General features: G+C 41.0%; 1 protein-coding gene across 1 annotated transcript; it reads left to right on the plus strand.

The window, feature by feature from the left end:
- Window positions 1–27575: 27575 nt before the first annotated feature.
- On the plus strand, window positions 27576–56111 carry TES (testin LIM domain protein). Its single transcript, XM_009961358.2, has 7 exons — window positions 27576–27587; window positions 33778–33863; window positions 47414–47666; window positions 48859–49194; window positions 52538–52753; window positions 53319–53477; window positions 55893–56111. The coding sequence occupies exons 2-7, from the start codon at window positions 33778–33780 to the stop codon at window positions 56082–56084; spliced, it is 1242 nt and encodes a 413-aa protein (XP_009959660.2). The 5' UTR covers window positions 27576–27587; the 3' UTR covers window positions 56085–56111.
- Window positions 56112–72089: the final 15978 nt, after the last annotated feature.

Genomic DNA, 72089 nt, shown 5'->3' on the forward strand with positions numbered 1-72089 from the left:
TACAGCTAAGAAATCTCTCCATCTGTGCACTAGAGAGGTTCCCTGTCAGAAATGAACAAGTTGTATGTCATGTGAAATATTCTCATTGCTTCTACTACTCTACAGCTGCAACATAGCATCTGTGGTGCTGACAAGTCTGTAAGAGCCTCATCTGCAAGCCCTGTCCTGTTTTTCAAATCTGCTTGATGCTGGAGTCAAGTCACCATATGTTTGTGTTTCCCCAGATATATTTAACTTTTTGCACTGAAAATGTGTCCAGGCAGAGTGAGTGGTACTGTTCATCTGTCAAGGATTGCAAGGCACAGAGTTGTGGCTCAACTCCTGACCATGCAGAAATCCCAGACACCGATCCTCTGCATATGCATTTCTAATCTCAGTACACATATAGTCAACCTGGTACTTCCCCAAAGCATTAGATTCACTGAATCTATATTGCACAAATAGTACCATAGTTTCATCATACCACACACAAAAGAAAATCACAGTAAGTGCACACAGCAGCCATTTAAATTTTGGTCATAATAGACACAAGCTAACTGCATTACTGGAGTCTATATTTAACAGCAAGAACTTGTTTCTTCAGTTTCCTAATAAAGTAGATTTTTATGGCTGCTACCCTGGTAATCTCAGCCTGGAGTTTTGCAAATCAAGCTATGTTAAAAGCTGTTCAGCTTGTAAAACATAGCAAGAACGAAGACTTGCATTTCTGAGTTATCAGACCTTCCTTGGCTTCATCAAAAAACTAATGAATGAGTGACCTGCAGAGATCCATAATAGCAAGACACAGCAGCCTGTGGAACTAGACTTGAACTAGATCACGCTGTCGCATAGTGGGCAGGATCTATAGCTACAACTTTAAGAACTGTCACGTTTCCTTGCCTGTGAAGCAGTGAGGAGAGTTGAATTTGCTCTTTCCTGACTTTCTTACAGGTGTTTCCTATTCCTAGGCCTCTGCTAACTGAGTTGTTGTAGAGTTTGATAGACACTGTTTTCCCTGTTCCTGCTTCCATAAACAATCACTGAATGTCGCATCTTGTCAGCTGAGACAAAAGAGGTCAGTGCGCACTATGCTGATATGGAAATATCCTGTGTCAGAATATTCCTTGACCTTCAAAAATTACATCCCTTTTAATCTGCATTTCATGCATTACTGTGAGCCATCTGTTGTTATGCTTTCCTGATTCCATAAGATCATATATTAGTTTGTCATAATTAATGCACCAATATTAATGACTATACATTATTTTAAATCAAAATAAGGAAACATAATTTAAAAATTCCCACATCTGCCTATTAAATTAATATGATACCAGTTGTGAGCTAAACTTCTCAGAAAATTGAGCTGATTTGGTAGGGAAGATTCTTCAACACAGCTTTTACACAGAGAATCTGTGACCTTTAGTTACTTTCTTCTTTGGACTTTGTTCAAAAGCTAAACTAACTTTGACTCTTGGGGAAAAGCAAAATAAGTAACAAAATGTCTTCTCTATGTAACAAAGAATAATTCTTCAGGCGGCTGGAAGGCGTTCTTGCTTTAACACATACATATTTTGGGAATGGTTTAATGAAACCATAAAAAATACAGTTGCCTAATTTTGAAATGTTTTATATATTGAATACACAAATATTTATACATGGAATAAAATCATGGCATGAGAAAGACAACTTCATTCAGTACTTATTAAAGATATATGAATCAATGACAGGAGTAAATTCTCTGCCGTCATACAGTTAGTCAGTTCCTTCAGAGCTAGAAACAACTCTTAGGATTGCCTTCCTGGGCAATGGAAAACGTGGGCCGTTCCTACTGCTACTTCTTATATCAGTGGTTCCCTCATACCTTTCCCTTTTCTCCATGTGAGCTGTAACAATCTCAAGTTTATTTACATAAACTGAACTCTTAGGAAAATTGAGCTTTTTAACAAGACACATTTTAGAGTTTTTATTTGTATGTAATTTTAACTGAAATGGTTGGTATGCTCTTAGAATAGAAAACAGCGCTGCCAGAGCTGGATTTCTTACCATTGTAAGAAGTTATCAGCCTCATCCTTTCATTCCATTTTGCTTCCCAAGATATCTGCTTAGTTGTGTCAATTAAATTGTTTTCAGAGCCACATAATAAACGAGGCTGCCGTGATCCACCTATGTCAACGTGGGCACAAAAATGTGCACATGGACACAGTCAAGAAGGAAGAGGACTGCTTTGGGGGGGTCAGTGGTGAGTTAGATGTATCTCAAACTATGACCTGAGGATGCTGTTTTGAAGCTTCTGTCTATCTAAGTCAAAGGTGTCACAGTTCCCTCTGGTCACTTGTTTCTTCCAATCCCTTGATGCCAACACTGGCAGAGTGAAGTAATTTAAACAGGTAACCTGGCAGAATATTACCCTCACTAGGATCCAGAAGGTGTGGGGCAGCCTCCTGCTAACACCAAATTTATCAGCTCAAACTAATGCAGAAAAGGAAATGCAAAGGAACAGTGTTTCAATGGAAACAAGTCTGATGCTTTCAGAAGGAAGAAGGCGGCTAGGAGTGAGGGGAACTATAAGTTGTTACCCTACAAAACTTAGACTGATGAGTTGGAAAGCTTTGGAGACCAATGATTATTTGTAAATGACTAGCTGATGCCTATGACATCATTTGTTTCTTTTTCTGCTTCACATAAAAGTAATTAAATCTTAATTTTCCTCCACTACTTTGTCAAAGTCAAATGCAAATTCAATATCTTTGTGTTATAAAGGGCAAAAGACAGTAGTATCGCCATCATTAACTGATTCAAACATTGATTATAATTTGGCGGGGGGGAAGGACTTAAGCAGGATGGATTGGAGGAAAAAGAGGCAAAGAAACCAAAGCCATCCATGTAAAATGAAACCCACTGGCTAATCTCCCTTGCATTATACCCACAGCTAGATAAATCAAAATACAGCTGACTCAGCACTCAGATTATCTTTCAGTCCTATGAGTAATTTGGTTGGGTTTCTACAACCCAAAGGAGGTTTCAAGGTTACTTTCTTCTGAGTTTTTTTTGATGAAAAACTCTAAGACAAAGTTGTATGCCTAGTAATATCTGAGATAGCCAAACTAAGCAACATTTCTTGGAACATTATTTAATGGTTACTCCCAGTGGAGATGTAAATTCAAACAGTCCTCCTGCCACCTTTGCTTGGCTCTAAAGGGTGTCCCCAGGCCCTTCCAAGCTTGGCTGTTCTGTGATTCTGTGAAAATTAGTTAAACTACTCTGGCCCCAAGCCTGCAAATACTCACCACAGCTAGGGTTGCTCTGTCAAGAAAGAGTGTGATTAACCAAACATCAAAGATAAAAAGAAATTGCTGTCTCTGAAGGATGAATCATATCACCCTAAGACTGGTGTCTAAGTAAGCCAAATTAATTACCCGCTAGTAATGGTGGGTGATATTTCTTTCCATAGGCTATAAAGGGAGCTCAGAGTGACTAGCTGTGACTCATACACTCCTACACATCTAAAACTGAATGATGAAAAGCTCTTCTTTAATAATGAGTCAACTGATTTGTCTTCAGAGGGAATACAAGAAGTTGTAAAGTACCCTATAATCTGCGTTTATACCTGAGCAATAATGATGATTGGACAGATTTCTACTGAGTAATGATCTGCTGTAAAAGTAGGTACTGTTATCAGCAGCACTGCTCTACACCACATATGTCTCCCGCTGGTAGCTCTTCTCTCCCTGGTGCCAGGGTTTGTCGGTTTATTTATTTATTCTGGTTTGGGGTTTGTTCTGTTTATTATTTTTCTTCAGATTGCTCCTTCTTGTAGCTTCCAGGAGCATCTGTAGATAACAGCATCTGGCTGACTGAGGCTTTTTTAGGCTGGTTCATGATTAAAAATCGCCTGCCTCTTTAGTCATTAGATTCCTACTCTGGGGACACCTATTTAGCTGCTAAATATGAATGCAGCAAACAGAGTTTGGTAGTTAGTAAGGCAGCTTTTTTAGAGAAGGCTTTAAAAAACCTGCTCCAGGTGGTATGGGGCTGTGCAGCAATGGTGGTGACATGCCATGTGGTGCAGTCTCTGTCACCAGCTGGAGAAAGCACCCTCGGACATAAAAGACCTCATTCCTGATGGCAGTCTGGAGGGCAGGTGGCCATGTTCTGGCCAGGTCACAGGCTGCAGGGAGTCTCTGGGCTGGGGTTAATGGTGGCTTCATCTGTGAGAGGTGTGCTCTCTTGAGGTTGCCAGGTAAAGGAACTGTGGGTTGAGGTGACTGACTGCACACCATCATGGAGGAGGAAGAGAGACCACAGGGTCTTCCCAGACACCTTACAGAGGCAAGAGCCTGAGCCACACAACAAAGTGAGTAAGCGTGGCATGAGGCTACGCTTGAACCCATGGTGGGTGGAGACTTCCACAGTGGGGGAAACTGGAAGCTTATGACTTCTGGCACCAGCAGAACGAGTTCTCCTCTGCCTTCAGATCTGAGCTTATAGAGCCCTAAGAGCCAGTGAAGGGGCACAGGCTACACCGGGGAGATTCTGGAGCCTGAAATGTGCATTAGCACCAAGATGAAGTGGTGGCTGATAATAGTTGGAGATGCCCTTATGTCAGGGATGGAGCTAATGTCATGGGAGGTTTACTGTTTGCTGTGGACCTGATCCAGGACATTGTGGAGAAACTGCTAGGGATCATGATGCCCTCAGACTATTATTTCTCATTGCTCATCCACACAGGCACCGAGGGAGACATGAGGCAAATCTAGGTGATCTACAGAGTTCAAGAGGCAAAGGTGAAGGACATGGGAGCCTGAGGGGAATTTTCCTCAATCCTACAGTTGAATGGGAAAGGCCTAGTAGGATTAAACATCCTCTGAGTTACCAGCTGTCTACGTGGCTGGTGTCACCAGCAGTACTTTGGCTTTTACAAACATGTTGTAAATTCCTTTTTACCTGATAGGGGATCAAGCCAGAGTGAGATGCAGATCAAAGCCAGTACTTATTACAGCATTTATTAATTAAGCTGTGGTTATTAATAGCAGGTAACTATTCACACAGTACGTTTCCCTCACACAGTTCACTTAAACACACAGTTACTAGTTGGAGCAACAGTTAAAAGGCCAGCCTCAGCTGCTTACTCAGAAGTAGTGTCATACTGATGCATCAGTGGCTTGTACGTAGGTGTTGAGAATAGTCCCTCCAACGGCTCTTTGTTTCACCAGCTGTATATGCAATCCTGTAGTATTCATCTGCATACAGCAGCCACCACTGCTTCTTGATGTGGTCTGAACTACTCAAACCATTGCTGACACCTGTATAAGCTAGTGACCAGCCCAGATTCAGCAAACTCTTCATGTCCTGAATTTATCAGTTCTTGTGGATTCAAAAGGACCACTACTCTCTGGAGATCCTGGAAGACCTTTTTCACATGCTGCTTCTCAGGATGTACTTTTCCTCTCTTTAGACTGCTGTTTTCTAGTTATTACTTCTCCATTCACACCCATAGATACCTATAAATTCCATCCACACAAATTCACACAGAAAGAGTTCTTATGAAAACCGTGTGTCCCTGTTTCAGGAAGGAGGTTTGCTGGCAAAAGATGAGGTCCATTTGGAAAAGGTAGCCAACTTGGCAATGAACCTAAATAAAGTGGTGTAAGGGTCTCCAGTTAAGTGAGGGAACAGAGGTTAGCAATTGTTAGCAAGAGAGGCAAGGTTGTGGGAACAAGAGAGCCCTCAGGAAGGACTAAAGAAGACAAGAGTTCGCACGCATAAGCACTTGCACACAGCTTAGGAAGAATGAGCTCTGCAGGCAGACACAGAACTATGACACCACTGGAATAGCTGCTAAGTGGTGGGACAACTCAAATGACAGGAACTCATTGATGGTTGGATACAAGCTTTGCAGAAAAGTCAAGACAGAGAAGAAGAGGAGACAGCATTGCCTTTTATGGGAAGGAGTAGTTTGAGTGTGTGGAGCTCTTCTCTGGAATAAGGAACAGACTGGGTGAGGACTTGTGAGTCAGCTCCAGAGAAGAGACAACTTAGGGTGGCAGTGTAGTGGGAGCTACAGACCACCCAATCATGGTCAGGAAGTGAATGAACCTTTTTTTAAGCAACTCAAGTAAGTCTCTAGATCACAGACTCTGGCTCTTACGGGGGACTTTATCTTCCCTGACACCTACTGAAGGGGCAACACAGCAGGATGACAATCTAGGAGGTATCCAGAGAGTATCAGGGACAACTTCTTACTACAGATTTTAGGTGAGCCAACCATAATCTTGAACAAGAAAACCTGCTTCGCAATGTGATAACCAATGGGAGCCTTGGCTGTGGTGACAAGGAAACAATGGAGTTCAAGATCCCTAGAGGAAGGAGAAAGGTAAATATACAGGCAAGCTTTGCCTTCTTCAAGGAAATGATATATGGGATCCTGTGTAAGGAATCTCTGAAAGCAAAAAGGAGTTCAAGATAGCTGGCAGGTCCTTAAGGGAAACCTCCAAGAGCAAAACCAGTCCATTCTGACACTCAGGAAAATGAGCAGATGTTTCAGGAGACCACTATGCCTAAACAGGGAACAAGACTAAGCTCCAGTGTGAAAACGCAGCATATGGGAGGTAGAAGCATGGACAGGCTACCAAGAACACAGAAACATTGCCTGGACTTGAAGGAATAGTGAGATATTCAATGCCTTCTTTGCCTCAGTCTTCACCTGGCCAGATGTCCCCAGCCTTTTTGCTTAGAGACAGGATTCAAGAAGAGAACTGATAGTTCTCAGTGGAAGGGAAGAATCAAGAGTTAAGTATCTTTAAGAAATACTGAACCGTACAAATCCATGGGATCAGACGGTATGCATCTGATTGCTTGCCATTGTCACTGTGAGGCTGCTTCACACCGTACCTGAAAGACTAGAAATCAGGAGAGGTCCTGATGACTGCAAAAAGACAAATGTTGCATTTGTCTTAATAACTTGTTGATCTGAGGAACAACAATCTGGTCAGCCAGTTCAGTCCCTGGGAAAATCACAGAACATGTCCTCTTGGAAGTTATTTCTGGGCACAAGAAGCCAAAGAAGGTGATTGGGAATAGCCAGCATGGATATACCAAGAGTATACCATGGTCAACAACTCCAATGCTAAATGTCTTTTATGATGAAATGACTAAATCTGTGGATGGGGGGAGAATGGTGGATGTCATCTACCTGGACTTTAGCAAGGCCTTGAGAAGATCTCCCACAGCATTCTTGTATCTATATTGTGACATTATAGTCTAGGCAGATGAACTACTAGATCATTGTACTGGTTTTGTCTGGGATAAAGCTAAATTTCTTCATAGTACCTTGTATGGGGCTATGTCTTGGACGTGTGCTGAAAATAATGTGGATGTTTTAGTCACTGCTGAGCAGTGCTTACACAGCATCAAGGCCTTTTCTGCTCCTCACACCACCCCACCAGCGAGTAAGCTGGGGATGCACAAGAAGCTTAGAGGGGACACAGGTGGGACAGCTGATCCCAACTGACCAAAAGGATACTCCGTACCATATGATGTCATGCTCAGCAATAAAACTGGGGCGGGGGGGATTGGCAGGGACTGTCTGGGCATTCGTTAGTTGGTGGTGAGCAACTGTTTTCTTTTGCATCGTCTGTTCGTCTTGGGTTTTATTTTCCTTTCTCTTTGGGTTGGTTTGGTTTGGGGCTTTTTTGCTTCTTACAATTTTTTTAAAATATCTTTTTTAGTTACTAAACTGTCTTTATCTCAACTCACGAGTTTTCCTCACTTTTACCCTTCAGATTCTCCCCCCGTAGTACTGAGGGAGAGTGAGCAAGCAGCTGTGTGGTGCCTAGTTGCCACCTGTGGTTAAACCACAGCAATGGGTAAAAAATTGTCTGGTTCTTTAGGCTATGTACTGGGCTGTAAAAAGAAAAAAAAAAAGGCTGCAGCCGCCAAGACAAGGGAAGTGATTAACCCCCTCAACGTGGCACTCATTAAACCACTTCCAGTGGGGCTTCCCACATTCAGTTTCGGGCCACTCAGTACGTTAAAGACATTGACCAACTAGAAGGAGTTCAGCAAAGAGCCACCAAGATTATCAGTGACTGGAGCATTTGCCTTGTGAGAAGACTGAGGGAGCTGAATTTGTTCAGCTTGTTCAAAAGAGGCAGCTTTAGTGGAATTTAGGGACTGCGAAGAGGATAGAGCCAGACACTTTACTAAGTGGGAAAATGAGAAACAGTGCCCATAAACTGAAAGATAGGATGTCCTGACCTCATGCAAGGAAAATATTTTTCTCTATGAGTATAATTAACCACTGGAGCACGTTGTCCAGAGAGGTTGCATAAACTCTCTCCTTGGAGATTTTCAAGACCCAAGAGGTCAAAGCCCTGAGTGTTGATCCTGCACTGACTAGGACGTCTGAGTAGATGAGCAGCCTTCCAGTCTGAATGATTCTGTGAAATACTCTTTTTCTCCTCCATCATTTGTACACAGTGAGAAACCATAGACAACTCTGTGAATGAAAGTGGACGTAACAGGGAATGGCAAGGCTCCCACTCTCATCCATGCAGCAGCAACTCTGGAAGTCCCACCTGGTTTTCCAAAGTCAATTCTTACTTTTCTTTATAGGTGGGAACCTTAAAAATACTTACAAAAATTAGTTTTTCGAGAACAGTATCACCTTCCCTTCAATGACCCCTGAAGTACACCAAGATCACAATCTGTGGTATTCTAAGTTCTCACTGCAGTTTGATGATCTTCTCACCAGATTTACCTTCCCTTCAAAAGACAAACGGAAATCATTAATTATTTTTCCCACAAATAAAATTGATACCAGAATTGTGATGGTTGCCATGGTAGAATTTCATACTTAGTTATATTAGAATTTCAAAGCAGAAGGTATACTCGTGCTATACTATACTATTCTAAAATGGGGTTTACAGTTTAAGTTGTAATTATCTCTGAAAGCTAATACAAAATCACTGATATTTTATAATGATCAACCAAAGATGTGAAAGTCTGTAAAGCGATAGAGCATTCTCAGACTTCACAACAAGACCACTTTTAATGTAATTGTAGCAACGAAGACACTTCTATTAACTTTCTTTTCAGATTAAGAAGCCACTTACGTAGTACAATATAAAGAGGGTTCTAGTTACAGTGACAACATTGTGATTTTTGAAAACTGTTTAATAATGCATGGTAAGCGACTGCCAACTTGCATTAAGATGTTTTAGGAATCCTGCGTAGACCTGATGTTTGATAATCCTGTTTTGAAGATGTGACTTGAATTGCAAATTGAATTCAAAGGAAAATGCAGCATTATTCAGCCAGAAGGAGTAAAAACTTTATTTGCAGTGCTGAGCAGACTTTCAAAAGAGTAGCAGCACTTTATAAAACAAGTTCGTAATCTGCTGTTATTTGATGTAGCTGGCCACCTGATGCAAAGCACACTAATGATAGAAAAACTTCTTTTAATAATCTGGGTGGCTCAAAATCTTAAGTGAATTACCTGGTTTAAACAAGGCATCCTCTCAACAGGGAAGACAAGCTAGTTCAGAAGAAATAAATAGATGCATGTTATTTGACTTAACTAACATCAGGAAATTGTATAATGTTGGAACTGAGTCTCTATTTGATTGCTCCAGAGCAATGTATCTATTTTAGGTATTTATGAAGTTACTCCCTTGCTGCATGTGAAGCTCTTGGATTTTTGAATTATTTTTTTCAAACTTCATATGGGTTTAAGGACGAGTTATTATTCATATTTTATACATGAATACCGAGATACAGAAACATCAGATTTTTCAAAAGATAAATCAGTAAGGTTTAAAGAATGTAGCTGATGTTTTTTTCTGAATTTTTTATCTCCAACACACTATTTGGAGTCATGTAATGATCAGGTTACTGAGCCTAGGGTGAATGATTGCTGAGTTACATGGTATTGACAGGTTTCAACATGAGCTACCAAATTGTGACAAGTTTTTGTGAACACAATTTTTCAGAAGTTTATAATATGGCAAAGTTAGAATCAAACTCACCTGTTTGTTACAAAACATGAAAAGAGAAAACACAGACTTACTTTCTGCAAAAATTCAAGTATTCATTGTACAAATTAGAAATATTAGACTTACAGTTGGATGCATTTTTGGAGAGAATAATTGACTTAACAAAAAGGCAGTTCTACCTCATCTGATGGCATTTGCAAAGCTGGGCTGAACTTGACAAATATGGGGTTTTTTTAAAAAAAAAAAAAGGCCATTTACAGAGGACATTTACAAAACCAGGAGAGAAGGATATATTTTCTTCCCCAACCTTATCTGCTAGTGCATAACAAAGTTGCCAAGGATTATAGAAATTGCCCGGTTTATATATTCTAAGTGTGACCACACTTGCAACTATCCCACATTCAATGGAATAATTATCCAGAAACAGGGGTTGCTGCTTCACAGCAGGGATTCTGTTCAAAAAGGGATATACCAGAAAAAGAATGTTTCTTGACAAAACTGTTCTGCTCAGTACAAAGTATTTTAAATACGTATTTGGTGAGACAGAATGCTTCCTTAACTTAGAGGTTACAGGATTTGTGTGGGAGATTCAGTATAAAAGGACAAAGTATTAGACGAGGAACTCACATACTTCTACAGTTGAAGCCCTAACTACAAGAATATACAAAAGGAGATCGGTACATCCACTTGGCTTGTTTGCTGAATGTAGCCATTAACTGCTATTTAAAATGCCTCCAAAATGACCCTCCAGCTGTCACTAAAACGTCCAGTGAACAGGCACAAGAATTTTTAACTCTGACAAAAGAAGGCAAAATATTCTCCATAATTCATGTCCTAGTAAACACCTTAATTATCTGGCATTAACAACAAATCAGCTTCTTTCTCTCCTCTATTGTTCCACCTCCACAAGCAAATAAAACAAAAAAACCCCAACAATACACATTTTTTAAAAAAAATAATTATGCTGGGTCAGATGTGAGGCAGCAAGTTTTCATCTCAAATAGTCAATGTTTGACAAAGTTATAAGAAACTGAAAATACGTCCTGTACCAGTAAGTGTTGGACAGCCTTGGCTATTGGCACTATATTTTGTCATTCATGGAAAAATAAGCAAAGAAAGAAATGAAAGAAAAAAACATTGAGAGTTAGACATGTACATGGGCACAGTGACTGCTGACTTTCTTTTCTCGTGTACCGTTTGGTATATATTCCCTTAGTAACAGATAAATGCAAGATGTTATCAAGCTATATTAAAATACTTTTTTTGAGAAAGGAAGGCAAAACATGGATGAAAAAAGTAAACTAAGACTTCAGTCACTCCATATAAGGGAGTGGGAAGAAGATGGAAATAAAATAACAGCAGCGAAGGGTAAGAGAATGCATACATAGAAAAGAACAAGGCAAATACATAAAAAGCTCTGATCTGATTAAATACGTTGTTCATCCTGTTTGTTTTTATTAGTGTCTTGTGAATCCTTTAGTCTTTACCAGTAAAGGAGCATAGCTGATGCACATATAAAACAGCTGTCAGAAATTCTGCTGTAATTTTTCATGCCTAACGTACACAGAAAAGAAGAAATACACAATATGGGCAATGAAGAAGTGAAAACACAAAATGAGATACAATTTCAACAGCTTCTGTATTCTTCAGCATTCATGCATCATACTGTGTCAAACAGCTTTGAGACAGCAATACAGCCATTGTTCATTAGAACTAAATGCTTGACCAGTGAATGATTTGCTTTTCAGTCTTTAGCTTACATACTGTAATTATTTTACCACTGCCCATTGATCAAGCCAGAATTTAGACAGTACTTACAGGCGTGCAAACATGCTGGTAATCTTTGGGACTCACAGATTTGTTTCTTGATCTGTTGTATGTACAACAGCCAGTTTCCCAGTGATACAGTATAGAAGACATGAATTCTAGAGTGTCTCCTGAACAACCAGCCACCCGTGCTTGCCTCCACCTGTCCCATCTTCAAGGCCTAATCCCTAATCCCCTCTGGACATCATTTTGTAGTAAAACTGTCTCACATCTGTATTTAATAGACCTGCCACTTCTGCTTCTGCAATGACTTCTTCTTTTATCTGGCCCCCTCACTGTGAAGTTCCATGAGAACTTCTCTGCTCCCAGCTACACCATCCTGCCCCTCTCCTTCTACCCTATCTGGTGTTTGATTTCCTCCACAACTGGTTCAGCTCACTAAGCTGATGGGAAACTAATTAATCAACAGACAAATATATTTCTTCTGGTCTACTGAGTTGAACTATCTACTCAAGGAATCAGAGAAGCACCAGAGGTGGCACAAGGAAGGTTACAGACTGCACAAAGGGCAGCGAGGAGGGAAGGAGAAAGAAAGAGAACTGCTGATTTAGTCAGAAATGGCTGTTAGATATGATCTATTGCTCCTCAGCAACATAGGTACCTTTACTGAACTATTTTTTAAGCACATGAAAATTTGTATTGCTCTCTGAAACACACTTGTTAATTGTGCACAAGATAATAAACCATTTGAGGTCACTGGCACTCTGTGGCTGTGTAAAGCTAAACACATAGGCCTAGGACACAGCCTAGGACACAGCCTAACAAAGACCAAACGCAGTAAGTGTATGTAAGCGTCAACCTGTGGCTGAACTCATGGCTTTGTAGGCTCTTTGTCACAGTAAAAGAAATCAAATTTCCTGAAAGCTTCTGAAAAATCTTTTTCATTTGCTGAAAATGCAGTTTGCTCTGATTCTTGATCTGTTCTTGAGACAATGTCACCTTTTTTTGTAGTGAATACCACTCCTGCAGATCAGTCATCTTGAGCCATGTTTTTCATCTGTTGCAGAACTAGAAAACCTCTACACCAAAGGCCTCCAAGTCAAACATCAGAATGCAACGGCCAAAGTGAATTGCATGTGACAGAATACACAGCTGCCACAGATATAAATGACACCTTTTCAATTCAAATGAAGGCACAAATGTAGGGAAATTCTCTCCCTGGATGACTTAATAATCTCAACTAGCATTTCCATCTACTGGATTAGGGCTTAAATTTGTATTCAAATAGAGGCAGCAAGTGCTAGATTCATAGCAAAGTCCTATTATTATATGGCACCACTTAAGTCTGAAGAAGGATTAGAGGACAGCAGAAAATCTTCCAGGACTGAAAAAGAAGAGAAGTAGCAGGGAGTTTACTTCCTGTAGTTTAGACAATTGTCCTAATTTTAATTTTTCTTACTGTATATCATACATAACACCAGAAACTATAAATCATTCCAACTGAGACTAGTCCTTTGACAAGCTGTAAGTTACTGGGTAATATCTCAAATGGGTACCTTTTTGGTTGTGCTAAGAGTGCGTTTGATCAGTGACAGAAAAAGCAAGAGCATCTGATCTATTGAAGTGGCAGCTTGGAGTTGTATGACCCTAATGACAACCTCAAGATACCTGAGAGAAAAATTTCTGCGCAGACCCAAACCAGAAGATTTTTCAATGGCTATAAAAGGAGTCTGATACGCAGGAAAGCTGATGATCAGTGCCTGTTTCCTAAGACTTAACAGGCTTGCTTTTCTCAGATGTGGGTGGCAAGTATTGTAACAGTCTGTAATTATGAACGGACACATAAAGAATTCAATTATCTATTAATGTGCCTTGTCATAAAAGCATGTGTAGTCATAAAAGCATGATCTCATACACTGTAACTACTTTCTTTCAATAGTGTTAGACATCATCTCTGCAAGCCTGTGCTGAAGCTATTAAATATACATTACAGCAAAAGCGTCGCTATGTTTCTATCCAGCTGGTACTTACATTACCCCTTTTTAGACATCATATGCAATCTTCATGTAAATTATTACTAATGGAAAATCTGAGAACCACAGAACATTTCTGGAGCTCTCTTGCATGGGAAAGAAGCCAAACAAGTGCTCATAACATTATACTGCTAGCAGAGCTGTATAGGAAATTATTTCCCATCCCACAGCTTCTTGAGAGATCAAAAATTTTCTTGCATTACAGTGGAATGAAACCAAGAATGTTCAAAGTGAGAAATCTGACAGAAACACCCTTTGCCCTTTACTTAACTAACCACTGCCACAGTGAAAGCATTCACCATGGTTACATTTTTCTAGTCTGAGCCAGGCAGAGCAGGATCAGATATTGGTCTTCTGTAACTCAAATAAATACCTTAATCCTAGGTGAGATGGAAATCTCTTTCCTGTGTTCTCTCATTGTGATCAGAAATTCCACTCCCAGTGTTTGAATTCCTGCAGAAAAACTGTTTGGCATAAAATTCTAGTTTCAGAATTTTGCTACTGGATACCGAGAGACCTCTGACATAATTTTCCACAAAAGAAAAGGGTTTAAATCATTGACTTAGATAAAGTTAATGCAGCTAATAGATAAACATCAAATTTGTGGATCTCTCTTCAGATGGAAAACATGAGTGTCTAGATAGCTGTTCCAAATCAAAGTAAATATTAGAAACCAACAGAAATTATAATAAGGAAAAACTGCCAGAACAGAATTCCTACCAAAAAGAATGGTATTTTTGCTATTTTTTCACCTCTTTATATGAGACAGCACCCCTCAGTACTGTCAAAAATCAAACCACAGAATGACAGAATGGCTGAGGTTGGAAGGGACCACTGGAGGTCATTTGGTTCAAGCCCCCTACTCAAGCAGGCCCACCTACAGCACGTTGCACAGGACCATGTCCAGACAGCTTTTGAATGTTTCCAAGAAGGGAGACTCCACAAAATCCCTGAACAACCTGTGCCACTGCTCAGTCCTCACATTAAAAAAGTGCTTCCTGATGTTCAGATGGAGCCTCCTGTTTCAGTTTGTGCCCATTGCCTCTGGTCTTGTCACTGGGCACCACTGAAAATGGTCTGGGTCTGTCCTCTTTGTGTCCTCCCTTCGGATGTTTACAAACATTGATGAGATCCCTCCTGAGCCTTCTCCAGGCTAAACAGCCCCAGCTCTCTCAGCCTTTCCTCGTAAGAGATGTTCCAGTTCCCTAATCATACATGCCGGCCTTCACTGGACTCTATCCAGTATACCTGTGTCTCTCTTGTATCAAGCAGCCCAGAACTGGGCACAACACTCCAGGTGTGGCCTTTCCAGTGCTGGGTAGATGGGAAGCATCCCCTGCCTCAACCTGCTGGCAATCCTCCTAATGCAGCTCTGGATACCATTTGCTATCTTTGCTGCAAAGGCACATTGCTGGCTCATGATCAACTTGGTGTCCGGAAGGGCACCCAGGTCATTTTCTGCAAAGCTGCTTTTCAGCTGGTCAGCCCCCAGCATGTACTGGTGCCGGGGTTGTTTCTCACCAGCTGCAGGACTTTGCAACTCCTCTTGTTGAACTTCATGAAGTTCCTGTCAGCTCATTTCTCCAGCCTGTCAAGATCCCTTTCAATGCCAGCATGACCCTCTAGTGTATCAGTCACACCTACCAGTTTTGTGTCATCAGCAAGCTTACTGTTGATACCCTCTGCCACATCATCCATTAATGAAGATGCTGCTCTCATCTACCAAGTCAGTCATCTCATCATAAAAGGTTATCAGGCTGGTCAAGCACAACTTCCCCTTGGTGAATCCATGCTGACTCTCTTTTTGTCCTTTATGTGCCTGGAAATGGTTTCCAGGATTAGCTGCTCCATCACTTTCAGAGGGATCAAGGTGAGGCTAACGGGCCTGTAACACCCTTGGTCCTCCTCCTTGCTTTTTCTGAAGATAGGAGTGACATTTGCTTTCCTCCAGTCTTCAGACACTTCTCCCAGTCACCATGATCGATTAAAAATTATCAATTGTCCTCACAATGGCATCATCCAGCTTCCTTGGCAGTCATGGGTACCTCCCACCAGGGCCCATAGACTTATGTATATGCCATGACCTGATCCTCTTCCACCAAAAGAACGTCTTCCTTGCTCCAGTTTTTCCCCCAGATCTCTGGGATTTCTGGAGGCCAGTCTTATTAGTAAAGGCTGAGGTGAAGATGTCTTTCAGTACTTCAGCCTTTTGCATGTCCTGTGTCACCAGGACCCCTGCCCCACTCAGCAGCAGGTCCACATTTCCCCTACTCTTCCTTTTGCTATTTGTGTACTTAAGAACCGCTTCTTGTTGCTTTTGACATCACTTCTCAGGTTCAACTCCAGGTGGGCTTTGGCTTTTATAAATGTGTCTTTGCATGCTCGGACAGTGCCTCTGTATTCCTCCCAGGTTACCTGTCCCTGCTTCCACCTTCTGTACACTCCTTTTTTATGTTTGAGTTTTGCCAGGAGCTTCTTGTCCATCCATGAATAAATACTTATGGAAACTTACTATACAATAAGCTTTTCAAAGAACAAGAAGTTTATCTCTGGCATTACTTAGTATTTTTCTGACACCATATTTATAATTTTTTTAATAATATAATTTATGATACATTTTGAGTAAGTGTTGGGTTTTTTCTGGTCTAAGGAATTTTACCTCAATTAGAGATTTAATAATGAAGTAACCTTCTTCAGGTTGGTATGTTTGTAATTACTGATTTTGTGACTGAGACTAAAAAGCAGAGATGAATTAAAGAATTAGTTCCATTCTCCAATACATAATTTCCAAGTTATATCCAGTAAAGGACTTAAAAGCCTAAAATTTACACACTATAATGCTTGGTTTCTATACTAGAGCACCTAAAGCACATAGATTTCATGGAGCAGTTCCATAATTCAGAACAGACTTCAAGCCATGAAGCACACTGAGCAAGAAAGGAACCACAGTCAGCAAGCTGCTGCCTTGCAACTTATCTGAATCACCCATACTTGATAGAAAACATCTCTTCCCGTTGGAAAACACAGCCTTCTCCTATCCCAGTTCTTTCAAAAAACAAAGCACAGATCATTCTTTCCTTTTAGAAGAGGTTTTTCTTTTATTGTTTTCTCCCCTCCCCTTCTCTTTCTGCTTCTGATACTGTCTGTCCACAAGGTGGAAGATACAGGTTCAGGTTCCTCTTCTGATCGAAGGAAGCTTTGATTTTCCCAGGAAGTGCCATAACCACAAAGCTGAAGCACATTTTTTCCACCATGTTGCTTTGCCACTGTTTCAAGCACTGAAGGCTCACAAGGACAGACATGGAGAACAAGAAAGAGCATGACTGTAGCCTGTGTTAAGGGTTCTTTGGATAACAAGTCCTCCTCACTTTTAAAACTGTAGTTTTACCCAATATCTGGTTAATGTAGGTCTTGGGACGGTAGACCCACTAACTTAGATAGACATACCACTCTCTCACTATTTCAATGAACCTCTTTTTCCTTCTCTACAGTTGCACTACTTCAAAAGCATAGTTAAAACATCTCATTTAACTATGTAGCCTGAGTCTGGTAGCTAGGCCACAGTCCTCACAGATGGAAGCTGTAGTTTGAATCTCCGTCAGGCTGAGGAAAGTTTACAACATTGTATTCCAACTTGGGGGTAAGTTCACTATCTACTCGGGCATCACAGAAAAAGTGAGGCAGAGCCTCCTCTTACTTTTAAAAAAGCAATAGCTTTTACTGAATTTTGTAAGGACCTTAAATCATCTTCTGTTTCATACATGGTCTGAAACTTCCTAACACATTAACCCTCGCTGAAGAGTTAAATACAACGAAGTTTAGGCTCTAGATCTTGAACGGACCAAGCATGAAACAGGTATCAAATTACTCTGTCACTGCTAACATTCACAGAATCTCAAATCTAAGTAAGCAAAAAGTAAAACAATTAAGGTACAATGGAGAACTAAGTATATGCTTAGGTGAGAAGCAGATGATCAGTAATGCAGTAAGATTTGCAGCTTTTGATTTCAGCACCCAAGTTCCCTCCTGGGTTTTTTGTTGGACCTACCCCAAGACAATCCACCTAACATTCCCTTGTTTTATCCAAATAGATACAAAAAGGTAAATGTTATTCCTTTCTCAAACTGAAATATTTTTTTTTTAAGACTAAATTAGTGTGTTAAGCCACTTTGAGGCAAGACAGACTCCTGTATTTATGCTACACTTAAGACTATATTTACAACAAAAATCTTAAAAGCACACAGTGTCATTAGCTATAACAAATGAAACACTGAGAAAACAGTGCAAGTAGAAGAATTTAGCTGGAAGCTAGTCTGAAGTATTTGCTTCAAAGTCTAAACAAAAGAATTGCTTACTAAATAACAGCTTCATTAGAAACAAATTTTCAGCATTGCTAAGTCATTATGATACTACACTTTCATTCGAGGATGGACTTATAAATCTTCTATATAATCTACATATCTAAATGTTTGGAGATGTAGTTACGCATTCATCGTTATGGTATCTGAGTGCAAAGAAAATCGTAAAACCAGGAAGACAACCTGACAGATCATACACTCTCTGTTGTCTATGTTCCCAGAAGCATGTATGGTAGAAATATTAGCCTTTTCCCATCTTCTGCCTGCTGTCTCCATGAACATTGTTGTGGGAAAGTTAATGCTGGTATGCATCTTGCTCTTTCTTCAAGAAATACTAATATTTAAAACAGGTATTTGATATTTCCTAGACAGTTATGAGAAAGCCCAGCTCCACATCCTGGCACATTTCAATGCTGTATGCCTGGCAGCTTCAGAGTCCTTCAGGGGATAAGCTATACAGGATCACATTCACAGAACAGGAAGTTATTTCTGCCAGACTAATTAAAGTCATCAAAAACACAGAAAAGAGTCAGAGTCTTAAAATGCATTCTTTATTGATCCAGGTCTCAGAGGATGCATGTTCCAACAGCAATCTTGCATAATAGGTCTTATATTACTGTCTGCACTTTCCATTACATACATGAATTTGTAGGCTTCATATACAAATTCATAGATAGGAAGGCTGTTAAAGTTTACTATATTTTGTCACTAACTTACACGACTGAAAGATGCACAAATCCCAACCAGAGCATCTCCAACTCAAGTGGTTCAAGAAAAATATAAGCAAAAGAAATTATTATTAAGGTAGCAGTGTCACAGCTTGGGGGGGGAAGGAAGAAAAATGTCATGATCAAAATTATTATTATGCTATTATTCTCAGGGAGATAAGAATAAGCAATATACATTTATGCAAGATTTTGTTTCACTTTTTTTAGCTTACTAAAATGGAAATATGCTTCTACATCCATTCCCATATGAAGAGCACATAATGAGGACTATGATACTTTCTCTGCTTAGCACATTCAAAGGTCCTTAGCAAGCCTCTGTAATTGCTGGAATTTTTCACTATTACATTGTATCATTCGACAGCGCATTCACTGAACACGAATAATCTCCTGCTTAGTCCTTTGCTCTTAGTCTGAGGAAGTCATGTGCATGGATGGTATTCAAACTATACGGTTCCAGGCACACCAACATTTCAGGCACTCTAACATGCCCTTGTCTTTCACTGCCAAAACCAGCAGGAAGGAAGCATTAAACCAAACAAAACCGAACGAGAACAAGAAACGAAAAACAGAATTTCAAAGCCAAGCAACCAACCAAAATTCATGCAACAGCCCTTATTATTCACCTCTTTTTCAAACAGACACACACAGAGCACAGCAGCATTACCTGACGATCTATGTTCTCTCATTTTTTTCTAACATTACAGCTTGAGATCATCCTCTGTTGGTTTCATATCAGACATCTTGTGAGAGGTCTGCTGCATAGACTCACTGGTAGGAGTGGTTGTCCAATGCCATAGACCATGATGCCTGTCCCAGCAGAAAAGTCAAACGCAGTTTTGCTTTTACCTGTTAACAGACAAAAACCAGAACTAGTCTCATTTTTGCTTTGTTGCAAACATCTTTCAACAAGTGATGGCAGATAAAAAAAATAAACACTGGAAGAGAAGTATATTTGGCCTCTGGGGAAGAAACAAAATTACCTAAGACTTACTTGACAGAAGTTAGTATGTGTGGAGAGAAAAGATTAGATTATGCAGAGGAATGACAAAATAATCCACCAAATTACTCACCAGCACTGCCTAGGATAGTTGTAATTTCTGTATGAATGTTTTTTACTCTTACCAAAGATTAAAAGAAATACGAAATAAGAAAATATTTACGGAAGTATTCAATCTTGCAAATGTTTTATTATTCTGTCATTTTATATTACATATGCGTTATATATAAAATATTCTTTATATTATCAGTGACATCCCAGGACTGATCACGTGCATGTGAGTTTGAAGACTGGGATCAAAGTCTAAATTATTTTCACAATATTCATCCAGTGGCAACAGGAGAAAAAATTGTTGTTCGGTTCAATGAATACAAAAAAAAAAATCACTGCTGTAAAATGTGTGGTGACACATGATGCGATCAGGTTCTGGAGTGTCAAATCCTCTTGAGGTGGTTCTCGTGGAAGCAAATCCACTTGAATGAAACCAGTAATTTCCTCCAGATGTAGTGGGAGTGAGAGGGAGCAGAATTAGGCCACAGAACCTGCATCAAAGAGCAGTTCTACACATTCTTGGGGGACTGAGCTGGGCAGAAAGTCAGCTGTAAGGTTGGATTTGGGCTGGGCAGATGGTCGGCAGTAGAGTTGGGTTTGGGCTGAGCAGAAGGTTGGCTGTAGGGTTTGGGCTGGGCAGGAGATCGGCCATAGGGTTGGGTTTGGGCAGAAGGTCAGCCATAGGTTTTGGGCTGGGCAGAAGGTTGGCTGTAGGGTTGGGTTTGGGCAGATGGTCAGCTGTAGGGTTGGGTTTGGGCAGAAGGTTGGCTGTAGGGTTGGGTTTGGGCAGATGGTCAGCTGTAGGGTTGGGTTTGGGCAGAAGGTCAGCTGTAGGGTTTGGGCTGGGCAGAAGGTCAGCCGTAGGCTCCTGCTCCACCCGCCACACCTCCACCTGGGCCACCACTTGCACCGCGGCCCCGCTCCTCACCACCCTCTTTGCAAATGGGCGCAACCAACGCTCCCCCCTTGCCTCAGCGAGAGCTCAGCCCTAGCAGGGTGACACTTTAACTGGTTTTACAAAGATGTGCCCAGCCTGACCCCAGCACCAGGCGGCCCCCTGGGCCACCAGCAGGAAGGTGGAGGCTGGGCCCCAGCCCTTGCGGGCACGGCACTGCCGAGGGAGTCGCGGAGGATGTGGGAACAGCCTGGGCAAGGCAAGAACTCGCCCGCTCTCACCTCCCCCTCCTACTCGTGTCAGTAAATCATTACAGTCCAAGATTTCATTTTTTTCCCCCCTCTTCAGGAGGCACCGCGTTTCCAGCCGCCCGTCCCCCCCGCAGGCAAGCCACTGCGCCACCAGACACCTCCCCGAGCCCTCAGCGCCCGGGCAGGTCCGCCCCGCCAGCCCTCCCGCCAGGCCCCGCTCCCCCGCCGCCCGCGGCGGGACGGGACGGGCAGGGCAGGGCAGGGCAGGGCAGGGCAGGCGGGGCCGGGCAAGGCGGTGCGGCGGGCGATTGGCTGCCGGGCGGGCGGGGATCGGCTGCCGGGCGGGCGGGGATTGGCTGCCGCCCGGCCTTTGTTCGGCTGCAGCCACTGCCGCAGGGCAGCGGAAGTTTGAGCGCGGCGGCGGCGGGCGCGAAGGGCGGCGGGTGCCGCCTCGCCTCCGCGCAACCGCAACCCCAACTCCGCGTCGCCGGCCGGGAGCCGCCTCACAGCCCGCTCCGCTCCGGAGCCCGGCCCGGCGGCAGCATGGACCTGGAGAGTAAAGTCAAAAAGGTAAGGTGGGGGCTGCCCGCCGAGTCACCTGCCACGCCGGTCGGCGTGCCCCTCCCCAGGGAGGCGCGGCCGGGAACTCACTTCGTCGTCGCCGCCGCCGCCCGCGGCGAGAGTCGCCCCCCGAGCGCTGGGGTGGGCCGCGGAGCGCTGCGCCCCGCCCGGCGCCTTGCCTCTCTTGTCTCAAAGGTGAAGGAGAGGCGGGAGCAGCAGGGGGGCTGCCTGCGGAGTGGCCTCCGGCTGCCTCTGCCGCCTCGCCCGCCAGCGGAACGAGAAACCTCTCACCTGCTCCCGACGCTGATTAAGGGGTAGCAGTTTGTTCCCCAGGTAGCCACGTGGGTACCCTTGCCCTGTCATACGAGTAAAAACGTATACCCCCCCAAAACCACTCAGCTATAATATTCAGGTATAGATGTGGTGCTTAGGGATGTGGCTTAGTGGTGGGCTTGGTAGTGTTAGGGTAATGGTTGGACCTGATGATCTTAAAAGTCTTTTCCAACCAAAATGATTCTACGACAGGTACATGCTCTGTGTACGTAGGTGTGTGTGAAACCTGAGTTACGTGCAGCCAAGATGCTGTTCGTGGCTGCTGAAGGTGAGTTTCTGACCTTTTGATGTGATTAGCTCGTCACAAATGTGTTGTCAGCATTTGTATGGATTATCTTCCTGGGACAGAAACTTGGGGTTGTTTTGTTTTTTTTTTTTAAAGGCATATTGACTAGTTAGTTTGGAGTTAAACTGGCAAGAGGTGAAGGATAAGTAACAAAGTGATAGGTAATCAAGTTGTATTAGATCTCTTTTCAAAACTCACTAGTTAAAACTTCATATGTAAAACTGGCTTCATGTGGGACACACCTCTGAATTTTGCTTCTAGTGCTTTTGCCAGTTAAGTGCAGCAGTTAAGCGATGGCTTCTTTTAGTAAGAACTTCTTCGTAGTATCTGTTGTGACACTATTTGATAAAGGCAGAAGGAGCTTTGCATATGAACATGGGTTAAATCTGTGTGTAACCCTCATCGATACATGAAAACCAGTCTTTAGGGATGTATATTGTATGGATGTGGGTGGATTATGTTCCTGAATTGTTATGTTTAAGGGTAGTAACTTGTTCTAAAGTATGTGTATGGGCTTTTGTATACCTGTATGCTGTTCCAACTTGCAGGCTAGAAACTGACTTGGGTACAGAAATAATGTGGTGTAGAAGGCAACCTGTTAAGTCAAGGCTAAATCCTAGTGAAGCAGGTTACCCTTGAGTTGCAGCTTTCTCCAAGTGATATCACCACGTGATAATGTCACCTCTATGAGGGTTCTGGTTTGGAAAAACTTCCTATCTCATCCCCCAGTCAACAGTAGGCCATCTATAGATTGGTGCAGCGAATTACTATCACTATCTTCAGAAGCTAGTTGTGTGCACAGGGTTGTTGTCCCCATTGTGTGACTGCTTCTGTGTAATGAAAATAAGCTTCTTAACTAGATTTGCTTATCTTTTCTAAGCACAATTTAAAACTTAAACTTGTTGGCATCTCAGTGCTTGTTGACTGAAAGTTTTTTTTGACCCCCAGGAGGGGAGAGATGTGTATTTGTGGATAAGAGCATTCCTATTCAGAATTTCTCCATCTAAAGAGAAAATGAGTATGTGCTATGAAATACTGATGAAAATCTGCTGATAATAGAGCTTGGTTTGATTGAACTTGTAGTTGCTGAACATCTGCTTTAAATTGCACTCTAATTATTGGATAGTTGTGTAGGTTGTAAGTTTATTTGACTATTTTTGTCATATTTTTCTTTAGTCATCTCTTACTCTTCTCCTTCATCAACTTCAAAGATTCTGGAGAACTTTTCTGAATTTTCTTGGACAGACAGGGAAATTAGTGCCATAAAAGAAACCAGCAAAGCTCTGTTTGTAGAAAGTAATTTGTATTTTTCTGTTCTGTTCAGCTTTAGTATTAATACTGCGAAGAGATGTTTACGATGTGAAGAACTTCACATTTTCTTTCTGCTATACATATGTTCAGAAAACTACTTCTGTTCTTTCTCTGTCTCCCCTCCCTTGTTTGCATCTCCTTATCACCTTCTTTCTCTTTATAGCTTGGGTGAAGCTCACTTCACAAGTGTGACTAGTCAATGCAGGCTAAACTGGGAAGCTTTGCTAGGTACCAGTGTGTTCGGTACTAAATCCTTTCCTTCTTTTTTGACTACTATAACTTAGGCAAAACATCTTTAGTTTTTTGTACACTGGGACAAGTGAATAACAGTTCATGTGCAATAGCTGCGTGTCTTCAACCTCCATCCTTTAATTCCTGTTCTCAACCTGTTTGTTTCTCTATCTTTTACTTCTCTTCTTTTTTTTTTTTTTTTTTTTAATTGCGCCAGCTTCCCTCTTTCTTGAAAGGTGAAACAACATTCTGGGAAGTTCCCAGTGAAGTTTGTCCAAACCAGTAAACTACTCGGCCTTTAAGAGAAACTTGTCTTGAAGTGGAGATGTTCATGTGCAATTTTTTTTTAGTCCATCAGCAGTAATGGGTTGCTTAACTACATGTTGTGGTTCTCACCCCTGACTTTATCTTGCACCCTGGGCCGAAATAACTTGAGTTCTTTTCCAAAAGCTGCCTGCTACCTTATGTTAACTTTTTATTTTGTAGTGACTTGTACCTGTTTACTGCCTGGCAAATAGAGGTAAATGTTGGGGACTAACCTGCCTGTTGTGTGGGAAGCTTCAAGAACACTGGGCAGAAGAAAGCGGGAATTGCCATGTTGTGCCCAAATAAGTTGCTGTTCCCTTGCTCTTTTGAACTCAGTCTGAGTTGAGAAGTTGATTGTTCTGTAACCCTGGTGTTCAGCAGAGCAGGGGGAAATGAATGCCCAGTGGAGCAGCGTGTGGTGTGGAGGCTCAGACACTCAGCAGATACCATAGGAAAATTTCTTTCCCTGCCCACAACTGCTGATGTATAACTGCACAGGGTAATATAATGGGACTTTTTCTGCTTCTAGAAAACTCAAAAGACGAAGTTTCCAAGGTGACGCTTCTGAGATTTCTCCAAGTGTCAGCAGTCCGTGAGTCCATTCTTCAGTTGTGAGCTTCTGCATTGTCCATTTGGAAAGCTGCTGTTGGCTTTCAAGGAGCCGGTGCTGTACTAGAGAAAAACATGCGCATATACATGAACAGTACATTTATATCTATGGGTCTGGCTTGTACAAAGAGAAAACACTTCTGAACTGGCTCAGGAAAGTGTTTTCGTTGTTGATATATATTGGTTTTCCACAAAATTGAACAGTTCTAGCACAGCTCATCTGACAAGAATTGCTTCTCCTCCAGTACAAGACCACTAGAGCTCAAAGAACCTACCTGTTCTTCAGCGGGAGGAGCTACTGATCCATTTGCCACAACTTCCAGCCTGTCCCTTTAGCAGTTAATAGCTTATATATTTGCTGTCTTGTGAGAGAAAAGGAGCGGTCCTGTGTAATGTACCCTTCTTAAGTGTTTGGCTGTGAGGAATCTAAGGACACAATTACTTCAGCTCAGACTTTTCATTTAACTTCTGTTTGGTTTCTTTTATGTGCTGTAAAAACTTGTCTTACTGTCTTCGAAAGTGGCCAGATGCCTCTTTTGGTCTGAATCCTGGGTTCTGGACAGCCACAGTCTGCAGGAAACACAAATTTCAGAATGAATTTTCAGCACTGAGAATATATGCAGAACATATACATATATGTGGAATAATGTGTAACTTTTGTAGTCAGGTCACCATGCTTCTTGGAGGCTTAAAATGACTGGCAAACATCTAGGCCGTGAATAGTGTGGGAAAATACAGTTGTAAGGCTGTCTTTTTTAGCTACTATGTGAATACTAAGTATGATACCTTACTGTCTGTCATAATTTCCCTTTAAAGGAGATGAGGAGTTTAAGGCTGACTGTACAGTCTTCTCATTTTTCTCAGGACGAATTGGATTTGCTCTTGCATTTGAGGATCATGAAGATAGCTTTGTATATAAAAAGAAGTTGCACAACAGAGCTGAAGCCTAAAAACAGTAGCTCCAGCTTGAAAAGTACTTGTGCAACAAACAGACCGCTATTTCTCCCAAATACAATATACACTGTGTTCTCAAACCTTGCTTTGAGAGTGAAGGAAAATGAGGTTTTAATGCTTTTTGTTGAGGACTCTGTTAGAGCAAAGTTCTGTGAGTCTGGATTCCTTCCCTGTCTGTCACCTCTGTGAACTTGGTAGAATGAATCAGTAGGTCATGGTCCTGCTCTGCAATCCTGCTGGCAGCATGGTCTTGTGCTTCACTAGAGAAAATAAGAATCTGGCAGCAAGTCCGCTCTGTATAAGCTTTCACAGTATAATACTTGCTTTATAGAAGGAATTTTGATTGCTGTGGAGGAGGGGCAGAGGAGTTTGGGGAGAAGTGCAACTTCTTCCATGTGGAATGTCTGCATCGTTCTTTTTCTATGATATGAGACTTGGTTTGTTCTGTTACAGTGCAAAACCAAACTCCGGGTGCTTTAGACATTAAGTCAACAACTGTAATGCTCTCTGATAAATGAATGGTGAATAAGGTATGTATAGGAGCAAAGTCAACTCTTTAGTGTTTTGCAAAGCATGATTTAGTAATATCTGCTGGGCTACGTTTCCTGTTGAGGTCATTGTTTGTTTTGGTGTTCCTGCCATGGAAACCCATGATACTAGAGGTTTTTTTGCTGTTCCTTAGTATAGTAAGATCAAGGAAATGCAATTTTATAGATGGGTGAGTTTTGCCTGCAAGGAGAAGTATAAAAACAGGTGTGGAGATATGAGAGGAACTACTTCAGTTTTGTTAACAAGGAAACTGAGTGACTGCTTCCTGCATAGGTTGTGGTGGGATTTTTTTCTTCCCCGTCATACTTTTTTTTTTTAAAAAAATGATTTGTTTTCTGAAACGTCTATCTGAATGCACACCCCTAGTTACTTTTTTCTGATGTGCCTGGATATCAGCTTGGCAAAGACAGCAAGGCTAAATCAAACTACTTCTGACTTTTTTTTTTTCCTGTGGCAAAAGAATTCCCCAGGTGAATGACTGTAAAATGTCATGAAATCCCTGAATAGCAAGCAAAGAAACTCTTTGAATGCAGGACTGCTTGACTTCTAAGATCAGGTGAAACTATTATTTGGTATGGTATAATTAGAAGCCAAGTATTAAACAGTGAGATGGAAAAATAAGTTACGATATTCTGTCATTAAAGGCACAAAGATCTGTTTCTGCAAGTGTTCCTGGAAAAAAAATAATGTTTTTCCTTTTCTTCAAGTAAAATAATAATAATTACGGTGGGTAGCAACTGTGAGTGAAACTTTATTGGTAAAAAAATGCGTTCCTGCTTAGGAACACAAATACAAAGTTTACAGATGTAATGGGGTGATTTAAATATATATTGTGCTGTATCTAAAAATTATGTTCGATGATCTTTTAGATAGATATACATGTTTGGTTTATATATATTTGTATGGGGGGGTGTGTGTACATATATATTTTACGTAGGGTGTATATGAAAAAACCCACAACCCTAATATATACTTTCTGCTAAGATGCAGGGTTGGTGAGATTTTTCTAGGTGCTGGAGACCTGCAGGAAGAGTAGGGCTGTGAAGATGAAAGCCTGTCACTCCTGTTACCTAGTCTTAGACTTGGTCCGGTGAGTAGGTCGAGGGAGTAAGGAGGCTTCTGTCATGGGAATTCCAGATTACACCAGATGTAATTGCACTCTGGTGCTGCTGTATGTGTGTTTCTGGCCTTTTGTTTTTTAAAGTCTGCCTGACCCTTCCTTTGTGCAGTGTTTTCAGCCTGAGGCTGTCTAGCTGCAGCTTCTAAAGCACTGGCCGCACTTTCCTCCAGGGCTAGAGATCCCAGGGAGTATGTAGATTTCCAGGTCTGCTTCTGAAAACCTATATTAGAAGATGCAACTGGGCAAGAGCACCAATGTCAAAACAAAATACGCCAAGTATTGTGAAAATGGCTCTGCAGCACTGGGTGATGGATAGTGCTGTATTGGAGGTTTATAGACAGTGTTACAGTGCGTGTCAGCTGTGTTCAAACTTAGCATAATACTGGGCTTGGTGAATAAACACTGCTTGTTTTCTGTCTAGCTGAGGTATCTTTAATAGCTGCTAGTCTTTTGACAGTAGACTGTGTAGCAGTGTCTTAAATATTTATATTCTGACCTGTATGATATTTAAGTGAAGAGATCACAATAAAATAAATTCTTAGTACTTGTGTACTATCATAGACTGCGGCAGCTCCTTGATTTATTCTTCTGCCCGTCCTGCCCAGATCATCTTTCAAATATTTTTCTCGGATGCAACCACTTTTTGGCATCCTTCTTTCTGTGCAAATGGACTTCCTTATCCAAGCTTCTACATCTTAATTCCAGTCAACTTTTCCCTAAATCAAAATGCATATTTAAAAAAAGCTAGACAGACTTGCCATCAATTTTAATAGACATGTTAATAATAACAAATATAGAGTGGTTTGTGGGATACTGCTCTTCGCTGCCAACAAAACTTTTTTCTCTGACACTGTCTGTAGAAGTCTTAAGAGGTTGTCCAGATATAAACATGTCTCTTTTTTTTTTTTTTTCATTCTGGAATAATAAGAAATAACATAGCTCTCCTGTTTCTAATGTTTAAATGCTGTAACCTCTTTTAATTTCCAGTTTGTTTTGTTTCCCTACTAGAGAAGACTTCTCTTGGTACAGAGTACAGTGATATACTACCAGGTCTCAGCAATAAAGCATGGACAGCACATGAGATTTCTCGTGTGTCTCATTCTCATGGTCTCTTTTTTTTTGCATAATTTGCTTTACCTTTGCTGCTTTGGAAGTTCCTGAGGTAGTACATTAGGATATGCTAGAAATCTGATCTGTTCTGTCGTGCTATACAGGTGTGTTTTTCCTCAAGCTTGTATTGGAAATGGGAAATAATATCACTTGATGTGGCCCCTCAAACATCCAAATGGATCAGCAGTTAGGTAATCTTCAAACCAGAAGATTCCTGGGAATTTTATGTTAAATCAAGAATACCTTTAGTTTGGATCTCTTCACTTCTGCCCTTGGAGCACTCATGGGCATAGAAGAAAGATCTGCAAAAAGACAGATTTAAGTCTATTCTGGGGCTCACTGTTAGTTATCGCAGTCCAGTAATGACAACTTTCTCACTGTATAGCCACAACCTTTCAAATTCTGGAGAGGTCTCAAATAGTGGAAGGACTTCCCATCTTCCGCAGAGGCTAAATACGGGTACTGTGTCTTACTGTCTGTGGCAAGGTGAAAGATTAATACACCTCACCTGTCTGGTGGTAGAAGAGTCCCCTCAGGATGAGGAAGGAAAAGCAGCCAAGATCCAAGTTACCTCTTCTGGTCTTTTGGTGAGACTGAGGAGGTAGAAGAAATCTTGGGGGAGTGAGGCCTAGAAATGCCAGGTGGAGCTTCTGCATTTTGTTAGGAGGTTCCTCTTTTAACTTCTTACTGCTGCACCCCAGGGGCTCCTTTGTGAACAGGCAGGAAGGTCAGAGGAACTAGCTTTATTTGAGGGCTGTATTTGTGCTGGGTGTGATCACTGTTAAATGGTAACTATAAAAATAATTAAAGACTTCCAGAGGAACTCTGTCAGGACACTCTGTGTATTGTTTGTGCTCCCCTGCTTAGGGCAGGGAATAGAAAAGGCAGAATTGGACTCTAGTCATTGTACAGTGATAATATTGAGAGACAGTGGGTAGAAGCTGCAATGTGAGAAATTCTGATTAAACATATAGATTTTCTTTCCTGGGTGTGGTCCAACATTGTAATAGGCTGTTGAACCTTCATCTGGACAAGGCCCTGGACAAATACGATTTCATTGCACCTGCACCACTCACCCAGTGGGTAATTGGGTGACCTCCACAGAGCCCTTTCAACTTAAAATAATCTATGCTTATTAAAAGCAAGTATAGGCAAGCTTTAAAAAACTACTGCTGTGGCTTATGTTTGAATTAATCTAAGATTTCATAGGGCTTATCTTTAGTTTTTCCTGTAACTGTAAAAAATAATCTTGAGTTCTGTGACATTACACTTTTTTTTAACTATTAAAAGCTAATCCTCCATCCATCAATATTTTTTTTTTGCCAGAACTGTGAGCTGTGGCACAGTTCGTTCCACACAGGAACAAATTTGTTAAACTTAGCCATATTTTACCACATAAGATAAACCATAGCTGACAAAATATAATTGCATTTGTGTCAGCCTGCAGACTAAACTGGCCGTCTACCTCTACATGCATAATCTGTTTGCATCCATGATTTATTTTTTTTCATAGCATCCCATGTGGGGAGATGTTCTGTTGTCTGATGGTCTCTGAAATCTGCTTTACAGGAGTACAAATTCTGAAATTGGTATTCTAAAATTAGAATGGAGCAGGTCTTCAACATTTACTGGTGGGTTTAAGTTAATAGGAGGGAGAAACAGTATTTGTTGGACTTCCATTCTTGGTCATGTTCAATAAATTTAACAATAAACCCTTGTGATAAGCGAGACTTAAACTATTTCATAGCAACTGCTCTGTTCTCTTGCACATCTGAACAGACTATTAGACACTTGAATAGGACCATCTGGCTTTTTAAGATGACAGTAAACTCTTACATAGGGCTTCTTAATGTAAAGACAGCCAACTTTTGATACTGGATTCCAGTCTGGGCTGAAACGGGGCAGTCTCGCTAATTCTCACTTAGCTGTAACCATTCAAAATTCTTTGCCCTTAAGACTATTAATCTTGAAAGCAGCATGCAATGGATGATCTCAATCACATTTATATCGTCCTCTGTACTCAGACTTTAAATCTGTATTGGTTGTGTTAGTAATACCAGACGGTTTTGGATAGCCTTTGCTGTAAAATGAAAATTAACAGCAGTAGACAGGCAGGAACCTTCTTCTGGCAGTGTTTCAGCTGACCTATCTGTGCCATTTCTCCCATAACTCCATTTATGGGGAAAATGGACTCCCTTCTTTTCTCAGGCGTGTACTTCTGCTCCAGTGTGTGCTCAGCCTGCTCTGCATCTCTGGTTGCTCCAGCACTGAGCTGGCCATGTTCTTCAGAAGGCATGGGGAATAGCCATAGGCAGCAGCAATGAAGCACACTGCAGCTTTAGGCTCCGAATTTCCCAAATGACAGCGGAATCAGCTGCTGAAGAGGAAACAGTCACTTGTGAGGCTGATGCCTCCTTAGCACTGGAGGAGGTCCTGTTACAGGACTCTGGGGGAATATCTGGTATGCACTGACTTAGTCAAACTCAAAAGCACTGTGTGCTTTTATTATTTTATATCTTTATTTTTGGCAAGCAGCCACATAATTTCTCTGTCAGAACAAAGGCAGAGGCTGTGCATGCATCTGGAATCACATCTAATTTGGTTCTCTGTGTGCCCCTTAGTTTCAAGTTAACCCTTTTCCATAAGATGACCAGACATCCCATATGGAAAGGTCATCCTCTTCTTTCAGTTTTGCAGGGAACTGAGAAATATATCTCAAAACAAGTCTATTTTGTTTGCTAATTCACTTTATTTGTCTCAAGCTGCATAAACATTTAATTGGTAATGTGCGCTCTCTTACTGGGGAGGGAATATGGAATCTTGTATCTCTGAAGAAATCTGCTCTGAGACTGCTGCTTGTGAAGATGCAAGTAGGCTGGCTGGTTGTTGTCCACTTAGTCTGGAAAGGGAGTATGTTTTGGGCGGAGCATTTAGACAGCACATATTTCTTAATTTGTTTCTCGAGAGTTATTTTTACCTTAAATGTCAGGAGGCTTGGAAACAATATCTTAAATTGAAAAAAACATTTTCTTTTTCTTACTTGTATTTCAGATTCTGGTTTGGGAGTTCTTGAAATGTTAAGGCTATCTCTTGGTGTACTACACTGTAGTGCTCTGTATACAAGTGATCCTAGGTTTCTAAGCCTTCTAATAAAATTATCATTGCCCTTCCCCCCCTTCTTAAAGGAGGGGAGAGCCCAAGCATGAAGAAGTAATGCCAGTTTGTAGCTGAAGTAGCAGCAAGAAAGAATGGGTTAATGTTGGCTTTGCTTTTTATTTTTCTGGTGAGGGAGGGTTGGGGTTTTTTTGTTTGGTTGTTTTTTTTAGGGCCGTGCAAGCACATTTTAAGTTTAACAGGTTTTTAGGCAAGATGATTTTAAAAACCAACCAGAAAAACCCCAAACACAGAACAACCCATCCTGAAAAAAAAGCAATTGTTTTGTGTTGTTTTAGCTTCCTCTTCCTCTTTAGAGAACATCCTGGCCAACATTATTTTCTTCATGTGTGACTTGACAAGAGTGATCAGTTTTCTGATGCTCAGTTTTCTGATGTGTGGTGTGTGTGCCTCAGGTACAGTGTGTGTATGGCAGGGCTCTGGATTCCAGATAAGAAGACCCCTGTAAGCACCCATCTTCAGTGGAGATGAACTTTTATTAACTCGTTAGCTTTATTTATCCAACATAGGCAAAAACTGTAGTTGATGAAAGAGAACTTAATCTTTAAAGTTCTGTTTATTTTAGATGTCTACTGGTCTGGCTTCAGGTTAGCGCCTATAGTATGTGAACTTCTTGAGCCCTTAGGCTGATAAAGATGTCACCATGATCACAGCAGCCTTGTATTTCTTCTTCCACATAAGAAGGGAAGAAATAATTTCATGTCCATCTGGTATTCCTATAGTTGCAAGCAGTAGCTTAATAGCTGCCAAAGTATCTGTTCTCCCTAAATAAACCATAATCTGCAGGAAAGTTTTGGAATTTCCTCAGGGAAGTCTAATGACTGTGGAGGCAGTGATCCTTAAAACTATAAAATAACTGAAAACATGGTTTTCTCTGAATCTCATCATGTGTTCTGTGTTGAGCAACTGATTTGTGACTAATCTGGTCCTTCATTTTGGACAGAAACAAATTGAAAGTTGAGCTGTTTATATCCTTGTATGTACAATAGTATTATGACTTCTCAGAGTAAATTGCAAACTTAGTAATAATAAAACCGTGTCACCACATCTAATTAACCCTGGCATTGTATTATTGTTGCCAGAATTAAGATTGTCAGCTCTAGCTCACTTTCCATTCATAGTAAAAGCCAAACTGCAGGTGAGCTGTGTCCTTCGCGATGACTGTCCCTCCCACTGCATCTACCCAACGGTGCAGCCAATGGTGGCCACAGTTCCATGGTCCGTCTTCCATCTCGTTTAAGAGCAACGTTCCCAAAAGGTTTAAAGAGTTGGAGTGAGGCGTTTTAAATTTACTGTGTTATTTGAATGCCTAAGTCAATAGTGCTTGGTGTCTATTTTTCACCTCAAGCTTCCAGTGGCTGTTGTTATTTGGGTAAATTTCCTGATGTATTGATATATTGTGTGAATACCTGGCCTTTGCTCTGTGCTGGTTTTCTATATTTTCTCATATTTCCTCTGCATTATGAATTGGTCACCTCTCTTTCTAATCTTTGCAGTGAAACCCTTTATGGTCATTGCTTTTGCTAACTAACTGTGCTGTTTGTCTTTCTCCTTGGAAAGTAAGCTGGTATTAGTCTAGCTGAAACATAATTGTAAATGGTACATTCTGCTCTCAGTTACTATCAGAGTAGTCTCAAATATACTTGAGAATATTAGACTAATCACTTAAGTGATTTATTTATTCCCATCAGATGCCCAGGTTAGTGTAAATAAATGTGGGATCTGTTTATTTCTTGATCTGTATTTTGCCAAGTCATATACTGCATATCACTTTGTCCTGACAGCTGGATTAAATGTCTTTTGACTTGAGGTCTTATGGCCTCGCTTGCTGTGGTTTCACAGCCGCAGACCTAAGGAAGGGCTGCAAAGAATCTGCTTCTTCCCTTGTGTGAAGCTTGCAGAGCAAGCTGGGCTGGGGAGACAAGTCACCAGAAAAATACTTGGGTTTGGCCACAAATAACTTTCTGGCTGCTAGCTCAACCCTATGAACAGTGTGAACACTGTTGCTTATGTAGGTACAATAGAAAGGTAAATGGACCCCAAAATACTGTCCTGATGTCAGCTTAGCCAAATGGTTAATCTTTTGCTTTAGTTGTGGATTGCACATTATGAAGGCAGCAGTAAGATCATTTATGCAGCGTATTTCTTGAAGCTAACTGTAGTCATCTTGCTTTGTACACAGATGGGCTTGGGCCATGAGCAAGGATTTGGTGCTCCCTGCTTAAAATGCAAGGACAAGTGTGAAGGCTTTGAGCTTCATTTCTGGAGGTAAGTGACAGCGGATGTCTCTAAGCTGTGACTCGCACTGCAGATCTTGGCACAGTTATGCAAATGTGTAAGTAGCTGCTTTTGTCCTCTCTTTCAATTAGACTATTCAGGTGCTTCAAAGAAGCTGTGTCTAGGTTCAGGGCCAGGGCTTCCCAGCTGCATTGCAACAGTGTTTAAGTATGTAATCGCTTATGAACATAGATTTCATCTGCACTGAAGTCAATGGCAGTACTTCTGTTGAAGAATTTGCTTTAGCTTAATAAACAGTTGAAGTAGGTTTGTGGAAAACATCTCTATCCCTACAATGAGGGACGTGACAGGGAAGAAGTGTACCTTATCTCAGTAATAAAGTGCTTTCTCAGCTCCTTTGCTTTTGACCTGAAATTTTAGGTAAAATTATGTTATCTGTGTTGAAAAGATGTTGAAACTTTGTATAAATCTACAAATGACTTGGAGGGGTAAGAGGTGTCGTAATTCAAATACATTAGATGGTACTTGATGTTGGATGATGTGCTGTTCCTAAACCAGTAAGAGGTCATGACAGCAGCAGTAAATAGTCTATGCCATTACTTCTGGAGAAACTCTGTGCTCCATTAAAATCTTTCTTGTTTTCCTGAAACAAGATGTGTATATGTATACTAATGTATGTAGCTAGCTAGTTGAGTTTACTAGTTATACTGGGGTGTGCTTTAAGATGTAACTTAGAGATTCTGTTTTTTTTTAAAAAAAAAAAATCCCTCTCAAAGGGAAGAGTCTGGAAAGGACATAAATATAAGTAATTGTCAGTAGCACTAGCACACACTAGCAATGAAAATTATTACATTTCACCAGTGCTATTTAGTGACAGTCATAGCTGTACCTGCAGTAGGGTTTTATTTTGTGGGTTTTTAAGGTAGTCTTTATATCCTAGCCATAGTGGCATCAGGTGCAGATGAGGCATAGAAGACTTTACATCTTTGTAAAGATGTAAAGTATTTGACTGCAGCTGAGACTCAGTTTAGAAAATAACCAAACAGACTACAGCAAAAATTTGCTTTAAGTTGATGAGGATATAGCTTCTTGTTTATGTAACTGTAATATGTAGCTATAGAAATAACTTACAAATAATGACATGGAGCAAGAAGTGGTAATAGTCTAATAAATAAATGTATCATCTACAGATGACCACTTTTAACTTATGGAAAAACTTTTTCAGTATGCACTCAGTCACTGAGGGGACTTGTGTAGAGGTACTGGTAAAATGGAACACAGTTCATGTGTGTAGGTAATTCAATAAAACAGAATTTAAAAAATGGCAGGAGTAAACAGTGTTTTTATCTGTGGTCAGATGAGAAATTATGTCACTTCCTACTTGAGATAAAGCTCTTTGTTCGTAGTCGGTGTGTTAGATGGGGAAATCACAAGTGGAGGAGGGGGAAAAAAAAGAAAAGTTAGTCCAGTTAACTTTTTCTCAACTCTTAATTTTTTGTCTTTTTTTCTTAGTTCCCATTGCTCGACCTTGTAATTCCTAATTTATTCTTTAACAGGGAAGAATTTGGGATAAAAAGAAATAAAATGTCTAAAGCAATATAGTCACATAATATCATGATTACCAAGTTAGAATGTGTCTGCTTCTGTGTGTATTTGGAGGCTTTTGTGTGTGTTCTTTATGAACATTTCACTATGCTCCTGTGGTTAGGGTTCGTTGTGTTGGGTCCTGACTACATAGCTCATCAGAGCACTCTCTCTCCTAGAAAGCAAGAGCTTGTAGATAGCACTGGATTAAAGAGTAAGTAAGAAAAAGACATAAAACCAGTGACTACTTAGTTAAGATTAAGATTTAATTTGGAAATTGAATCTATATAGGATAGACCAGGTAAATAAGGTGGCTGGAAGTAGTCTGAGAAGCATCAGACAAATGTGACACCTCTGAAACAGTTGAAAAATTAGCCACTGAGGCAATTCAGGAGTGGTTTAGAAAATAGCTGTTTTTCCAGCAGAGTTGCTACTGGAGACAGCCAGAGTATGAATCTGAAGTCTGAAAGCAGTTTTGTGTAAACAGTTTTCAAAGGAAAAAATATATTGGTATGCTTTGCATGATACAGAGATTTTGGGAGTCCACTACTTGAACAGAAGGGGGTGAATCCCAAGTACGTATTCACTTAGTCATGTCAGCCTTAAAATCTGAAACTATTTTAAGAAGCAGCAAACTAGAGCACAAGTGGACAGAATATTGTCTTTATAATGTGAATGATCAAAATCATTTCAAGTTTAATGCTTAACTTCACTGTTAGTGATCTGTAAATATAGGTGTTGAAGTAGGGATTTGTCAAGGGTTGAGGCTGGGCTGGCCACTAACAAATGACAGATGCTCTCTATTAACCCCTCTCCCCTCCCAGAAGAGAAAGGGAGAGAGAACAAGGGAGAGAGATTTTATGGTTTGGAAAAGAAAACTAAAACAGCTTTAATGAAACAATGACAATAAAAGAAAAGATAATAAGAATAAGAAAATAATGAAATATATACAAATAGATTCAAAACCAATAATGAACCCAACTCCCCCCACCCTGATGATGATACATCACTGCTGACACTGCAGGGCTGGCACTGGGGCAGTCCCAGACTGGACTCGGCAGCAGACAGGTACAAGAAACTTGTACCAGACAGATCTTGACTCTATCCCAGGTAGTGAACCAGGATTCACAAGTCTGGCAAAATTAGCCAATAGATCCTTGTATCTGACAAGGAAGTTAAAGATAAGAAATTTATTTTATCCCAAAACTAAGGAGGCAATGTTGAGACCTCTAATTAAGACTGAGACTACTGATAGCAGTCAGGCAGGAGGAGCCCTGCAAGTTACCATCTGAACAGTACCGAATGGACTGAACTATCAAAAATCCAGGAAAAGTATACTAGACTAGCTCAAGAAACTGAGACTGAATATGTATGGAGGATGTCATTGACCAGTGGAGACTAGGTTTTATTGTCAGAAGATGAGGCCCAGGGGTATGGGGGGGGCAGGGGGCAGAGTATTTTTGACCACCAATGACTGAGAGAACTGTGGTCCTTAACCCAACGACTTGCATATTGGCCAAGGGGGTTGGATCCATGGAACAAGGGGACCTGATGTGTGTTCAGACCCCAACTATAAACCACTTAACTGGAAGTCTGCAAAAGACTACTTGTCTCCAGTTGATGCATGGCAGGTGTTTAGTACCTCAGCAACCTTCCCCAATGATATTGAATGCCAGCCCTGACAGAATGACTCTCCTGATTTGGGGCTTGCCCACCTCTTTAAAACTGCGTGCAGTCCAACTCCAGGACTGTTTGTGAGATGCATTAGCCCCAAGGGGGGGAAGGTGGAATCAGCAGGAGGAAGCTATGAACTAGGAAGAAGTGGCACAGGAGTTGATTAATCATGGCCGAAGGACAGGCCTTACAGGGGAAATGGGTAAACCTAAACCTGCTGTGCGTAGAGTAGAACAACAGGAGGACTGCACCACCGCACAAAGTCTAGGGACAAAGAGGGATCTGTTGTGGGCTGAAGGAATTCAGAAGGAGGTTCCCTGGGGCGTAATGGATGGCCTACCACTATAGCCCTGGAGAAGTTTATTTGAACGTGGGAAGACAAAAGGGAGGTGCCCCCCTGAATTGAACAAACCTCGCAAGACAGTAGGAGGATGGAGCAACCCTCTCGGGGAAAAGGCAAGGAGGAACCTAAATCTGATGAAATGGCGGTAACTGTCCCTCTAACACCTACTGCCACCGAAAAGGACTTGATTGATCTCAGGTCAGGAAACTAGACTTGCCATCCCCAATAAGTGAGCTGGGGGATGGCCAGTGGGTCCACCTAAAAAGGCTTATGGAAAATGGTAAGGGAGACTTGTTGATTACCTTTCCCCTTTGCCCTTTTAAAACGCCAGTTACGATTTTAGTGGATACTGGCACTCAAGTTTCAGGACTTTGAGCAAATGTTACTGATTGCAATGGCATAGTTGCCAATAAAAAACAGATTTGGGTTACTGATGTTTTTGGAAACTCTAAGCCACAGCCAATGTCTCGGGTTAAATGCTGGTTACCTGGAAATGAAACTGCAGTAGAGACTATCACAATTTTGGGAATTTTCCCCATGAATGTCTTGGGACTTGATCTACTAAAGGGACAAGCCTGGGTGGATTTGAAAGGAAGGGAATGGAAATTTGGGCTCCTGACTGCTTCTATGAGATTTTTACAGCAAGCGCCCACACTTCTTCCTTCCAAAATCATTAATGTGAAATCCTATGCCCTGCTGTTAAGGGCAAGGGAGGGTATCACTTCTGTGATAACTGAACTGCGAGAACAAGGCGTAATTATCCCAAAACCATTCACTATGTAACTCCCTGGTGTGGCCAGTCCATAAACCCAACTGAAAATAGCAACTGACAATTGACCTTTGGTGTCTAAATGCCAACCCAGGCCCCTTAACAGCTGCAGTACCTACTACAGCCAAACTGATTATAACCATACAAGAATAAGTCCACCAGATTTCAGCAACTATTGGTGTGAAAGTTCCCTTACAGGAAGCAGACAGAGATTGCTTTGCCTTTACATGGGAAGGCGTACAGTTTACTTTTGCACATCTCCCCCAGGGATATTGCCACTTGCCGACCATTGCTCACTATGCACTAGCACAAGAGCTTGCCCAAGTTACTTCCAGGGAGGGGGTCAAATTATAGTGGTATATTGATGGTATATTGGTTGGCTGCCCTGATACCACCACAGTGGGACAGACCCAGATGGAGATAATCACCCACCTAGAAAATTTAGGGCTTCAAATTCCAGCCAAAAAAGTACAACTCACCCAGGAACTTTACCTTGGAAAATGCATCTGGTGGATAGGAGGAGTGGTTTGCGTTCCATCTGAAACTTTAACTGCCCTTGAGCAGGTAAAAATGCCTGAAATTAAGAAGGAACTGCAACATACCCTAGGCTTGCTAGTATTTTGGAGGAAACCCATTCCCAATTTTTCAGTCGTAGCCCACCCCCTTTTACGATTTAACACACAAGAGGGCTACTTGGGACTGGACACCCATTCATGAAGAAGCTTTAAAGTTGTTAATTTTTGAGACTGGGGTATATCAGGCCTTAGGGCCAGTACACCTGACAGGTGCGCTCCATGAGTGGGGTTTTGCGATTCATGGATTATCCATATGTATGTGGCAACATAGATTGTATTGGTCCTTTCTGGGTTTATAAGGGAAAACACTGTGTATTGGTAGGGGTTGAAATAGTGTCAGGCCTAACCCAAGCAGAAGAGGTATCTTGAGCAACAGGAGAAAGTACAGTGAAGCAATTAAAACGATGGTTTAGCTGCTTGCTGAAACTCAAATCAATCCAACTGGACAGTGGAAGCCACTTCACTGCCAGAGTGGTTCAGGAGTGGGCTTAGGATGAGGGAATGTGGTGGGTTTTCCATATCCCATACTACCCCCAAGGGAATAGGGTTAGTGAAGTGTACCAAGAGGCTTTCAAAGTGAGCCCTAAAACCCCCTGAACCAGCATGGCCACAATGGGTGCCAGATACAGTACAAGAGTAAACAGCCAATGAGGAATGAATGCTTGCCCAAGACTCACAGACTTCTGTCCCAAGGCTCCGTCTGTGCTTCCCAGAAAAAAAAAAGCCACGGATCCTGTGAATCCCCTTCACTACTCCAGGCAACACATTCTAGTGAATTTGCCCACTATTGGAGTGGTGCCCCTAACCCTGAAGACTCCTGTTAACATATATGTGAACAGCCACTGATGCTCATGGGAAGGACCATCAGATCCATACTAGACAGATAGTCCCATCTTTTTAATTATCTTCTGGTTTATATATGTTTTACAGATTATAAACAACTGTCTTAGGTCTTAGGTTTTTGATGGTTGAGTGGGTTATTGCTTGTATGGTTTGTCTGATTTTATTAGGTCTAGTTTTGTTCTTTACTAAGGAAAGATGATGTGGGAGAAATACATATTTTTACTTTGTGAATGTATAACCTTGTCTCAGTCAACTAGAAATTTGAATAACCAATTCAGCTTGGTGTGGGAATTGATACAAGTATTTGTGCGTATTTGGAACCATACGCACCAGGGGATATGTATCACTCTCCCCGGTTCTGCATTGGAAGGGTTCAAATTTACAATGGTTAGTCTAAATCTTATGAAAATATTGCAAAATGAGTTAAACAGCCTGAAGCAGAAGGAAATGCCACATAGGGAATAATAGAGTCCTCTTTTCTTGACCAGAAGGAGGGCCGACCATGGAAAAGTAACAGCATGTGATTGAATGCCCAAGGGCTTTGTATCAACTCCCAAGCAATTCTACTTGGGAGAATTTATGGAATCAAACCTTTTTGGTCCTTAACCAATAGCTCAAGTATGGAACTAGAGTGTGCCATGTCTGTTCCCATCCCTTGCACCTTAGTACCATGGTGGCATTCTCCCTTTGAAAGTGGTTACTTTGAACATGAGTATAACATACATTGGGATCCAGATTGGTATATACACATCCTGACAGACCTAGGAAAATTGATCTTGTTAACCATACTGGATACAAATGGGCCTGGTCTCTGACATGGCTATTTAACCCATTCTTTGTTGTCTGTTTCTGACCTCCCTGATGGGACAACGATTAAGTGGGAGGTTGATGTTCAAGACTGTATGCATAACCAAGCTGAACTCCCCATGGGGGAATCCCTATGTTGGGACAGGCGAAAACATAAGAACATTGCTCCAGACCATAATGTGTCCTTGTTGAATTGTTTCCGAATACTAAACTGCTCTACTGGAGCAGGTGATCCATTGTAAACCTGGTATATTCCAGAATTGAGACTGTTTATTTGAGACGTGTGTACCTGAGGTTACCCCAACAATGATTACTGGAACCAGGATGACCAGTGTAATGGCTCCTTCAAAGATCCAAAAATAGCACTTTGCTGTGGCATTCCAGTCACACATGGCCCAGATCGACGGGAGGTCTGGCGCCCTAACAGAAAGCAGCAGGAGATAGCTTGAGACCCATTTAATTGCTTCCAGACAAGATATTCAGCCCTGCAAGGGATGGTATGGGCATGTTCAGATGGGAAATTTTATTGCTGGTTAAATACATGTATGAAGCGGTCAGATTGCAGTGTTCTATTGGCTTCCTCTCCGTATGTACCTCTAGAGTGTTTAACTTTACATCTTGCCCTAGTAGGATACAAAGACATCTTGGTAGCCTGGTAAATGTAAGGGAAGGGATTGCGGGAGTACAAGCACGCAATTATTATACATTTGGACAAATATTTGCGTTAAAGATGGAGGCATTTTTTTGCGCCAAGTGTGATTGAAAAACATCGATATGTCCTAGAGAATTTGACTTGGCAGGTACAGTCTGAAGTAATCAAAGTATGTTTTTGGAGAAATAAATGTACAAGTCCAACAAATGTCAAAGATGACCCTGCAAAATCAATTAGTAACAGATATGTTACTGTTGAAAGAACATAGCATATATGGAATGTTAAATTTGGCAGAAGGTGAATGCTCTGTTAACATCTATAATGTCTCCACCACCATAGAAGAAGCACGCACAAAGATGCAGATCACCGATAAGACTGGAGAATTATTTTTACCATCCTGTGATTTCAAGCAGTGCAGCCAGCAGATTAGTTTGATAGACTTCACTGTGGATCATGGATGGCATCAACATCAAAGTCTGTCGGACTCATAGGGTGGGGAAGATAGATGGCTTATAAATATCAGTCTTAGGATATTGTGTGGATTTTTGTTCTTAATGTTAAGCCTTGCAATAGTTAGATGTATGATCTCTTGCTTTCTGTTGTAGTTTTCCTCTACACCTGTTCACTATGTGTGGATCACAATGGTCGAAGAAGGACTTGGAGCGTTTGAGCCACGGGGTGGTGTAAGAGACTGCCTGTAACTCCCTTAAACAAAAGCAGCCCGAGGAAGATAAGGGAGAGCGTGGCTAAAGCCCTCCGAGCCTTCCAGAGAAACTACTCAAATGCTCACAAATACCCTGAAACGAAACTGTAGTCGTGGGGTGTATGATGTGGAATCTGGATAATGCAGACCTTGTGCTTAGTGAACCAATAAAGCTAACGCTTGCTTATCTCTTGTGTGCCTGGACAGCGCAGGATGTGGCTGGAGGAGGGAGCCCTGTGGAGACAGGATGGTTTTGCTCTGGTGCAGTTTATTTGTTCTCAGGGCCATCATGTCCGATGAATGACATTTGCCTCCTCTGCAAAATGCGTATTAAAGTTGACAGCCCTGCATATGCTAATGCAGATTATAGAGATCATGCTAAACATATGTGACTATAGCACTTGTATCTCCACCCAGATTATGCTACGCATCAGCTGGGGGGGATCCTGAAATGAGATAGTGGGATGGGTCATACTGATACGGTGAACATAGAAGGAAGAAATAAGCGAAGAAAAAGACAGTGAAGAGCGCTCTATGAACCAGAGGACCCCCCCGGAATGTCTGGACCAACACAGGAACCCAGACTGGTGCACTCTCTCACTGTCATTTTTCTTAGAATTGTTAGGTGATGCAAGGCATACTTACTGATTGCCATAATTTGTTATACACCTAACCAGTTGTCGTGGACCTAGTCAAGATGTATATTAATCACTATGGCAATCTAATAAATGTTTGTGTATGGACCTTGAGAGTTGTTTCACCGCAGTCCATGTTGCTGGGGGTTTGCAAACCTGAGTCACATACCCCCCACTTCTGAGTGGGTTGTGACAGGAGCGAGAAGGAAGAACAAAAGTGAGAAAACTCTTGGGTTGAAATAGTGAGTTGAAAGAGTCAGGTGAAGGAAGGCAGAGGGGAAGCAAGTGATGCAAAGGCAATCACTTGCCACCTCCCACCAGCAGACCTGTGCCTAACCTCTCCAAGCAATGTCTGCTTTGGAAGTCAGAAACCCTGCCTTTTTCATTCTCTACCCCTGATGTGACATTATATAATATGGACTATCCCTCTTGCCAGTTTGAGTTAGCTGGGCCCCCTCCCAGCTTCTTGCCAACTCCCAGCTTACTTGCTAAGGTGAGAGCAGAGTCCAAAAAAGAAGAAGCCTCGATACTGTGCCAGAAGTGCTCAGCAATAGCAAGTGCACTCAACACTGGTTTAGCCACAAATCCCAAGCGCAGCACCACACAGGCATTATAAAGTTACCTCCAGGTGAGCCAGATCCAGCTGTGGTCTGTGTAAGGGTGGCATTGCCCTCTACTGGGTGGAGCTGAGGAGCTTCAGCAGATCACACAATTCTTGGTCTGATACATGGAAACACCAGTGTACCTCAAAGAGCTAAGATGTAATTTGTTTTTGTATTTCTGTACAAAAGAGCCTCAGTTCTGCCTTTGGGGAGTCAGACTGGAAAGTGCAGGAAAAAGATCCAAGTATACCTATCTAGTAGCAGGGTTTTACACAGAGTTGCTACACCATTCTTCTCTATGCTGAGAGCGTTTGGAAAATACCTCTTCTGGGGAGGCAAGTGCTCTTTAAGCATTTTGTGCTATAATTCTTGGGGTGGTTATATAGGTGCATAACTGTTAATTTAGGCTAGTATAGGAATGATGGTAAATAACACCCTTAGTAAAAGTTGTTCGTAAATTTTGAAGTTCTAAAAGCCTCAGTGTTGTGAGCTGAACACAGAATGAATACAATGAGAGCCAACAGTGAACAATTACCTGCTTTATCTTAGTGTGTTAATAGCTTTTGCTTTTAAAATTGTTCTCGGGATCATGCTTCTGTCCTAGTGTGGCAGCAGCAGCAGGAGGCAGGGTCTTCTCAGTTCAGGTGTTAGACTTTCAGGCTGCAAAATAGCCTCCACAAAATTAGCAGGGCAGGCTACCTGTAAGAGACTGCTGCTTGGATATATGTTTGCTCTTTGGAAATGTTTCCCACTAGAGGGTATCGTGGGACAGGAGTCAGAAGTTGCTAAAAGCAGGAGGGGAAGGTTCTGATTTATCTTGGTCATGTGTATACTAGAAAGTGGTAATTACCTCTAGTGTGGCTTGCCAAGGTATTACAAAGCTGCTGGAGACAAGGTTGGGAATGATTGTTTTCCGCATCCGACTTCTCGGCACAGATAGCTCTTCCTGCCTTCCAGGGATTGTTTAAGTTGGTTTTAACATTTTCTGATACTAAGGCTCTCGGGCAAGTACTGAGGCACAGTTCAAAGCATTTGCAATTACTATAGCTGCATTAATAGCAAGAAAACATAACCAAAGGAATCGTGGGGAGAGGTTGGTCTTTCTGTGTGGAGGACACAAGGCTCGAGACCTGCCAGAAATTTGTTGAGGGCTCCTCTGTGTGGCAGCTGCCTCCTCCTGTCACTAGGAGGCACTGCAAAGCCAGTGTAGGAAGAGTCATGATCTGAATTACTCTTCCTCTCCCTGCATCAAAAAATAGAAAAGTAGGAGGATTGATGACATTTGGTTTTGGAGAAGGAACTTGAAATCTTTTATCCTTGCTGTCAGTAGAAATCCAGGATGTGGGAATTTGCTGGCCTGGGAAAGAGGATGGAACTACTTACCCTTCCTCTCTCTACCCACCTGACATCTGGAAGCAAGACACAGTCTACTAAATCTGTCTTTTACAGTGATAAGCATCTTTTAATTACACAAATTTTGAAGCTTCATCCCTTTCTTCTGTGTTTTGAATGGGAAGAGCTTCCCAAACTGCAAAGATTTGACTGGAGGAACATTTCTCTCCTTCGTTGTAGTTCTCAGTGCTGTGAACACATAAGTAGAGGAGTCCCTAATGCCTCCTTCAGTAGGGATCTTGCTGAATTTCCCCAGGTGAAGGGAAAATCTTTTTGATAATGCAGATGAAGAGAACAGGAAGTTCTCACTGCCTGTCTTCTTGATAGAGTCAAAGGAGAAAAGTTAAGTCTACACATATACATGTATTTCTATGTGTATATATATATGACTGTGTGGATATATAATAGCACCTGGTTTTCCTTGCGCATGTGAGGTGTTTGGTTTGAAAATAGAAACAGGATCTCAAAATTGTTCTGCATTCTGAGAGAATACTACTAGAAAATAAATCTGCAATTTCATGATGTAGCGTGAGCAAAAGTAAGGTGCTGTTGTGGCTTTTCCAGCATGTTTGAAAGACTCAGGGCAAGAATTCCACCACAGCTTGTTGGGGATGGTGTGGTCTCTGCAGGCTGTCGATGCTGATTCACTGTAGTTGGAAGCTCTGCAGCGTGGGGAGAGCTGCACAAACTGTCACGCTGCTGTTGCAACCACAGGCAGTACAACAATATGAATTGTTCTTACTGAGTTCTGTTTTGTAAGCAGAGCAGTTCTGGACAGCAAGACTCTACTTTACTTGCGTAACTCAGTGCAGGTTACCTGAGAATATCAGTCTGTTCACCAATATTACTAGATCACATTCTGTCAAGAGGCAAGACTAAAACTGAGGCTTACTGTTGCTAAAGACAAGTTGAAAAAGTGAAGAAAGTATCTGGTAAGCTGTTGTTCAGATGGACTAGCTGCTTGAATTCAAGTTGCGTGTGCCTTGAGAGGCATATAGCTGCATGATGGTCATGATGTAATAATGAACTAAACCTGCAAAAAATAAGGTCTGATTCTGTCACCTCATATTAGATCTCTCAATTAGACATGATTGAGAGTTGGTAATAAGGTATATGCAGGCCTTAAAAGAAGAGCAGCAGAGTGAATATGAATTGCTTTATTAGTATATTAAATAGTCTCTAAGTATTATTTAGGTAAAGAAGTCATGTAGGCTGATGCTGAAGATCTTGCAAAATTTTATGTTGCGAGTGCTTGAGATGCATAGTGCAGTATTTAGGCTTAATGGGCAATGCTAGTTCGTTCTTGAATGTTTTGGTAAGCTGGGAGACTGCAAAGTGCTTAGTGTTTACTAGGTATCCAGATAAGTATCAGCTTTGAAATTCTGTGCATCTTCTCTGTTGTGGAAGTGAGTTGGAAGTCATGCAAGCTGGCAAACAGCCTACACTTCAATTATTGATCTCTTCAGATTTTTGTGTTGCCAAGTGGAGTCAGTTCTGCTTAATGTTCATATTTTGCTCATTATTTTTAGAGTAAAGTGGCTCATTTCTATTTGGAGTGGGCTTCAAACTTAAGTTATCATGACTTATGGTTGCTGTATAATCACATGATCAGGGCAGCATCGATCATGCGCTGAAATGATAGTACCCCACATCGCAAACTGGTATACATATGTGGTGTGTATCGTTGGGGCTGGCTGTGCATCACGTCATGTGACCAATTATATACAGGTCCTCTTTCTTCCTTCCTCTCCCATCACCTAATGGGCCTGCTGTAGTCATGGTGTATTCCTGTCGCGTACCAGTTAGGTGCCTTAAGATAAGGTATGTCTCTTGCCTTCAAGACTTTAGAAACCAAGACACGGAACAATGTTAGAGTTCGATGGGTTTTGGCAGGCAGGGTTGAAAAGCATTTTATAGGTAGTAGTTTTATGTTATTCACTATGTGAAGAATAAATAATGGGGTCAAATACTACTCATTCTTCTTCAAACTCTAGAGATCCAGAAGTTTGATCTGTTTTCTTAGGCTATAATAAGAACCTTTAGTTACATCCAGCTTCACTGATTTCCATATACTGTGGCTGACTGCTTTGATCTGGAGCTCTGCAGAAGCCATTAATAAATAGTAAAACTAGCTTGTCTAATCCAAGGTTCTGTTTATTTTATGTGAACTGTTTAATTATGCTTAAGGTAATAAGTTGCTATCTAATATCCCTTAATCAAAGGAGTTCAAATGTGTTGTGTATGAAAGAATACCACTTAGATATAAGTAAAGTCTTCTACCTTTTAAGGATGTTATCTGTGAAAATTGTCTGTACAGCATGTGCCAGAGTACCTCTGACTTGGTTCAGAGCTGTTTGAAAGGCTTTGTCCATATAAGCCTTTCACTTTTCTTTCATCTTCTCTTTTAAATGCTGAACTTTGAACAGAACTTAGTGCAATTGCACTGTATATATGGCTGTATGCTTTTTTTTTCCTTTCTAGGAAATATTTATTTCTACTTGATAGCAACCCTGTGATAACGAAATATCATGCGTACAGTGAAATGCATATGAAGAAAATAGTATAATGTGTGTAATTTTAAGTGTATAAAGAGCACCTGAAAAACTAAAAACCCAAGTAAATGATTGCTGGGGGATCATGTTTATTATGGGTGACTCCCCATAATATATCTGGTAGGTGGGTGATAACGGACATGTATGTGTTTGATCAGTACTGAGGTGTAACTGAAGGAATGATATAGCATCATATTCAACATGCATTAGTGTAGTTGACTGATATCTGATCCCAGTCTCTGTGAACAAAGAATGTAGATAATACAGCAGGAGAAATAAAGAATATCCTCAAGAGATGTTTGACATATTGCGGAATAACCCCCTATATTCCCTAATCAAAGCAGTGAAAACAAGATTTTGGGTTCCCAGTGATGTTGTTACTATGCATGCAGCTGGTGTGAACTGTGACTTTCAGCTGAGACTAACTTTGCTGTTTCCATAAATTTCAGAAAAATATGCCGCAACTGTAAATGTGGCCAGGAAGAGCATGATGTGCTCACAAGCAACGAGGAAGATCGGAAAGTGGGGAAACTCTTTGAAGATACAAAATACACGACCCTTATTGCAAAGCTGAAGAATGATGGCATTCCCATGTATAAACGCAATGTAATGATACTGACTAATCCAGTGCCAGCCAAGAAGAACATATCCATCAATACTGTGACTTATGAGTGGGCTCCTCCTGTTCAGAATCAGACACTTGTAAGTCCAACTCGCTTTTTTCTTCATGTTCAAGACAGGATTGATGGGAGATAGAGAAGTAGAGCTTACCGGAAGAATAAATTTGCCTCTTGTAGTCGTCTTTTCTTCTTCCTCAAAACTGAAAATGTGGTGTCTGTTTAATGAGTCTTGCCTCTATCATCTTGCAGATATGGATGCTTGTCTATGGAACTTCTTGAGAACTGTGGAGATGAGGTGGCTTTTAATAGATAGGATTAAGTGTTATCTGCTAAGTCCCTGGAGTTCAGTTTCTCTAACCTGCCTTTTTTTTTAGTAAACTTGAAAAATTTGCATGGAGTGTGAGCTTAAGAGGAAGAAAAAAAAAAAACCCACAACAAAAAAAAAAAAACCAAACCACAAAACACCACAACCCAAAACAAAACAACCCCACAACAATGTATGTCATTGTCTAAAGTTACAGGGAACACTCAGTCTTGGATATAGCTTTTACTGTATATGGCAAGAACAAGGTCAGTGTTGACATCAGAAGAGCAACTCTCTTCCAGTATGTTTTCAGCTGAAGTAGATGAGATGGTAGATAGCCTTCTGAGGATTTTGCTTCATTCTTCAAACTTTGATTGCTAATTTACTGTACTGCAGTGTTGTGTGATCCATGCTGGAACCATATTATCTTGACCTACCTCTCAAAATATATTTTTTTCAGTGAATTAATCAAACCATGTGCATCTAAATCGACTGTTACTTAACATTCAGTTACCACTTTGATTTTTAGGGTTGTCCTTCCTTTATTAAAGCTAGAGCTTTTTATTTAGCTAGAATTATTTTTGCAATGGGCTATGTGCCCCAGGCAGACTGTTTCAGCTTATACTTTTTAAAGCTATACTGGTGATCGGTGGTTTTAGATAGCTTTGAAGAGACAAAGTGCTGTGCAAATGTTGGTATTTATTCTGAGAAATACTAACACTATTCTGCATGTTGTAAAAGGCTTAAAAGGAAGCCTGTCTCTTACTCTGGGAAGAAGCATATTAATGCATCTGCTGTATTTTATCTCCATCTACTGTGTTTCAGGAGCTTAATGTTTATGGAAAGAACCTTGGTTTTGACAAATTTGACTGTCGCTAACAACAGTAGAGATGATTTTAGTCGTGTGTTTGCTTGAAAGGTTGGGTCTATAGTTGAAGTGGCATCTGATATCTATTTTCTCCTGGTTCAGGCTAGACAGTATATGCAGATGCTACCAAAGGAGAAGCAGCCTGTTGCTGGCTCAGAAGGCGCACAGTACAGGAAGAAGCAGTTGGCTAAGCAGCTGCCTGCTCACGATCAGGATCCTTCCAAATGCCATGAGCTCTCCCCCAATGAAGTTAAGCAGATGGAACAATTTGTGAAGAAGTACAAAAATGAGGCACTTGGCGTAGGAGATGTCAAGCTCCCTGGTGAGGTGGAAACAAGAGCTACTGACAAGAATAACTTGAACAATGGTGACAGAGGCACCTCAGCTGCTGTAGGAGCGATGGAGGACAAGTCCCCAGATCAGAAGGCATCTCAGTATGTAAGTATAAGAAAGGAAAGATAAAACAAGAAGGTATATTGCCATCAGAGTGCTCACTTTAGCCATTTTAACCCAATTAACTTGTTTATTAACTTGGAATATTGAAAATCTGGGGAGGGAAAGATAGAAGGGGAAGTGGAAAACGTTGTGAATGCCTGTACAGAACGCTGATTTCTGACTGTATTTAGTGCATTGCAGCAAATAACTTCCTAGGTGACCTATTCATCCTCGTTGTGAAAATGTGTTAGCTTGGAGAAATAGATATAGCAGGGTGGCTTTTGCAGAATAATAAACTTGTGTAATCTTACGGACTAATTGCTACACTCTTCTTCTCTTGAACAGTTTAGTTTAATTTTAGAAGCCTGTTTTCTCCTCTTTCTTGGAAGAGCACCAGAATTACCCACTTGACAAATTGTGTTTAAAATTAAATGGAACTAAGAAATAATAAAGTAACACCTCTTCCTCCCATGTCCAATAAGCCAAGCCGTATAACAGCTGTTTTGACTAGCCTTCTTTTCGTATTCAGATCTATTTCTTTTTTTGATCTATTTTTTTTCTTTGGCATCTGATTTCTGCCTTGTAATTGCTCAACCAAAAATAAGGTATATAAAATTACGTAGTTTTTATTGATATTTCTAAAACTATAGCCTTAATAAAGTATTTCTGACATTACTTGGTAACTTCTGCTGTGCATGTCTCTGCTACCATTTATGAATACAAAATAGGGGTAGGATTACTGAAGTAACAGTTAGTTTAGTGAAGGTAGACCTTCACTTCAGAGTGGCAAAAGCTTCTGATTTCCAGAACTGTTGCTATTATATTTATGAATCCCAAAAATTATTTGTCTCCAGGTTGCTTACAGAAAATTGATATACAAGTTCTAGATGGAGATAAAAGTTTGTTTGTTTGTTTGTTAGCATGGTTGTAGAATATGGCTTTCAGTGTTATTTGAGGGTGTGGTGTGTGTTATTTCATGTGCGTTTTTGTGGTTTCTGGTGTAATTCATATGGAATATAAAATTAACACTTAAGTTTTAGCTTTGAACATGCTCGCTTACCTTGATCAGTCAGATGTGGTGCCATTTGATTACCTGTAGCTGCTTTCTAAAAATAATTATTCAGTTATTTTTGCCATTGTCTTATAATGGAGATTCTAAGATACTGAAAAGTTGTTTTATCATGGCTAGATTAGGTTGCTGTCATTTTGTCTTAACTCAGCCTCCCCTGCTGGGTTACTTTAGTTTCACCACAGCAATTCTTTACTTACCTCTTTGAGAAAGACCTACAGAAACACACACCTGGCATTGTACCCTGCTGGCTAACCTCCTGGACTACTTTAAGTCGAGGGCAGGAAGGATTCTATCCTCTTGAGTAATTGTATCAAAAGGTGCTTCGTTTTTACGTTACACCTATTGATCACTTCCAAACTTTTCTTACTTCAGCATCTGAGTATGCCTCCTACTGTTTAGGCCAGGCATATCTCCTCACTGTGGGCAATGATTTAGAAGATGCTTAGAAGTGTTTAATAGTGTAAGTAAACATTTGAGTTGCTTATCTGTTGTTAGCTACTGAATCTACCCTGGGCTAAATAATCAGGATTTAGGTATAGTATTTTTAAGTATTTTTTTGGTCTGATTTCTGCAATGTGACTTAGTCTATACTGTAGCATTATCTCAACTTTTTTTTTTTTTAACAATTCAAAATAAACAAACAGAGAGAAGAGCTGTTAAATACATTGCAGAAGAATTGCCATCCTTGTCTACACTTTTTCCTATCCCTTAGTTTGGCACCTTTGCTCTCCAAATTTTCTTGTGCGCTGTCTTTCAGACTGAGTCTGAAAGCATGTATTCCTGTAGCTGTGGTAAATAGAATATCTTGAAAAATTATTTTTTTTTAATAGGAATGGATTACAATTCTTCTAAAAAAAACCAACAACAACAAAAAAAAACAAAACAAAAAAAAAACCAAACCAACAGCAAAACACAAACAACCAAACAACCAGGTCTCAACTATTAATGTAAATATACTTATAATAATTTTCTCTATTAAAAAAAAAAAATCTGTTTCACCATGACTGAAAGCTGAATAACAGGAAAATGGATATTCAACATACTTTCATCTTGTAAAGAGACAGATCTCTTTATGCACATTTTAACCACTTAGGCTGGGGATGTTAAATGGTAGGTAAATGAATCACCTTGCCCTCATCTGGGTCCATAAAACTACTAAACCTTCCAAGTAACTCCTCTTGGAGTATGAGATCTAAAGTAGAAAGAAGAGTCAAAAAGCTCTATATGCATATATATTTACACTTCCCCTTTCATTAGTTCCCCTTTCATTCTGTTCCAAGCTGTTCTTCCTCCCCTTTTGATGTCTTTGTATGTATATTTTGAAACTGCTTGTCTGAAACAAGTGTGGGAATCTGATCAATATGCCTTACAGCCAAGACACTTTATTTTATTTTTATGTATGCACACACGCAATTAAAGAAGCCGTTTGTGGCAGGGCTTGTAGTGATGTGAATCAGAGAAAACCTTCCCAGGATGTTCAATCCAGTCCAGACTAACTGGAGTGCAGGAAATGCCGAACTGCTGATTAAACTGTAGATAAAAATTTTTGGTTTGGTAACATAAACCACCTGTGTTTCTTGACTTGATGACGAAACCCTCTCTGTAAGCAGGTGTAGGGCAGAAGACTGACTATGACCTTTTTGGAACTATTTGTAATGTAGCTGTGTTTGTATACTTTGTAGTCCCTTTTCCATAATCACTCTCCTCATCCTAAGATCGTTAATCATACACTACTGGACAACAGCCATGAGTGACTAGTATCCGTAGAACACAGATTAAAACAGAATGAGTTTGAAATATTCACTAATTTTTTTTTTTCTTAGCAGGAATGCAGATATGGCTTGATCTTCTCACAACCTATGCATACAACCATTTTCTTGTCATGTGTTCTGGTCATATTCTAGTTGGTCAGCTTTGGCAGAGGCCCCTTATTATTCGCTCCTTATTCTTGAGTATGTAAGGCTTACAGAACATAATACAAATTTTAATTTCCTGTTGTTTTTTTTAAGAACTGGGCTGTAGTAGCAAGAATGTGAATATGGCAAAATACAATAATCCATTTCAGTGCTATGTCAGTAGAATGTGCATCATCTTGAATTGCTTAGTTAAACCTGTGCTGTGGCATCATGTCACACTACCATCTGATCATGGGAGTAAACTAATGGTTTAATTTCAGTCTGGACAGGTGGGATTTATTAAGTATGTAAGTAATATGGAATTGCTATAAATGTACCTCTTCAAAGACTTATTTAACTTTTAATAACCACTTCCCAGTCCTGCTATCGCTGCAAACTGAACATGAAAGAAGGTGACCCAGCTGTCTACGCAGAACGTGCTGGTTATGACAAATTGTGGCACCCAGCTTGTTTTGTCTGTTGCACCTGCGGTGAACTTCTAGTAGATATGATCTATTTCTGGAAGAATGGTAACCTGTACTGTGGAAGACATTATTGCGATAGTGAAAAACCCCGCTGTGCTGGATGTGATGAGGTAGGAAGTATCCTAGTCCTTTGGTTTAGCACACAAGTTTGCTCCCCTGGGAAGTGAATATGATTTTTAGTAAAATATTTCGGTCCAGGGAGATGATGTGCCTTCACCAGTTTTAGCTGATCGTAGTTGCAAGGAACTGAAGCTGATATGGATGCTCCGCATGCAGGAAGATCCATAGTTTGCTTTGGATTTGGTGGGGATTTTGTGCGGTCTACAGGGACATAGGTAATACCTGAGTGCAAATTCTTCTACGACGTCCTAGTTACGCATTGTTTCCTCTGGAAGGACACTAGGGGGAGCGCCTTACTAAATTACACCTTGTGCAGCATACCGAGAACAGCCTGTCTGGTGTCTTTGGCATTTTTTGGCTCTTAATAAACAAAATGGAGGCTTTGGGGAAACAGTCAAACAAGTGAATGCCTTCGTTTTTGATGTGAAATTACTTGAAACGGTGTAATCACCAGGAGTTCCTTGGAAATTACAAAACATCCTGAGGCTAGTTTTATTACAAGAAATACTATTCAAATGCATCATATATTAATATTTGTTTGTATCTTCCTCATAGCTCATATTCAGCAATGAATATACTCAGGCGGAAGGTCAAAACTGGCATCTGAAACACTTCTGCTGTTTTGACTGTGATTGTATTTTGGCTGGGGAAATCTATGTAATGGTGAATGACAAGCCAGTCTGCAAGCCGTGCTACGTGAAGAACCATGCTGCGGTAAGATACTTACAGACGTGTTGGTGCTCTGAAGGAAGGGAATGTACATCTATGAAACCTGAAACTCTTACTTTCTCCCAGTGTGGGAGTGTCTGAAGAGTATAATTAAATACAAGTTTAGGCTCAAGTCAATCATCTTTTTCTCCTTTGGAAAAAAAAAACCAATACCCAGACCTTAAAAGCAGACAAGTATTTTGTCAATGCATAAACTTGAACAAAAAGCCACTGGGGGGAAGCTGTTCTGAAAATACTTTTAACTTTGACAGTGGCAAAGCAGGATTTTGTAACAGGAGGAGTAAAGTAGGTGAAGATGAGAAGTACTGCTAAACGTTTAGTTCATGTCAATAATAGTTCATTGTAACCAGTGGGATTCAACTTCAGCTGGTCTGCTAAAAGCCTGTAGTGGCAACTGCAGTCCTAGGTATTTTGTTTCTTTATTTCTAACCACATGAGTTATAAAGGAGAGTGACTGAGAGGATAAAGCTAGAAGTTCGTGTGGTGGGTTGACCCTGGCTGGATGCCAGGTACCCACCAAAGCTGCTCTATCACTCCCCTCCTCAGCTGGACAGGGGAGACAAAATATAACGAAGGGCTTATGGGTTGAGATAAGGACAGGGAGAGATCACTCACCAATTACTGTCACAGGTAAAACAGACTTGACTTGGGGAAGTTAAAGTTATAACCAATCAAATCAGAGAAGGTTAATAAGAAATAAAACCAAATCTTAAAACCACCTTCCCTCACACACCTCCCTACTTCCTGGGCTTAATTTCTCTACCTCCTCCGCCCAAGCAGCGCAGAGGGACAGGGAATGGGGGTTGCAGTCACTTCATCAGACGTTGTCTCTGCTGCTCCTACCTCCTCGGGGGGAGGACTCCTCACACTCTTCCCCTGCTCCGGCGTGGTGTCCCTCCCACAACACACAGTCCTCCATGAACTTCTCCAACATGAGTCCTTCCTGTGGACTGCAGCTCTTCACGAACTGCTCCAGCATGGGACCCTTCCACAGGGTGCAGTCCTTCAGGAACAGACTGCTCTAGCATGGGTCCCCCATGGGGTCACAAGTCCTGCCAGCAAACCTGCTTCAGCACGGGCTCCTCTCTGTCCACGGGTCCACAGGTCCTGCCAGGAGCCTGCTCCAGCACGGGCTTCCCACAGGGTCACAATCCCCCTTCAGGCATCCACCTGCTCCAGTGTAGGGTCCTCCATGGGCTGCAGGGTGCAGGCAGACATCTACTCCACTGTGGACCTCCATGGGCTGCAGGAGGACAGCCTGCCTCACCATGGTCTTCACCATGGGCTGCAGGGGAATTGCTGCTCTGATGCCTGGAGCACCTCCTCCCCCTCCTTCATCATGGACCTTGGTGTCTGCAGAATGGTTTTTCTCACATATTCTCACTCTTCTCTCTGGCTACAGTTGCTCCTGTGCAATAACTTTTACCTTTCTTAAATGCATTATCCCAGAGGCGTTACCACCATCGCTTATGGGCTCGACCTTGGCCAGTTTCAGATCTGTGTTGGAGCCTACTGGCCTTGGCTCTGTTGAACATAGGGGAAGCTTCTAGCAGCTTCTCAGAGAAGCCATCCCTGTAGCCCCCCCAGCTAGCAAAACCTTACCATGCAAACAGTTTGGGAAAGGGTGGTAGTGTTTGATTCCTAGTTATGCTAGGAACTCTAATCTGAGATGATGGTCACAGAATGGTGGGAGATCATCTAGTCAAATCCCCTCTGCTAAAGCAGATTTACCTACAGCAGGTTGGTCCATTCATATCTACCAATTAAGTAGCTATTAGATGGGAGTTCAGTCTAATGTGCATCTAGACTGTTTATGTAGTTAATGGAGAGAAAAACTATTATCTCTAGCCGGCAGTTAATAATCTTCTGAGGTAGGTGTGAGCAATTCTTTTTTGGAGAGGTGGGGTTTTTTTTTCTTAAACCATTAACTTCCTTGAGATCTTAAAGATACTTTTTGACAAGCAGATTTAAGATTAATTACATCCAAGACTTTCTAGTAACCTTTAATTTTTGGGTTTATGCCTGCCAACACATGGAAAGATTTGTAACTAATCTCTTCAAACGTATGGATTAATATATGAAGAACTGTGCTGTTTGGCAGTTTTTTCCTTTATTTGGGCCTTGGGAAATCCTAACCATTATAACTGTCTAAAGTTCAGTCCCAGCAGCATCTAACATCTTGTCTGCATTTTATTATTTTGTTTTGCGTCCTCAGCTACATTCTAATTAGACACTCTGCTTTAAAAACAAAGGAGAATCAAGAGCTGGAGACTTACTTCAAAGGCTTCTTTTAACACCTGTCTCTCTTCTCCAAAAACACTTAAGAATTCCAGCTTTTATTGGACTTGTAGAGAGGAGGATGTATATGCTTCATTTAAGTGTTGTTTTGTTTCTAAGCAGATCTGCCAAGGCTGTCATAACGCTATAGATCCAGAAGTTCAGCGTGTGACGTACAACAGCTTCAACTGGCATGCTACGCAGGAATGCTTCTTGTGTTCCTGTTGCAGCAAGTGTCTAATTGGCCAGAAGTTCATGCCGGTGGAAGGAATGGTCTTTTGCTCAGTGGAATGTAAGAAAAAGATGATGTCTTAAGAGAAGATGTGCACAGAACCAAGCATTGCTGCGTTCCAAAGGCTCTTGCATTTCTACTGTAAAATATATAATATTGGGGCGTTTAAAGTTATTGGAAGTATTAAGTAGCATTTTCCCAAAGATTTTTTTTTTTAATTACTAAAACTTGCTATGTAATCTTCATTTCTTAGCCATAATAATACTTTCTTTCTTTGGAATATTATTGCTGAGTCTTATGTCAAATGACTTTATATCCCAGAAATGTAAGAAAAAATGTGTTATGAACTATGTACACTTTAAGGGAGCTCTTTGCCATGAAGGATCTTTTTACTGTATCTTGTCTAATGGAAGAAGAAAATGCAAAAATGCTCCAATTTCTGTTATTTTGTATGATAAGTTTAACTCTTCCACTTTTGGTTTCACTAAGTTATCATTTTTATAGTTTCCCTGCTTTCATCAAGCACTTTAGACAAAATGATCAGCTTTACCGCCACATAGTTTTGTTCACTAGACCTCATGTATGCAGGGAGAGCAAAGCTTAAAAAAAAAAAGTTGCCTATAACCGTTTGCTTGTTGTTGACACATGGGTTCTTGAGGGACAGTGACTACTCTCACATCTAGTTTGTAAAGTAGCTGCACCAGTAGGCTCACGTTTCTGTTTCTGACAATGGTTCATGGCTGGAGAAGTTTTCATTTTATGAATATTGAAGTCACTTTACAGATTTGGGGGGGGGGGGGGGGCTAGAAAATATAAAAGGAGGTCTTGTCCAGATTTAAAAAACAACAAAAAAAAAACCCACCTACATTGGTGGGTGTCACGCTTACCCTTTCAGAAATGACTTCTGTTTTTTCATGAATGTTCTTTTCCTAAATTGTGCCTTCTATCGGAGGGATGTGGCACACAGTACTGTATGCATTTCCAAGAATGTAGTTCTGCAAAAGGATCATACTTAAGCTTTTGATTTGTAAGTTCTAAACCAAAGCACAAAGAAGTCTTTCCCGGAAGACTTCCAGTATTTGAAAAAAATCACAGCTGTGTATTAGCTTTGCTTACTAGGTAAACCAAATGTGTGGTTCTCTTTCTTTTTCTTAAGAATTACAGATCTACAGTGAAAAATGTTAGCTGTCTTTGTGCTGAACAGTGAATGGAGAGGCTTTGGCCTAGAAAATAAATAAAATAATTTAAAAAAAAAAAAAAACAACTATGCAAGTCTTATGTTCAGCTCTTTTTTAAGTTTTATGGTAGCTGTATTGTAACACAAATAAAAATTAGTGTTGTTCACTTGAGTTGTCTATTCTAATTCTGTTCTTGTTGAATCCCCTTTAGGGTAGGCAAAGAGAAGGGGAAATGTTTCCATACTTCTTTTTAGCTTTGACATAATTTCTAAAAATCCTGAAGGCCTGTATTACTGTAGAGTGCTTACTGACTTGTGTAATATCGTTGATGTGCTTATAGGCCCAAGGCAATGGGTCTTGTTCCAGCAAATACACAACTTCAGAATTTAGTGTGAATTTACTTTTTGTTCATGTAAACTGTGGCCTTAATTATGTTTTAAGACATAGCGTGGGGAGTTCTGAATTCACACAGGTGAACTAAAGTTCTGAGAAAATAAAGTGCATTGTGATCCTTTGAGTACTGCAAAAATAAGACACTAGTGTGAGAGACATACTTTATACGGTGTCTAAACTGAGATGGAAACTTTAGGTCCATGTTCTGGAAGCCTGTACAGCTTTTCTCAGGGATCCTGAGATGCACAAAAAAGTGTATGTCTTTGAGCTCATACCAATGGGACTGTATTCTTGCCAGATTTGCATTTTTAAACAAAGGAAAACCAGGATGCCTCAATAATGGAAGGTATTTCCATTTTTCTATGTGAGTGCTCCTTCATCTGTCGCAGGACGCACTCTGAGAATGCCATTCAGGGGATGGGATAAGGTCTTATTTAATGATTATCTATAAGGATAGCTTCTATTATATATATTGTATTTATATCAGACACTATTAAGTCTGAGTTTTACTTGTCTTGAGTGCATCTGTCCTCACCCACTTACTAGCCTTTCTTCTAGAAGATGCAGCTGATCTTTATAAATTGCTCTTTGTGAAAAGCTGTTGTGCAACTTTCCCTGCCCCTCCCTTGCCACCGCACGTTAACAGCTCTGTTTCTCCCTGATGAGATCGCTTGCACTGATGGGAGTCTTTTCACTTTAAATCTTGTTCTGTGCAGTTTTGTTTATTAAACTTTATTATTGTGTAGCCTTCATTAAAGAATGAGCAGTCACTACCTCAGGACTTACTCATTCCATTAAGACAGAATTGCTAAGGAAATTAATGTTAAACCAAACATCTCAATAGTCTGTCATCTGGAACTGGCTTGTTCTGTGCCTCTTCTGAAGCATGCTGGCTTGCTGTCTTCAGCCGGCTCTCTTGAGAATCTTCCCTTGCCTGCTTGATCCCTTCTGGCTTTCTTCCCTGGAACCCGGCGCACCTAGGTGTTTCTGCTGTGGGGTAGCCAAAGTTGAATCTATGTCCATGCAGTAACTGAAAAGGATCATGCCATAGGAAGGTCAAGTGTAATGTGCAGATGATACAGAGGGGAGACAAAAATACTGCTGTGTGAGTACACAATAGATCATGAGATGATTAGGAGCGCTAAACAGTTCTTGTAATGAGCTAGGAAGGCATTTATGTTCTTGAAGATAATGCTTTTTGTGTTAGCTGAAAGATATGTCAACATACTGGAGCCTGAAAACAAGAATTAAGGAGATTTTGTTCTGTCACTGCCATAATAAAAATATTGGCAGTTAAGTGTTGGGAGTTTTTTCCTCTTGTATTTTTTGGCTATTTTATCATGGAGGTCCCTTTGGATCTGTTTATCTAAGCTAAGAATAGAAGCTGGAAGATTTTGCATACTTCAGTAATAAAAGCACATACTGTGCAGATGAAATTTTGAACTTGAAGTATGAAAGGTGAAGTTCTGTTCTTAAGAGTAGAACTTCATTGCTAAGAAAATCTGATAAGCACTTGCTATAACAACATTCTCTTCTTTTCAGAAATAGTTAATTGGCTGCAAGAGACAACCTGAAGAGGCCCTTAGCCAGCTCTGTCATGCCACTGCCAGAGTGACATACTTGATTTTAACTCTCCATACGTTAAGCACCAAATGAAGACAGATTCACAGCAAAAGACAAGTTTGGTCTTGTCACTATCAGCATATGTGAGAAGGAAAAGCCCAAATTTACCTTTAGGATGTAACTTTCTGCCTCTCTTAGCTTTATGTTCTGTGTTGCATTTTATATGGCTACTGTGACAATGCAGGTTGTTACGTCAAAGTTCTGAGTTTTTTAGAGTAGTGTTTTTACCAACCAGCTGTGAAGAACCAGTCGGGTTATACAGTGGAACAATTTAACAACAGGGGATAAACAAGGGATGTGCAGCTGAGGGCATCAAAGAGACCATCCTGTCACTGACCTCAGCAGGACACGTGGGAACTTGGGTTTTCTTTTCCATATGGCAGTAGCAGTCAGCCTTTTCAAAGAACCTCTAAAATTACCAGGCTTTTGTCCACTTATGCTTCTAACACTCCCAGAAATTTTGAAATTTGCCTGGTGCCCAAAAATTTCAGACAAGCTGCAACGCTGTTGAGATTATTGGCAAATCCTACTTCACTTAACCTGTTGATAACCTTGGCTGGAGCACCTAGGTATTACCTGTTGGTTGCTGCAGAGCTCAGGTGCCCAGGAGGCCCATTGTACAAGCATTGCAACACAGCCTCTTCCATGCACTGAGAGCAAAGAAGGTCTGTGGCACTCTGAGCGTGTGTAACTCCTGCTGCTTTTCAGGAGATACGGATGTTTGTACACTGACAGGCTTTTAGCACACTTTTGGAGGACAGCTTAGCATACAGACACAGTTGGATTTGGATTTCGTGAGACCACTGCTACCATTACATAGTCAGAATCCAGTATTGCCTTTTAGGTAATTGGGTAGTAAGGTGGATTGTGAATTGGTTGAAAGAAAGAAGTCAGAAAGTTGCGGTCAACGGGACAGAGTCTCGTTGGAGGCCTGTATCTAGTGGAGTCCCTCAGGGGTCAGTACTGGGACCAGTACTATTCAATATATTCATCAATGACCTGGATGAGGGAACAGAGTGCACTGTCAGCAAGTTTGCTGATGACACGAAACTGGGAGGGGTGGCTGACACACCAGAAGGCTGTGCTGCCATTCAGAGAGAACTGGACAGGCTGGAGAGCTGGGCGAGGAGAAATGTAATGAAATACAACAAGGGCAAGTGTAGAGTCTTGCATCTGGGAAAATACAATCCCATGTACCAGCTGGGTTGGGGACTGAGCTGTTAGAGAGTAGTGTAGGGGAAGGGGACCTGGGGGTCCTGGTGGACAGCAGGATGACCATGAGCCAGCAAGGTGCCCTCGTGGCCAAGAAGGCCAATGGCCTCCTGGGGTGTATTGGAAGGAGTATGGCCAGTAGGTCGAGAGAGGTTCTCCTCCCCCTCTACTCTGCCCTGGTGAGACCCCATCTGGAATATTGTGTCCCATTCTGGGCCCCTCAGTTCAGGAAGGACAGGGAACTGCTTGAAATAGTCCAGTGCAGAGCCACAGAGATGATTAAGGGAGTGGAGCATCTCCCTTCTGATGAAAGGCTGAGGGAGCTGGGTCTCTTTAGCTTGGAGTAGAGGAGACCGAGGGGTGACCTCATCAATGTTTATAAATACGTAAAGGGTGTGTGTCAGGAGGGTGGAGCTGGGCTCTTCTCAGTGATGGCCAGTGACAGGACAAGGGGCAATGGGTGCAAGCTGGAGCATAGGAGGTTCCACATTAACATAAGGAAAACTTTTTCACTGTGAGAGTGACAGAGCACTGGAACAGGCTGCCCAGAGAGGTTGTGGAGTCTCCTTCTCTGGAGACATTCAAAACCCGCCTGGACGCGTTCCTGTGTGATCTACTCGAGGTGGTCCTGCTCTGGCAGGGAGATTGGACTAGATGATCTTTCAAGGTCCCTTCCAACCCCTAACATTCTGTGATTCTGTGATTTAAGGAAGAGTTATCCTGTGGGTCTGTAAAGTCCAGGCTGGCAAAGGCTTTGCAAAAACTTTAAAAGAACTATGCTAGAACTATATGCTAGAAAGAAAAGAAAAACATACTTTAAGCAGCTTTTTATATGTATGGGTTTACCTCTGGAAATCTAACATCTGTGTCTCTTAAAATACATGCTAATGAGCAATCAACACAGGAACTTCCCCTTTTCTTGCAGAATCCTAGGTTTTGAGTGTAACAGTACAGAGTTGATGGTGTGAAGCTCTAGACCATCCATTCCCAGGAGAACTGGTGAGGTAGGGGTCGCAGGATGGTAATGCTTGATTCAACAACCTCTGCCAAGTTTAGCATGGGTTTGGGACACTAGAGCTAGGAGTGGGTGGTGAAGAGGAGGCTGGCAGTCCAGGAAAGGGACACCAATTCAACTAGCAGCAGGCTCTCCAAGAGAATAGGAGCACAATGGCTGTCCTGTAAGATCAGGATGAAGAGAGCTGCTAGTACCAAGATGCAGCAGTTGACAGGCAGTGACTTGCTCTAAAAATTTGAGAATTCCTGTATGATGTCCTCAGGTCCTGAGTATGCTCTCCCACCACAGCAGAGCCCCATACCTTGCAGCATCTCAGTTGGAAAACCACCGTGAAAATTACCTCCACAAGAACAGGTCACTGAGGCCAATGTGGTCTTCTCCTTTCCCAGCCCAAGCAAAACTCTATGAGAGAAGATTCCAGCCTTTATGTGTGGTGGAAAAGGATGTGACAGGCCAATAGAAAATCTTTTGCTAGGCCTCCACACCTCTTCATGTGTCAGGGCTGTAGAGTACCCTGTTTTATCCTAGAACTGATAGGAACCCAGTGCAGCTGCTGGTGGAAGGCCTGCTGCCCACATACCTGCCACACTCCATTGAGCACAAGCATTTTCATTGTAGTTTTGTGTGAAACACAGGAGGGTATGTTCACCTTCTTTTGTATCTCTGGATGAATGAAGCGTTTGCTTCCAGAAGTGGGAAGTTCAGATTCAAGGTTTTCAAGCATTTCAGCTCCAAATTCTGCTTTACACCTTCTGGAAGACTGTCCCAACCATCAAGCTGTAGTGTCACCTCCAGGCAGGCACTCTTCATGATAGCTGTCAGAGGCAGGCCATGGCAATTAAGAAAGTCATAGTCAACCTATACTACACAATGGGCAGCCAATACCTGATTTCGAATATTAGCTGAAATATGCTATTAAAACTGTATTGCTGTGTCATTAGCAGCCAGCAGTGAGCAGTATCACAGAGAAGTAGATTCGGTGATTTTTGTCTTGAAAATAGCTGCTTGCTAATGGTATAAACTGGAGACTCGCTAGAGGCTGTAACTCATCATCCATGTTCATGTATTGCATCTACTACCCTATTGCTTCAAAGTGCTAAGTCCAAAAAAACTCTATAGCCCAGGACCTTCTGAGTCTGCCTTTACTCAAGCCTTCAGTAAATAAATAAATAGAGTTTATTAATTCAGCATAAGGGTTAAAAATGGTACTTAATAAAATTAAGTGTACTGCCAAAGAAGTCCCAGAAGTTGGTATCAAATGGAAAACAGATCATCTAAAGATCATCAACAATCCAGGAAAAGTGGAGAGAACAATATTCAGTAAAAGTACTGAAAATAACGTTCATTTTTTCAGTCTTTATTAACAAAATGATGGATAAAGGAGCTTTAGGGAACCATCTGAGCCAGGACTAGGCTCAGATTGTAGATTTCCATCCTGTGTTCACTGCTTAAATCACAAAAAATGAGCCAGATATTTTTTACCTTGCGCTTTGGTGGGCACCTAGGCAGTACCTGCTTCACTGCGCCACCACCAGAGCAGGAATGCTGAGTTTTGTGGTTGCTAGGAGCAATCACAACAAAATGTGACAGATCAGAGATTCTGCCATTGCCTCCCCCTAAACAAGTGAAAAATAACCCAAATAAGAGGATGTTGCTGCTACAGATTAAGCCTGGCATTGTTCAGATTTGGCTTCAAGCCTAGCATTGTTGTAGAAAACTTTTGCACCCAGTTTATTAGAAACTTGTCAAGCTTCATATATTTGTTAACTTTTCATTCGTTAAAAAAATGTAGCGCCACAATAAAATATCAACAGTATTTACTGGTTGCCCTGGATGTGTTGTTTACATGAATCAAGACTTGATTTTTATGTTCGCAGTAACAAAATAGTCCGAGCAGCCACATGACGTTCTGCAGTCACCCAGCAGATGCCGTCTGTGTTACGCTGAGCACATGTGCTGCACCCACAGGGCAAGACCCTGGGAAATACTCAGCATTAAAAAAGAAGTTTTGAGCTGAAAGAGATATTCTGAAGATTTTAAGACAGGAATAAGCTGAGGAGGGGGCTGTAAATCCAGGAGGCTGTGCAGGAGCGGAAAACAGCATGATCATGAATTTGGATAGGAAGAGGAGGCGCAGGGGAGGTATTTTAGAATGAACATGAGCAGAGTGGGAAAAGGGGGAAAACCATTGAAAAATAAGCCAGGGGAAATAATGCTGAATCATGGAGGCACTCTAGAATTTTTGACTTACTATGAAAAGGTAGAAAACTTAAGGTGGCAAAGGGCAGTTGCTGTAAACAAGGAAAGCTGGTGATGCTGTTTTATTGCTATTGGTAGAAAACAGACCATGAGCTTAGGGAACAGCCAGCAATAACCTAGGTTGTGAGGTAAGGGTAAGAGGGTGTTAAGAGAACAGCTGGGGAGGAAAGGTTGTTCTTCAGCAGTAATCCACACTCCTAATGCTGAATGCTTATGATATAGCTAAAATCTAATCAGTTGTGCCTGTATGTTGATCAATAGATGTGCCCCATTTAAATGTAAAAAAAAAAAAAAGAAAAGCAAATTTTTTTTTCTGTAATAATGGGCTAATGCTCTATGCTGAAGTCTGCTGTCTGAGGTTCACTTTGTGACACTTCCTAGGAAGCAGATCTGATTCTGAGGTATCAGATCAAGAGTGAAACACAGGGATAGCGACAGAAGGCATTTGGAAAAGTCTGAGTCAATCACCGTGTTACCAAACAAGCAGGACAGTAATATCCATCTGAATTTTCCAAAAGCTAAAGGCATCCAGGCCAAGTGTTCATGCGCTGGTAACAGTTAAGCAAAATAACAGCAAAACAATACCTTTCTTTTAACTGTGAATTCAGGGTTTGAGGGTTTATAACATCACAGGAAGATTTAAGCTGAAGAGACTTCTGGGAGTCATCTAGTCCAATCCCCTGCTGAAAGCAGGGCAAACTTTGCGGGTATATGAAGTTACTCAGGGCCTTGTGCAGACAAGTTATAGTCACCAACCTGCTTGTTCCAACAAGGGGTGCAATTCAGTTCTTTGTATCTCATGGCCTGCTCTGGTTTTCACTATTGCACATCACAAGAATGTACCCACCAGGTGCTATTTCTCCCTCTAACTGAGATCGCTGCTCCATTGTGTATTCCCTAACTAAGCCCAAAGGCCCCAGTAAATAGATGCAGCTGGATCCTGGGACTGGGAAGAAGCATTCCCCAGTACTTGAACCGAAGCAGCTTAGCTCCCAGTGGTTTTGTGATTAATTGACAATTTAATTGTATTATATTAAGCTGCAGCAGGAGTTTATCCCTTACAGACTTCAGAGAATCCAATGGGGAAACCATACTTATAAATGTATTTATGACTTCTATCCTCATCTGCATGTTACTAGGCAGCAGAGACTCCATACCGGCAAAACTCCAGTCTGAGGTTTTTCTGCTGATTTATGCATAAGCTCTAACTAAAGCGTTTCCCATGGTTAGGGAATTCATTAGGTCTCACCTGCCAATGTGAAATTTCTCTTGTGTTTTAGAGGCTGAGGCTCAGCAGAGGCTCAGCATTAACAGACAAAACATGTTTTGCAAGTCTCCCAAACTTTGTAGGAACTTAATAAATGTTAGATCTCTATCCTTCTGCCAAGTTTGGCTGAGGTTACAGGAGAAGAGACTCCTCTGTCTCCCTCTCACACACACCCACTACACAGAAAATGCATCCACACGTGACTCAGTCTGAAGAGTCTTTCCAAAAGTATCTTAACTAGCACTTTAGCGTGGTCTGCACCCGTTTCTGTCTGACACTAGTAAGCTTCAGAACAGGCTGAAAAATCTGTATTCAGTGTTTCCAGCATTTCCTACTGGTGAGTTTTGGCAGGGTGACTCTGTTCAGCATGCTGGCCATTTTGGCACGAACCTTTTCCACATTTCAAATTCTGGACCTAAAAATGACATGTTCTGACAGCTAAGTTTTAGTTACTGACAACTTTATGTGGTCTCCAGGTGCAAAGAAAAGAGTTAGAATGTGTAGGAATTTGACTCAATGGAAGCTATTAGGGCTTAACTTGTCTCAGTTGGACACAGATCTTCATCAAAGAAAATATGGGAAAAAACAACAGCTTAGCTTAAAGTTCTAGTTGAAAGAAGCTGGGAGGCATTTTTAATTAATGACTTTGAAAGTGTATTCAGGACAGAAATCAGGAATAATCAGTAAGAACAAAATCAGTGAACAGTTCATCAGTTCTTAGAAAACATTTTAATGACCTTCCAGAATAGGAAAACAGAACATTGTGGGCAGAATACAGACAGCATCTCTCTCATTACAGGAATTCAAAGCACGTTTTTCAATTTGAAAACTCTGTATATGGTATGCATTCAGACTCTTTTCAGGCTGCTTTTGTGAACTTGCATCTATTCTATGATTCATTTCTTTTTTTTTTTTTTTTTTTAACCTGTTGGTGGAATTATCTCTAAAATTGAATATTCCTCTACAATTTTCTTATTTACAGCAAACAAATGGACTCTTGGCTCCCTCTGATTTAATCATAATGCGTTGAGAGTATCAATATAAGCTGTTTGGAATCCTTTTCATGTAATATTTTCTTCCCGTCTAAAGGCATAAGGAGTCGGCACAGTTTAGTAGACTGAAGACTGACTGCAAAGCAGAAACATCTGACATCTAACTCCAGTCCTCTGCTGAATGCAACAGGACATTGTCTAAATTCCTTGGGCATTTTGTTCCTCAGCTAACATCCTATGTAAGATGGGTGTGATAGCGATATCGCAGTGATATTTTGAGGCTTGGTTCACTCTAACCAGTGAAGTTTACTGAAACTGTAAACTGTGTAACTGCAGCCGTTACTACGCGCAAATGGTCTTCATCGTCTTTTCCAAAATACTTCTTATTGTCTTCATTTTGGCATTCCCACACAAAACTGCCAAACAGAATCCGAGATTTATATTTATGAAGCCTGTAATCATTCCATGAAGTTCAAGATATCTGGCAATGATCTGGAAAACTTAGGAGGTAATAAAAGGTTACCAGCAGGAATGCAGAGCTGCCTTGTATGGTAGTGGAGAGTAGAACCAGCACATATTTTGATAATACAGCGCAGCTCTTGTCCTTGGGGTGGGCCTTGATTGTATAGCTCTGCCTGCATCTGAAATGCATGACAGTGTAAACATTCCTCTAATAACACAGAGGTTCTCTTAAACATTTGTAAATAGTTCAGCAATTTTGAGAAATGGGGTGGAGTCTGGAGATGGCTAAAGAAAGAAGCATTATTCTCACACTCGTTGAACTCACTGTCCCAAGCCCAATTCTGCTCTTAATGTAAACCGCTGCCACTTGCCTTCAGGCGCAGTTGTAAAACGTGCATCTGTCCAGACTTGGAAGGCACATGCTGTTCCAGAGCAGGACAGGACTGTGCTGCATCCAAACCTGACCCAAATTTGAGGGGATTTTTTTCTACTTAGCAAAAAAAGATGCAGTATCGGCTGTATTGTGGGTGGTTTGGAGGAAATACTATTTCTTTTACTGGAAACTACTTAAGGTGGAAGGTGTAGAGGGAAAACCAAAATTGTAGGATCAAATTCAGTAACATCTTTGCCAGCTTTGATTATGTCAGAAAAGCAATTTTGTACTATAAAGTGTGAAGTCCACAGAGAATAGGAAATTCTGAATTTCGGGCGTGCTTATATTAGTTGATTAGTTCATTAATTAATTAGTTTCATTAGAATTACAGTCACGCACTTCTGGGGAAAGATAATAATACCATACTTACTTTCAGTGGTAGTTACAAAATTAATGGTGTTCATGCAGGACCAGAACTCCTGAGGTATCATTTTGGGGCTGGCTTTTCCTCCTTTCACTGCTAACCACTTACAGAAAGCCATCACCTTTTCTAATTCTGTGGTCTCATTTTTTAAATGAGGATGGCAGCACTAATGTTTCTGGAATCTTCTGGAGTCAATTAATAACTTTAAAATAATTTGAAGGTGGAACATGATAAATGTTCTCCTCCAGTTGACTGCCTGCATTCTCAACATTCCAGTTTCACCAAACTCAGTATGGAGGTTTTCTTGGCCAGCATTACCTGGCCATTACACATGGGCCTTGAGGCTCTTGTGGCACCCTGCCTTTCAGCTCCCATGCTCTGAATCTTGGCTCAAGGTGAAGTTTTTTTTTATTTCAGAAATACCCTGATGCTGTTACTGCAGGTAATTTTCACTGCTTAGTTCAGCCAATTGGACTCGTACACTGAGTTGACTCCAGCTGTTTATTTACTTACCGTAAGACAACATTTTAAATAAAATAAATAAAATAAAATAAAATAATATAAAATAAAATAAAATAAAATAAAATAAAATAAAATAAATATATTTTTTAAAAAGCCAACATCCTTTAATCCAAAATGGTCTCATTAAGATTGCCTGATTCTAAGTATTTTTCACTATGGCAGCACTATTACTGCTAATCATTCAGAGAACATCTATGGGGTGGGAGATCTTGTTAGTGCAGGAAAGGGTTGTATCTGCAAATTCTTCATCTTTCAAATTGGTAAGAACAGCTTCCCACTGACAGAAGTCTGTGGGAAGGGAATAGGATGTGGAATTTCAGACTCCCATCTTGAAGGAGCCTGCCAGCATTCATCATGTGTGGTGGTACACAGGTCTCAGTCCCATTAGCGGAGGTAATAGGAAGAGGGAGCTCTGCAGGAAGGGTCCCCTAGAGACTCCTGTAACAGGACAGGAATTAGAAGCCTCTGAGGAATGTCAAAGCCCCACCCCATTAGCTACCCTGTATCCTTCACTTTACATTCATAGGGATAGGGCTGTCCTCCATAAATGAAGCAACAGTAGATCTGAGTAATCTAATCTAGCAAATTATTTTCACAGGATTCTCCACTTCATATGAAGTGGACAAGAGATACGAAAGTATCATTTTTGTCTAAGCACAGCTTTGTTACACCAAGTGAATGCCATCACCTCTGCTATTGCTAATACTGACCCCTACAAGAACAACTGTCACAAGGGAAGACACAGAAATAAGGTCTGGCCAGCTGCACCCACATACCGGTCTGCAGCCAGTTTAACTGCCCAACAATTCCCAGGTTTAGGAAGGACTTTTTTTCTTTTGAGCCTAGATCAGAAAATGTCATGGGGGAAGAATTTGCTATATTAAGGGCAAAAGGCCAAAAAGCCCATTGTCCAGAACATCTGCATGCAGACGACAGTTTCTCCTGTGTTAAAACAAAGCTTGCTACGGTCAGGACTGTGCATCAGCTTGCTTAGAGCGTAACATTGAGGCTGTATGCACCGTACGCCTGGAAAAGTAGTATGAGACCATTAGGAGATAAGTGATGATGCAAAGTCTGATGAATAATAGTAGAAAACTGTGTTGGGAAGAAGTCAGCAGTGGTTTCCTTTGGAAGATGTTGCTTGTGGGTCCCCAAAATTAACTCTCTCTTACAGCGCCAGACTGCACTAGGTGTTGACTTAGAAGGAGCTATTAGAAGATGGCTAAAACAGAGGAAGGAAAAAACTGCTGAACAGTGTGGGTGATGAGGATACAAGTGTTTTACTTCTGCCTCTGGTCTTTTATATTTAGCAGCCTAGATGTGACCTGACATTAGATTGACTTCATAGCCCCTCAGCAATGTCAGCACAATCATATACAGATGATGGGCTAGTGAAGAGGAAATCTCTGAACTTTTCTGCAAGTTTCTGCAGTCATACTTTATATCATCTGTTCTGATATGTAGGCAATGAAAAAAACATCTAAAGATCTGTGTTTCACTCTGATTCAAAGGCTCAGGTTTATGAGATATTGGAGTCTGATGGCTCTGGTGTCAGAAGGGATGTGAATTCCAGTTTTGAGACTGGACTGTAACTCTCCTACCACAGCAAGAACTCCTTTCTCTCTTGTGCACCATCTTGTGCACCTCTGCAAGGCCAGAGCCATATGCAGGGCTAATTAAGAATAGTATATCACAAACAGGTCCTCTTTGACGTGTCTTCTACTACATTTTTGCTACCATTGCCATACTGAGATCGTGGAAGGGTCCCGCAGATAACTGCAGAAAGCATCATTTGCTCCCACTTTTTCATTCAGAACAGTGGAGGTGGCTGTTTGTTAGACATCAGTTTGATTTCAGAGCTCAGCTTTCAATACCAGAGTGGTCTGTAAAACTGACAAGTCTGAGTTACCAGAAATACTGACATCCACATTTTAAATTAATAACCATGTCAGGATAAGGTCTCATCTTTAAACTAATAAACAAGACTTCACATCAACAAGTAGATCAAGGTGGTAATTTCCCTTCCCCTGTGTGTAAGAAGTGATACAAGTGTAGAAATCCGTCCATCCCACATGAAATTTCTTTTTTGCTGGTGCACATCTCTAGCACATTGATGGGTCAACATCTGACAAGTTAAGCACTTATTTCACCTCCTGCCATGGATGGGAGAGTAAAGATTTAGGCCACTATCTTAGAAAAGACTTTTCTCAGAAGGAAGCTATTTGCAGTGGAGCCTCACAAAAAATATGAGTCATCTTGGATGAGTAACACTGACAAACACCTATTGTGGCAACCGGAGTCATCAAAGCAAATGCAAAGTCCTCTTCTAATTGAGCTGTAAATAAGTCAGTACGTAATAGTCTTCAAAATCTGAAATGTTTTCTTTCCTTTGTTTTGACTAAATTTGTAATAAGTCAAATGCTATAATGAAAGTCAGAGCAGAGCTGCTCAAGCCAATCCTCTCCTTGGCCTAAAACAACAGCAATGTAGGCAAAAGAAGTACTTTACTCTTTCAGGTCATTTTGGAAATGAAACTGGGTGGCTAAGTGAGTCGAAATCTATATTTCTGGAAATTTGTCACAAATTCAACATGTTTGTTTTGGCAGGATGATAATGTGCTATACTCACTGTGTTCAAAGCCAAGGCATAACATTGTTAAGTCACTTCTATTTTATCTTTGTGATATGTACACAAATAGAGTTTAGCCTCTCAAAATGCAACACAGTTTATGCAGGCCACTTATCTAGATTTCTGTGAAATAGTACTGTAAAATATGGTAAATACCATGTGAAAAACACTTTTGTGCTGCTTGGACACAAGACTTCGGTGAAAGCAGGGTTTGCTTGCCAATTTACAGAGGAGACAAATGGGCTCGAAAAGGTGCTCTGTGTTCTTGCAATATCTTATTTTTCCATGTGGACTTTATACCTTGCCAGGAAACAACCAGGCATTAATGTTGCAATTCAATAACAAAATCGCTAACACTGGAGATTACGGGCAGATAACTCTGGTGTTCCCACTGGCCTTCGGAGTGTCTCTTTCTTTGAATGGACTGTAAAGGAAAACTGGATACCTAAACTTGTATTTGCACCTACGGTAGATGCCTGAAGTAAACCTAGTAGATCATTAAGTAAATTTAATAATTGTATGTGAAATCTATTCCCTCTTCAGTGTCTATGTTCTAAACATTCCTGCTTTTTAAGAAGATTCCCAATGAAAATTACTTTCAGATGCTCAGTTTTCAGCCAGATGTGAGAGGTGCAAACTCTTTTTCTACACCTTCGCTTCCCTCTGGTAAAGGCAGCAGCATGGATGGGTGATAAACAAATACTTTAAAGTCTGGCCTTCACATTTTGAACCTGTAACTACACATTAGAGCAATGGTATAAATAGGAATTTAAAGTGCTAAACATCATTAAAGATACAGTATTTGATCCGGCAAACTGATGAGCACTCTGGACCTGCTCCAGCAAAACACTTAGAAAGATTTATAGCACTTCTCTTGCATTTAAATATAAGCTTGCTATTAAATTCTTTGCTGTATTAGGTGGAAATAGATAATGGCAAGATAAGGTTCATGTCATCTAATTTTAGCCATCTAAAAGGTGTCAAACTGAAGCTAATCATCAAAGCTCAGCCTGTAACTAATGAGAGGAGGTAAGCACCTCCAGAGGGTAATTCTATTTTAGACATTTATTTCTGAACGGACTGAATTGTACACACACGTTCTTCTCCTCACTCTCTCTTTATCGTAGCTCTTTAGCTTAGACTAGAGACCTGACTTTCAGAGAGTCAAAGTAATTGAGGTTAATTATCTAGTCATTTCTGCAGAATTTGTACTGATTTCACATTTAATCCATGTATTTTACAGATTACATTTAAAACATTAAACCTTATCAGCTCAAAATCTCAATATAATTTAAATAAAAAGTTAATGCCTGCATCTCTCTATTACCACATGTAAGCAGATAAATATATGCTATCAGCCTCTTAAACTTTTTTGTTGTTGTTAGTATTACAGAAGGGGAGAAATCACTTGGCCACCAAGTTGTCAGAGAGGAATAATTTCTTTTCTTATCTATTACTGAATCTGCAGATTGCTGTCACACCCACAGTGATAAAAAAGAAGGTAAATTTATACCTAGTTCTCTGACAGAAGGTATTCAGGCAGGGAGAGGTAGCTGCAAGTTAGGAGTGGACCTCTTATCTAGATGTGGAGTCTCAGCTAAAACTGAATTAATAACTTGTTGAGACAGAAAAACACACTTCAGTTCTTACATATTAAAGTGTTTTTGCAACCAGTTCATCATAACTGAAGCTAAAGATTAGCAAAAAGGCAGCCACCCACCATTGTGGAAAACTCTGTAT

Source organism: Leptosomus discolor, chromosome 1 (genome assembly GCF_034619465.1).
Source record: "Leptosomus discolor isolate bLepDis1 chromosome 1, bLepDis1.hap2, whole genome shotgun sequence".
NCBI classification, from domain to species: Eukaryota; Metazoa; Chordata; class Aves; order Leptosomiformes; family Leptosomidae; genus Leptosomus; species Leptosomus discolor.

Coding starts and splice junctions, on each gene's coding strand:
- TES (XM_009961358.2), top strand. CDS start 33,778: ATGGGCTTGGGCCATGAGCAAGGATTTGGTGCTCCCTGCTTAAAATGC. Junction 33,864..47,413: donor TTTGAGCTTCATTTCTGGAG/GTAAGTGACAGC, acceptor CATAAATTTCAG/AAAAATATGCCGCAACTGTA. Junction 52,754..53,318: donor GCTGTGCTGGATGTGATGAG/GTAGGAAGTATC, acceptor TCTTCCTCATAG/CTCATATTCAGCAATGAATA.